Genomic DNA, 72,089 nt, shown 5'->3' on the forward strand with positions numbered 1-72,089 from the left:
ATCAGCGACAAAACTTCTGAAATGGAAATGAGGAAAAACACTCCATTCACAATATCCTCAAAAAAAAATAAAATACTTGGGAATCAACCTAACAAAAGAGGTGAAAGATTTATACAATGAAAACTACAGAACCCTAAAGAGAGAAGTAAAAGAAGATCTTAGAAGATGGAAAAATATACCCTGTTCATGGATAGGCAGAACTAACATTATCAAAATGGCAATATTACCAAAAGTTCTCTATAGGTTTAATGCAATGCCAATCAAAATGCCAACAGCATTTCTTGTAGAAATAGATAAAACAATCATGAAATTCATATGGAAAAATAAAAGACCCAGAATAGCAAAAGCAATTCTAAGCAGGAAGTGTGAATCAGGCGGTATAGCGATACCAGATTTCAAACTATATTACAGAGCAATAGTGACAAAAACAGCATGGTACTGGTACCAAAACAGGCGGGTGGACCAATGGTATAGAATAGAGGACACAGAGACTAATCCACAAAGTTACAACTATCTTATATTTGATAAAGGGGCTAAAAGCATGCAATGGAGGAAGGATAGCATCTTCAACAAATGGTGTTGGGAAAACTGGAAATCCATATGCAACAAAATGGAACTGAATCCCTTTCTCTCACCATGCACAAAAGTTAACTCAAAATGGATCAAGGAGCTTGATATCAAATCAGAGACTCTGCGTCTGATAGAAGAAAAAGTTGGCTCCGATCTACATATTGTGGGGTCGGGCTCCAAATCCCTTAATAGGACACCCATAGCACAAGAGTTAATAACAAGAATCAACAAATGGGACTTAATTAAACTTAAAAGTTTTTTTCTCAGCAAGAGAAACAATAAGAGAGGTAAATAGGGAGCCTACATCCTGGGAACAAATTTTTACTCCTCACACTTCAGATAGAGCCCTAATATCCAGAGTATACAAAGAACTCAAAAAATTAGACAATAAGATAACAAATAACCCAATCAACAAATGGGCCAAGGACCTGAACAGACACTTCTCAGAGGAGGATATACCATCAATCAACAAGTACATGAAAAAATGCTCACCATCTCTAGCAGTCAGAGAAATGCAAATCAAAACCACCCTAAGATACCATCTCACTCCAGTAAGATTGGCAGCCACTATGAAGTCAAACAACAACAAGTGCTGGTGAGGACGTGCAGAAAAGGGTACACTTGTACATTGCTGGTGGGACTGCAAATTGGTGCGGCCAATTTGGAAAGCAGTTTGGAGATTCCTGGGAAAGCTGGGAATGGAACCACCATTTGACCCTGCTATTGCCCTTCTTGGACTATTCCCTGAAGACCTTAAAAGAGCATGCTACAGGGATACTGCCACATCGATGTTCATAGCAGCACAATTCACAATTGCTAGACTGTGGAACCAACCTAGATGCCCTTCAATAGATGAATGGATAAAAAAAAATGTGGCATTTATACACCATGGAATATTACGCAGCACTAAAAAATGACAAAATCATGGAATTTGCAGGGAAATGGATGGCACTAGAGCAGATTATGCTTAGTGAAGCCAGCCAATCCCTAAAAAACAAATACCAAATGTCTTCTTTGATATAATGAGAACAACTATGAACAGAGTAGGGAGGAAGAGCAGGAAGAAAAGATTAACTTTAAACAGAGACATGAGATGAGAGGGAAAGGGAGAGAAAAGGGAAATTGAATGGAAATGAAGGGAGACCCTCATTGCTATACAAAATTACATATAAGAGGTTGTGAGAGGAATGGGAAAATAAACAAGGAGAGAAATGAATTACAGTAGATGGGGTAGAGAGAGAAGAAGGGAGGGGAGGGGAGGGGGGATAGTAGGGGATAGGAAAGGTAGCAGAATACAACAATTACTAATAGGGCATTATGTAAAATTGTGGATGTGTAACCGACGTGATTCTGCAATCTGCATTTGGGGTAAAATTGGGGGTTCATCACCCACTTCAATCTAATGTATGAAATATGATATGTCAAGAGCTTTGTAACGTTGTGAACAACCAATAAAAAAATTTTAAAAAAATGAATGAAACATTCAATTACATGAGAGGACTAACAGATTTGCCCAGCACAGCCTCACTACTTTACTTTGAAATCAACAGGTACAGGAAATATTATGAAGCTAGAACAGACTATGACCATATTCCATCTTCCCAAATAATCCTAATTTAGTTTGGCGTGCCAAAGAACTCAAATGAAACAGGTTTTAGGCAAACTTTAAGCTAGGAAGGGCCAAAAAACAACTCTGAACATTAAAGCCTAAGCAGAAAATGCCAAAAATTTCTAGGAAACTTTTGCTTTCCTAACATAAATGCAGGCTTTTTTTTTCTTGTCTTTTTTTTCTCCCTCAAGGAAAACAGATATAATGGCTGGGCCTGGGGCAGCTATATTATACATATGAAAGGACAAGAAAATTTCAAACATCAGTACTGAAATTTTTGAGCGGCAGAATCAATGCCAGTAACTTTCTACCTCTAGGATTATTGTTGCATGAGGAAAAAAAATAAAAGCTTTAATTGTTTAAGTAGATAATTGTTTAAGTACATATTATTGGGTTTTCCCTCCCTTGTAGTCAAATAGCCTCACAGAGGAGTTAGAAGTACTCCTTGGCCAACTGTACCACAGCTAAACTGAGGTTTTGACACCTTCCCAACTTCATTCCCACAGATCCATTCCTTACTTTGACATTCTCTTCTCATCAGTCCAGTTCTCAGACCATCAACTCCCGGAAATTTTAGTGCAGTCCTGAAAAGTCCTACTTTCTTGGATCCCATTACCTATCCTGGGATTTATATTCTCTCACTCCTAAAACAAATCTATAAGGCAGTGATTCTCAAGGTGTGGTCTGTGGGCTAGCAACATCAGCCTCATCTGTGGAAATACACTTCTTAGGGCCCACCCAAAACCACTGGATCAGAAACTCTGAGGGTGAAGGCAGCAATCTGTGTTTTAACAAGCCCTCCTGGTGATTCAGATGGGTACTGAAGTTTGAGAGATACTGCTGGATAGTATGCATATTTTTCAGATAAAGAGATTAAATTACTTTTGGATTACACTGACTTACCAAAGCTCTCATAGTTGTGTGTTGCATATGGGTGCTGGCTCCAAGCTCAGAGCTCTTTGTTCCACCCATGGCAGTCACACTGTTAATTGCCTATTTCTAAGAGACCTGTCATTGCAAGAAAAAAGAAAATTTCACAAACTGATTTACTCTATAGTACCAATTAATGATAACGTGTCTGTTTTCCTTCTCAGGGAATTTGGATTTACAATAAATACAACTTACTGGGCTGGGGGTGTTTCTAAGTGGTAGAGCACTTACCTAGAATGCAGAAGGCCTTGAGTTTGATCCCAGCACCACAAACCAGAAGAAAAGAAATACAATTCAACTCACAAGATGCCACCTCATACCTATTAGGGTGACCGTGATCAAAAAAAGAAAGAACACATAAAACAATAAGTGTTGGTTAAATGTGGAGAAATTATAGGGAAATAGCTGATGATAAAAATATAAAATGTTTGCAATCACTATAGAAAACAATGTAGCACCTCCCCTCCCCAAATGAAAAAAAAATAGAATCACTATATCATCCAGAAATTCCATTTCTGGGCTTATGACTAAGAAAAATGAAAACAAGAGACATCTGTACACCAATGTTCATAGCAGCATTATTCACAATAGCCAAAAGGTAGATGTACCCAAAAGTCCATCTAGAAATGAAAAAACAACCTGTGGTATATACATACAATGGGATGCTATTTAGCCTTTAAAAAAAGAAGGAAATTCTGACACATGCTACAAGGGTATGAGCCTTGGGGACATCCTGTTAAGTGAAATAAATCAGTAATCAAAGAATAAATATATGATTCCAATTACAGGAGGTACCTAGACTAGTCAAACCCATGGGGGAAGGGAAATCAAGAGTTATTGTGCATCAAGTAGATTTTCAGTTCTGCAAGATGGAGAATTCTGTAGCTGGACAGTGGTGATGGAAGCCTAACAATGTTTGTTTTAATGCCACCAAACTGCACAGATAAAAATGGTTGAAGTGGGACACTCTGTGTTATGTGTATTCTATCACAATTTTAAAATGTTTTTTAAACAAAGAAAAAATACAATTCAACTTCTGAAATTCTTATTCACTTATTGCAGGCAAAATATGACAAGTCATACAGGTAGAGTGACTACACAAACCATATCCCAAAATGACCTCTGAACTTCATATAAAATTTCAGAGCACACCCGGTTATGGAACAAAGATCAAAGGGTTTTTGTCTTTGTAGGTACAAGTATTTCTTAAAGAATAGTATTATGAATACATGATGTTGGAAAGCAGAGATATGAGAGTCTTGGCAAAATTGAAATTGTTGGATTTGGCATAACCCAGTTTGGGTAAAGAGAAAGACACAACCTTTTATTCGCCAGCAAATGCCTCCTTTGCTCCTAATAGTGTTACTAAGCTTATAAGTAAGAGAAGCAGTTAAACCAACAAGAAGAAAGTCTCTGCTCCTATTTAGTCAGTCTTGGGAATAACTGTGCTTGTGAGCTGTGCTATTAACCTATTCTCCCAGAGAACAGGGATGGCATGGATAAAATGTTGATTGCCGAAATCCATCAGTATCTTTGACAAATGGTCACACTAATTTTTTCTCAGGTTTTTTTTTCAATTCTGAAATAATTTCAATCTTATTGAAAGATGCAAAAATCATACAGAGAACAAACATATTCCCTTTATTCAATGTCACTAATTCTTCCCACATTGCTACATTTGCTTCCTTGTTTTTCTACCTACATCCTTCTTTTCATAACACTTAAGAATGCCACTTTTCTCTTAAATGCTTCAGTATATATTTCTTAAGAATAAGAGTATACATTGAGGGGCTGGGATTGTAGCTCAGTGGTAAAGTGCTCACCTACCACACGGAAGGCTCTGGGTTTGTTCCTCAGCACCACATAAAAATAAAAAAATAAAGATGTTGTATCCACCAAAAAATAAAAAATAAATATTTAAAAATTCTCTCTCTCTCTCTCTAAAAAATAATAAATGAATGAATTAATAAATAAATAAATAAAGGTCACTGTGTACACCTACAACTAAAACAAATATTTATTTTTAAAAAAGAGTACACATTGACAATACTAAAGTAGTTCTCCATTTCAGAAAATGTAACAAAATAGTTTAATCTATACTCCATAATTCAGGGTTGTCAATTGTACTGATTATTGTCTTTTAAAACATTTACCTCTCTGCTGCATGATCCTGTCAAGGATCTGGAACAATTCATTAGTCTTTCAGTAGAGGTCAGCTATCCTATGGAATGCCCCTCCGTTTGGGCTTGACTGGTGTTTGCTATGATTGATTGGCTTTGGGCTATCCATGCTCACTGGAATGCTACATAAAGTGAGGCTGTGTCCTCAAAGCATCACATCTGCAGGCTCAGGAGACCATCATCAGTGATATTAATTGTCCAGTTTCTCCATTGTATATTTACTGCTTTCCTCCCTTGTACCTAATAAATAATCTTTGGAGAAACATTTGAAACCATGAAAATATCATGATCTGTATCTAAATGTACACCCTTTGTGGAGCAGCCTTTGTGGAGCTGAAGACCATTTTTGCTATGATGATTTTAAAATAGTGATTTTTCCAACTACACCATTCCCTTCACCTTTGTCAGCTGATATTCAACCTCAGGGAAAAAGCCTTCTTTTCTCTGCTATTTTTTGTTTGTTTATTATCAGTAGGACTCAAATTCTATTTTATTTGATGGATTGCAATTAATTACTTTTCTTATTTCCTTTGATGCTCAATTTTTTCTAGATTTGGCCAGCTGGAGTCCCTTCAAGTTGGTTCCCACATCCTTTTGACCCATATCCATAACTTTTTAGGAGGACTTCATATTTACTTCCATATTCCAAACTCATCCTGTACCTTCCCTGTTCTAGTCCTGGAATGACTCATTTCTCAAAGAAGCTCCGGTTCATTTTCTTTTTCCTAGATTTGTCATATATTGAGATGAAACTATTTCATTTTTGGTGACTGACTAGCTTTCATTCCTGTATCATTTTTGGTGAATGACTAGCTTTCATTCCTGTATCTGAGACATCTAAGACTTTGTTATCATTGGACACATCATAAAGAACACAATGTGATGTGAGGGAAAGACAAGCTTTGGAGAGAAACTTGAGTTTGCACACTAGCTGTATCTGTCACTTGCTAGCTACAAGAACTAGAGTAAGTGAAATTAACTTCTTTAAGCTTTTGTTTCCTCATCTTAAAACAGGGGACATAATGTCCACCTCACAGGATTATTATGAGGCTTAAAACTGGCCAACTCAGAGTCTGGCATATAATTTCTCAAAAAAATTACATTACTATTTTCCTCCTTCAATTACAGCAGTATACAATTTTAATGTGATCTTTCCCTGAATAGCTCCTTCAATTTTTTCCTATGAAACCCTAAAAAAAAAAACAGATTATCTGACAGTGATACTGTTTTTTTTTTAAATATGCCCATAATCTCCAATTCTCATTTTAGCCAGGATTCCTTGGCATATTATCTAATGATCCCACCTTATCTTCCTTTTCTCTTTTCCTTAAAGTAAGAGGCGATATGATATGGAGGATAAAAATCACTTGATTATCTAAAAGTATTCAGCTCTTGACAAAGCTCAATGCCCCCTGAGAACTATGAATATAAGTTAGTCTCTTTGGCTTTCAATAGGCTGCCCACACAAAACTTACAGTGAGTCCACATAAGAAGGAGAACTTTATTCCCAATAGCATTAGACATAAGAAAAGGATTCCTGTTATCATTTCTCCATCTAGTTAGCCCCAGAGGAACTCAAAAAGGCTATAAATGAGAAAAAGACAGATAAAGTATAAGGATTAGATGGGAAACATAAAATTTATCATTTTCTGATAGTATTATCCACATAGAAAATTCAGTAGAATCAACAATCTTTTAGAATATAGAATTTAATAAGGTTTATGTATTATAAGATAGGCTTACAAAAAAACAAAAATATACCTCTATACTAGTAATGATGACCTTGAGAATAAAATATCACCTACAATAACAAAAATGATAATGTTTATGGGAATTAACAAAAATGCACATGATCTATATAGAACAAACAGTAATAATATTCTATTGAAGAATATAAAGGAAAGTCTGGTTAAATTAAGAAATATCAAGACCCAAATCTCCATCGTGTCAGCTTAGGAACTGAATTCCTCAAAAACTCCTAAAATGCAAGAAGTAAAATCAAGAATCAATAAATGGGATAATATCAAACTAAAAATCTCCTTAAATGCAAAGGAAACAATCAGGAACATGAAAAGAAAGCCTACAGAATGGAAAAAAAATATTTGTGACCTACACCTAAGATAGAGTATTAATCTCTAGAATATATAAAGAACTCAGAAAACTTAACAGAAAAAAAAAAAACAAATAATCCAAACAGCAAATGGGCAAAGGAAACGAAAAGACACTTCACAGAAGAAAAAATACAAATGGTCAAAAAATATATGAAAAAATGTTCAACATCACTAGCAATTATAGAAATGCAAATTAAAACTACACTGAGGGGCTGGGGTTGTGGCTTAGTGGTAGAGCACTTGCCAACCGAGCATGAGGCACTGGGTTTGATTCTGGCACCACATAAAATAAATAAATAAACAAAATAAAGGTATTGTGTCCATCTACAACTAAAACTAAAGATGAAAGTTTAAAAAAAAATCTAGACTGAGATTTCATCTCATTCCAGTCAGAATGGCAATTATCAAGAATACGAGTAATAATTAATGTTTGTGAGGATGTAGGGGGAAAGATACACTCATACATTGTTGGTGGGACTACAAATTGGTACAATCACTCTGGAAAGCAGAATGGAGATTCCTTAGAAAACTTGGAATGAAACCACCATTTGACCCAGTTATCCCATTCCTGGGCATATACCCAAAGGACTTAAAACCAGCATACTATAGTGACTCAGCCACATTGTTGTTCATAGCATGGGGTAGGGAGGGGGAGCATAGGAGGAACAGATTAATTCTAGATAGGGAAGAGGGATGGGAAGGAAAGGGAAGGGGCAGGAGATTAGCAAGGATGGTGGAATGTGATAGACATCATTATCCAAAGTACAGGTATGAAGACCCAAATTGGGTGTCAACATACTTTATATACAAACAGAGATATAAAAATTGTGGCATATATGTGTAATAAGAATTGTAATGTATTCCGCTGTCATTTTTTTAAATCAATCAATAAATAAATAAATAAAATGTTCATAGCAGCTCAATTCACAATAGCTAAGCTATGGAATCAACCTAGGTGCCTTCGGCAGATAAATGAATAAAGAAAATGTGGTACATACAATAAATGGAATATTACTCAGCCTTAAAAGAAAATGAAATTATGCCATTTGCCAGAAAATGGATAGAACTGGAGACTATCATGTTGAGTGAAATAAGCCAATCCCCCAAAAACAAAGGCCAAATATTCTCTCTGATATGCAGATGCTGACTCACAATAGTTGTGTGTGAGCAGGGGGTGGAGGTTCACCAGATTGGAGTAGGGATGGGAAAGACAGTAGAATGAATCAGACATAACTTGCCTATGTTCATAGATGAAAACACACAACCATGGTAACTCAACATCATGTACAACTACAAGAATTGGAAGTTACACTCCATGTATATATGATGTCAAAATACCTTCGACTGTCATGTATAACTAAAAAGAACAAATAGAAAATTAAACCAAAGGGGGAGAAAAAAAGATCAATTGTTCTTGTTCTATGACACATAGAAGTAAAGGTGTTTGTGCTCCCCAAATTAATCTATACAGTCAAAGCAGTCTCATCAGATTTACATGAGATTCTTTAAGAAATGCTACAAACTCATTTTAAAATGTATATGGAAAACATGCTACAAATAGCTAAGGCCATTTTGAAATAGGTAAGCAAAGAGGAGATATTTACCCACCAGAGATAGAGACACATGATGAAGTCATAAAAACAGCATGGGACTGAATCCAGAACAGGGAAATAGGCCACTGAAAAAGAACATTTCTAGGAAGAATTCTACATAACACGGGACTTCATAGAAGATAATGTTGACACCATGAAACAACGGGGGAAGATGGATGGCAATTTTGATAGGAAAGTGGATCACGATGTTGAGGCAAAAATAAAATGGGACCTTTAAATTTATATAAAAAAGATGCTTTTCAGGTGGATTAAAGACATAAATGTGAGAGGTAAAATTACAAAAATGTAGAAGAAATATAAAGAAACTCAAACAAATGTAATGAACTTTTTTAAAGAAAATTATATAAGCATTAGGAAGAGACCTCTTAGAATAAGACCCTAAAAACATGAACACTCCGATTTAAAAAAATAAATAAATAAGAAAATCTGATTGTAAGCAAAGGATACCATAGACAAAGAAACAAAGAGATGAAATATTTGAAGAAACAAATATTTTTTGGAAGAAAATATTTATAACATTCAAAATCAGCAAGAATTAAATATCTATAATACACAACTCCCGAAAATCAACATGAAACAAAATGTGGACCTCAACTTTAAAATGAGCAAAGTATGAAATAGGCAATTCTCAGAAAAGGGAAGCTCAAGTAATTAATAATATCAAGAAATGCTCAAACTCTGTAGTAAACAGAAAATCCCAAAGAAAATAAATTATAGTAAGGAAGGGGGACATTAGACAATAATAATTCCAGGGATAGCAGGTTATAACAAGCTAGGAAAGCTGATATACTGCTGAGGACACTGTAAATTGGTACAGTTGTTCTAGAAAGCAATGTACCCTCTGTTTCCAAGATCTCCGTCTGAGTCTATATGTCAGAGAAATTCTTGCACAATCTCATAAGGAGGTCATTGGTTATGGTGTAGTTTGTTGTAGTGGATCTTGAAGACAATCTAGGTGTCCATCAATAGGGGAATAGTAAATACAGCGGATGCAATTGTGATTGCCAAGGGCTGAGGATAAGGAGGAATGAGGTGTTAGCATTTAATAGCTAGAGGGAGATTTGATTTGGAAGGATGGGGAACAGTTGAAGAACAATGAGAATGTACATAATGCCAAGAATTTACATATAAAAATGGTTATAATGGTCAATTTTTAATTGTGTATATTTTACCACAATTTTTAAAAGATTTCAAGAACAGTGAATATACACTATAAAAAACTTTTATATAAGAGTTAAAAAAAATAATGACCAAACTTGTAGTTATAGCAACACCAATCTTAAAAACAGGATTGAATGATAAATTAAAAACAGAAACATGTTCTAATCAACACTCAATATTTTAGGACACATGCATTTCTAAAGATTCATTATAAACATATTGCTTAGAAACTTATTGGGGAGAGGGGATTAGGAATATAGGTTGGGAGATAAGGGAAAAATTAATGGAATAAGAAGGGTGTTACTTACATGGACCGATGATGAATGACAATAAGGTATTATGAAGTGAGAAGTTTGCACAGTTGATTAAAAATAAATGACTTCATACGTGTGAAAATGCTTTGAAAGGATAAAGTTTTGTGGTTTATAGTTTGTTATTTCCTTTATTTGAAATATAGTAAAATGAGCCAAAATTGATCTTGTTCCTAATATTTTGATTCTTCAGTGTGTTCTGACAAAATGATGATTTACACATTGACTAAGCATCACACATTTTAAATTCATCTGTATTTTGTGAGCTTTTAAATATTGCCAATGATTGCTCATTACCATAAATTTCTTCTTTCCTCTTTTTTTGTCTCCAATTCTATACAGAGCCAGCTTAAGGGTGGGTTAGACAGGATTTGCCTGGGGTGCTAGTATTTAAGAGGTGCTAAAAATATCACTAGAATTATAGCAAGGTGGAAAAAATTATTTTTCCTAGCACTCCTGTTTCAGAAAGCACTTTGTGAGGTTAAAAAGAATCCGGTAATAAATTGTGTGGGGTGGGGCTGTGTGTGGCCCCTCTCCCAGGGAAATAAATGCATAATAAAAAGAGCTTTTTAAACCCAGGGCCACAAGGCGACAAAGCAGAGTTGTGCACAACTCCAGCAGATGTCCATGGTGGCCCTGTATAACCTGCCTCCTTAGGAGACAGTAACTTAACCATTTGAATGAGCAAATATCTCACTCAATCAGAATCCAGGGCTTTTGTTTCCCACATTGGATTTTTTTTTTTTAATCACATTTGAGACTGGAGTTTAATTGTTTGGGGAAGAAAGAGGAAAATCTGAATACCACTGCTAGGGGTTCATCCTTCCTTCATGCAGTCTAAATACATATGGGATGCATATTCAAAGACTACCCAAGGTGCCAAGTTATTAGGCTCTCTGGGGAGCCACCTGTTTCTGTCCAGCTCTGCTTCCAAACAAGGGAGGACAGAATTACAAAAGTTTCTTCATTTTAGAATGTTGAAGTCCACCCATGCCTTTGCGGGGCAGGCCTTCAGTGTGCCCTTCATCTGGCCATCCTATCGTAAGTGGCAAGAAGATGTAGGAATTACAGTTGGCCAGTGAAGGGGTCCCTGTGGTTTCCATCTGCTAAGGCAAGGAAGCAAGCTGGTCTTGCCTAAAACCAGGTCAGAAATCTTGCCTAATCCTAATAGAGTATTTTTGAGAAGAGGGTTAAGTATCCTTTTATTATCCTAATTCTTTTTTTTATTTTTTTATTTTTTTGGTAGTTGTAGATGGACAGAATGCCTTTATTTTATTTTTATGTGGTGCTAAGGATCGAACCCAGTGCCTCACACATGCTAGGCAAGCGCTCTGCCACTGAGCTACAACCTCAGCCCCCAATCCTAATTCTTAAGAGAAAGAAATGGACCACTCATTCCTAATGGCATTTTGGGAATAACAAGAGAACTGTCTGTTTGTTTGAGTACCTCAGTTTAGGATGTTTGTCAATCCATAATTCATTAACCTCTGCTCTATAGATTTAACACAACTTAATCTGAAATGTAAAGTACACATTTTAAAAAGTCCTTTCTGACTGAAGGAAGAATTGGGGTTCCAACTTATTTTCATACATCAATTAGCAGCTTTCCTTAACATCCCCACTCTTTTGACTCACTTCACATGTTAAGCTGATTAACAACCTGTGTCATGCATCAAGCAGTTCACAATATCGTTGCTCATTGCTTCCTTAGAAAGATTTAGCAACACAACACAAACCAAAAAGTGCTCACTTCTGGTGACATATCTAGCATACCTCAGTTTTATTTGCCAATTGAACAAATCTTCACTGGGTGTCAAGCACAGTAGCAAGTGCTGAAATACACCTTTGGGAACCCTGCCCTGGTGGCACTGGAATCTGGTAATGTGGTTTCCAAGAAGGAGCACAGGGCTATGGTTGGGACATCCAGACATGATTGGCTACTCTGCTCATGATTTCCTGGAGAAAGCCACTGCCCATCTGAAAATAAGAGTGTCAGACCAGATGGTCTCAAAAGACATTTCCAGCTTTTGAATTTGAAATATTGAACATCACTTTACTAATTACCACTTTCTTAAATATAATGAATTCTATTTTTTAAAAAAAGCCAAAAAAAATCTATATTTATTCCATACCAAGTTAGTTAGAGTACAAAAACCACTTTTAGAGGTGGAGTAAAATCTATACTGATAAAAGATTCAGTTTATTGGGGCGATATAGCAATTGTAAATGTCTGCTACCTCACAACTCAGCTTATAATGTATTAAAGTGAAAACTAGTCAACATAAAGAAGTAGATAGATCCATGATAATGGTGGGAAACACAGTCACCTTTCCCCCTAGTTCAGAAAAAGGACTGAGGTACAGAATATAGAAATAATAAAGATATGAAGCCAGATCAAAGTAATAAATATACATGAAATCTTCAGTTAGCAGCTGAGCAGCACAAAGCAGACTGCACCAGATACTGACTTTCCTTATCAAATGCTGCAAAGAGAGTATGGAGAGAAGCATCAGGAGCAAAGTTGGGTAAGAGAAATAATTTCTAATGTTCCAGAGCACAGTAAGGCAACTATGTTGGCAATAATTATTATTGTATATTTTGAAATACATAGTTGATAGGGTTTTTAATATTCTCACCACAAATAATAAATGTTTGAGGGGATGGATGCATCAATTACCCGATCTGATCACTATACATGTGTAAATGTACATCTCATTGGACTACATAACTATGTATAATAATTGTGTCAATTAAAAATAAAACACATATATTGAAAAGCTAAAAAGTAGTTAACAATTTAAAAATAGACATGTAACCGCCCGCGATTGCCCATGCCTGTAATCCCAGCGGCTTGGGAGGCTGAAGCAATAGGATGGCGAGTTCGAAGCCAGCCTCAGCAAGAGCGAGGCGCTAAGCAACTCAGTGAGACCCTGTCTCTAAATAAAATACAAAACAGGGCGGGGGATGTGGCTCAGTGGTGAAATGTTCCTGAGATCAATCCCCGGTACCCCTCCCCCCAAAAAAAGAAATAATAATAGACATGTACTTTGGAGCACCAAGTTAAGCCTTTTACACATAGCTTTTTCTCATTCATCCTTCCAACTGTCCTCTAAAGGGATTGCTTATGTCCTGTATTCAGAGCAGAAAACTGAAGTATCTTCCCTATGGTCACATAATCAGCAAAGGGTGGAGTGGAACACAAACCGAGCTCCTCTGGGATAGATCTCAAGAACTTACACTGTCTTCACCTTTTCTAAGGTCTCTGAGGTTTGCCCCTAGTTATCAGCAGTATCATTTTCCAGGCCCTTCCTCTGACCTACCAGCAGCCAAGTTTTGGTGGTACCCTTCTGCGCAATTAAACCACTCATTTCCTCCCTGCACAGCTTCGTTTGCACTGTGCTCCAAGCCCACGGAGCCTGTCTGGAGGAGGAGCTATTCCCAGAGTGGGTGGAATGCAGGTGACTGACAGCAGCTCCACGCATGCTCTCAGGACTCTCCCCATTGAGTGCTGAGAAGCGGTCTCCTAATTTACGTGCTCCATTTGAAATATTGATGCTGAAGCACCAGAATTATACATGTGTTCCCTTGACTTTTTAACCAAAGAGTGCTAGTTTATTGCTGAGCTTAAGGATAAAAGAAGCAAGAAATGAAAGTTGGGTTGGGTTTTTTTAAGTTTCCTCCCCACTACTAAGTACTATCAGATGTTGGATTCTTAGTCCGATGCTGGGTGGATGCTCACTCTGCTTTGCCTCTTGGTTTATCAGCTCGTTTTTCGAGGTAACACTTTTCATCACACACACACAAAAAAAAAAAAAAAACAAAAAAAAAACAAAAACTAAGGGCCCTATACAAATATTTTCACTTGAATGCATCAAACAGCCCCAATGTTGTGGTGCCAGAAAAAATAAAATAAAACAGGAATGATATCTAAACTGATTTATGAGGCTTTGTAGGGAAACAACTGTCCTTTCATCTCTGCATACACAGTTTATCTTTGACCCTGAGTGAAGGGCACCTATTCAGAAATAATCTATCCAAGACCTGAGGAGCTCCATCATGAACCAGAGATCAAACGCCTTTTATGTTCCTTCTGGTCCAGGATTAAAACTGCAGACCTATTATATTTTAATGCACGAATAAAGACTCAATCAAGGGAATCTGCTGCTTCAGCAAACACTTTCATCCAAAAGAACAGATTATTTGTGATATAAAACCCAGTGAGTGTCTCTATTGAATATCTCAAAGATGGGATAGTTTGAATGAGTGGGTAGTTTGATATGTCTTTCATGAACAAAAGAAAATGTCAGAGTCCCATGTTCACCCTTGGCTCTAAGAAATGTGTATTCTTTGGGGATACATGACATAAGAAACTTCTCTATACCTTCCCCTTGCTTTCTCCTTTGGCCAAGACGATCTTTTCCTCTGGACCAGTGATCACCTGTAGGCTGCAGGTATATCACCCAGAATTCCCCCAGGTTTCTGCTCTAAAAAATCATCCCAGAAGCCTATCAGATCAGGTGCACACAGTTTTTTTCAGGAAATGTGAAGACATACTGGAGAATCTAGAAATAACAAGGACCGGCACCCTGTGGTGGGTACCAAATGGGATTCTGTCTGGAATGAGAATCTCTTTTCTGATCTCCAGTACCCTTGCCTCTGTCTTATGTCTTCATCTTCCTGGTCAAGGTTTATTGATCCAAGGATGTTACTTTTCCCAAAGATACCAAGTCCAGAGTTCTTTCCCAGAACTTTCAATTGGAATAAGAGCAGGAATTCAGTATTCTTAGAAGTGAGCGATATTAAATATGGTGTTTGGGAGGGACCTGTCTGCTATGAGAAGTAATGACAGAAAAATGCAACAAAAGATGACAGATGACACAAGAGATAAACATCCTGGTTTCAGTTGTTCCTGAGGCTCAGATGTTTCCTCTGCTTTTCTGAGACCCTATTTCCAAATATTTCAATTATATAAGAACACCTTATATTCCAAAAATTCACTTTTTTTTTTGCTTAAGCTAATACTGAAGTTTTGAGTTTCTATCACTTAGAACCCAGAGTATTATAATAGGACCAAATACAAGATCCTACATGCAGAAGATGAATCATAGACATTCTTATTCCCTAGCTTATATATGCTTATGAAGGGTGGTATTATGTTTCTTCAAACATGAACTTCCAGTCTACACTGTGGTAGTAAGTAGTTTCTTTAAATCTACAGGATACATAGTCAAAATTATTCAAGTCAGATGGCTTTGAGGAAAGCATGAATGGATTTATGACCATATCTTCCTCACAGCCCTACCCCAGCTCTCAATTCAGATTTCTTTTTAAACTATATTTTTATATTTATATATAAATAAAAATAATGTACTCTGGGGAAAATATATCTTGTTTTAAAATCAGTAGTAGGTCTGAAAATGAGCTGGAAGCCTAAGAGTTATAGTTGTCCATGTTATAAAAGTCTTTCTTCATCAAAAAGCTAAAAAACCTTTTTACTTTTAGAAAAGGCAGTTTAGAAGATAGATTATAGCTGCCAAGGAAATCCCTTCTTGGAAAATTACAGGCTTGGAAAGCAGTAACAAGTCAGAGTTAGCTAATATTTATTAATATTTATTAATATTTATTAATTTAATCTGTGCAGCATCCCTTTGGTATATATATATATAAGTATTTCCACTTTGTGGACCAAAAAAAAATCATGAAACACTAGTAGCTTGCACAAAATCCTACAGGAACTATGTGCATCCCAAGGAAAGGGAACAGCATATGCAAAAGCACCATAAGACCAGGGATAAGACGAAAGCTTACTGGATGACTTGGAAATCTTTCCAAAGGCCTAAAGCCCAAAGTCACACTTTTCAAAATGACTTTCAAACTTCATCAGGAGTTTAAGATAGGTGAGTGCTACTTAAGCTCAAAGAAAATTGGTATGGTCAGAACAATGATTGAAGAAAAAGGTCTATGAACCTTCTTCCTGGATGATTGTGTTTCTTGTAATCTCACTCAGTTTTGAAATTGCATTAACAAATTATTTTAACTTTAAAAATAAAATAATTTAAAAAGGGAAGTTTTCATAAAGAACTTGATATAAATAGAAGCAGCTTAGTTGGATGGCTTCCAGCTCATTTCCAAACCTACTACTGATTTTAAAACAAGATATATTTTCCCCAGAGTACATTATTTTTATTTATATATAAATATAAAAATATCGTTTAAAAAGAAACCTGAACATGTTAATCCATGTTCTCAGTAGCTATCTGGCCCAGAGACCATTGTAGTCACCTTTACCAGATAGCAGATAAACCAAAGAACAAAAGGAGTTAAACTTGCAAACTTAAACTCATAAGGTGGTGGGGGGAAAGTCAACAAAAGTTGTGAGTTTTGAGAACCTCAATTCATAGAAGAAAGATGGCATGATTAAACCTTAAAATATCCACTATATCTGATTGGGAGTGTCTGGATCCAATTCTACCTTTTGGAATATCGCCTGAATCAGCTTTTCTCTCTAAGTCCAGTGGTGTTCTGGCTATTCATTGCCTCTTTGCTAGGCTAGAACTACCTCAGAGCAGAATTAGGCAGTTCTTACTTTTGGTGGCCTTTAAGGAGAAAAAGAAGAAAAAAGAAAAAGTGACCTTTTACTCCTGAAAAATCTTTCTTTAATTTGGCCCAAGGGGAAAATATTAAGCTACTTTATTTAAAATCCGTTTTTTCATGATATTGTTTACAAACAATGAAATTCATTAATTTTAAGTGTATAATAATTCAATTTATAGTGTTTCAATGTGATCCTTTTTATAGCTTTTTTGGAGGAAGAGGGTCTTGAAGATTGAATGCCTGGCCTCTTGCATGCTAGGCAAGTGCTCTACCACTGAACTACATCCCTAGTCCTGAATGTGATCCTTTTAAAACCATTTTATTAAGATTGACATACAAAAAGCCATACATATTTAACATATGTACCTCCATGCATCAGAGGATAAGTATATACCACCTGTGAAACCATCTCTGCCATAAATCTATCCATCACCTCTCACTTTACTTATCATTATTATGTGATAAGAACACTTAGGAAAAAAATCTACCCTCGTAACAAAATTTTGAGTATACAAAACCGTATTGTTTTTTACAGGCATTGCTGTGCAGCAGCAATTTGTACCTCCTTGAAGGGCCACAGTGCTCTCATCTTTGTAAGGAAAGATTGTACTAGTTCATCTCTAAGAACCTGTCGAAGATATCTAGTGCAACAGCCTGAGTCCACACGAAAGTAGCTCACAGAAACTCGTATGAAACCTCCTCCCAGATCCACCACTAGGAAAAAAAGTAAGACACAGGACGGTGCACATAGCACACCCTCCTTTGTGTAGAAAGGAAAGGTTAAATATGCTTACATGATCATACATGTCTTTGGAGGGGCATGTGAGGCACTGACAATTGTGGTCACTTCTGGAGAGAGGATTTGGAGCACAAGAGGAGAGACATTTACTTTGTGCTATATACAATTTGTAGTCATATATCATGTGAGATCTTCACATATTTTTAAATGATTTAAAATCTCAAAAAGAGGCCTATATTCCAAGTGAGCAAAAAATGAGCAATTCTCACTATAGTGAACTTCTGCCTGCCTGGAGTTTATTTTCATAATAATTTTATATTTATTATACTATTTTAAAAGTATATGTTACAGACTCCAGTCCTATGGGAACTTGAGGCTGAATTTTTCTATCCTAAAATTTATTCCTTAAAACCACTTGATTCTCCTTGGTGCTGGCTCCCAGTGAGAAGAAAATACCTTCTAAGGAAGGGCATAGGTCAAAATCCAGGAGAGAAACTTAATTATGGGTCAGAAATTTTAGATACATTATTTCATTTAGTCCTTAAGTCTCTGCACTCTAAGGCTTGGCCAAAAGGGGATAGCAGGAATTAACTGAGAAAAGAGTGAAGGGAAACTCCAAGGGGAAGGAAAATAGAGAGGAGTTAGTGGAGACCATGGGAAAGCAGGTAAAATCACTAGAATCTCCTTCTTCATTCAGCTGCTTCTAACCAAGACCTAATGATAATGTGCATAAAGGTGATAATTTTTTTTAATTTTTAAAGACATTGATAGACCTTTATTTTGTTCATTTATTTATATGTGGTGCTGAGGATCAAACCCAGTGCCTCACACATGCTAGGCAAGTGCCTTACCACTGAGCCACAACCCCAGCCCAAGTGATAATTTATGCACAAAGAATTATCTCCTACAAACAGGAATGACTAGAGGAAAGCAGTCCAGGATGAGTATTGCGCATCCTCAAAGGCTACAAGTATTAGCCTCCTTTGAGTTCTCTCCTCCAACCTGCTTTGAACATGGCTGCCAACCTAAAGGTCATAAGATGCCATGAGAAGTCCAAATTCCAGGAAAAAAACAAAAAGAGAGAGAGAGAGAGAGAAATCCAAAGATGCTCCTCCTTGCTCTTTAGGTCCCTTTATAGAGATTTCCTGAAATCCCACCCTTGGCTGTCCACCTGCATCTCAATGGCCACACCTAGATGCAAACGAGGCTGGGAAATGCTGCCTTTTAAATGGGCATATTGCCAGTCCAAATAAAAGCAGGGCTCTGTCACTAACAAAGAGGAAGGTGGATTCTGAAGAAGCAAGTAACAATTTCTGGTACTCACCCTAGGACAAGCATTTAGTTGTCAAGGGAACAAAGAGGCATGATTGTTAAACCTGTGCTGAGCCACCTTTTAGTATCCAGACCAAGTTCTGTGGTTGAGAGACCTGCTAAATGCTGAGATCCTCATCTTCTTTATTCCCTTCTCTCTTCTTAAAGTAAATCCTTACGTTTAAAATAAAAAAAAAATACGTTACTCTGATTTCTTTTCTACCTAAAAGAAACTACATAACACAGAGCCCCAGTTTTGAACATGTATGTAGCACATAGCACAATAAATACCTAGTAAACTGAAATGAATTCCATGAAGAGTCAAGTCACATGGCTCTATTGCTCACCTACCCACTCTCTGTCTGCCCTGACTTTTTAGACACATAACCTCAGAATACAGGGCTGAGGTTATTGTGGTTGTTTTTCACCAGGATTTTGCAAATGCTTTTTTTTCCCCTAGTTCTAGGGATCAAACAAAGTCATCATTGATAGCAAGCACTTAGATGCTTTCTGACTTGTGGGTCACACTGGATCCCCAATTACTTTAGTGTGTAGGTTAAAGAACGATTATCCTTTGTTGATTTAATGGCCATGTCACCAATGAGTTTTACAGAAAATTGGGGCAACAGAGACTAAAGCCACCAATTCCCTGCATGGCACTCCTGAATCTACAAGCTCCGTTTAAAAAGCTCTGATCATAAACATGGAGCACGAGAGAGTGAAAGAGAGCTGGCCATAGCTAACCAATTTATTCTTAGGACAATAGGAGATCACTATGGACTGTCTTCATGCAGGAAATGGAGCTGGGGAGCAAAAGGGCTGCCTGTCTGCAAAAAGTGTATATAGAGAAAAATAATGAAAGTAATCTACATTAACGTTCTAGATTATACATTTTCAAAGGCCAAATCTTAGTTGTCCCTACCTACTTAATAAATGTTTATCAAGTTAAATGACAACAATACTTCAAATCTAAAGAATCAGATTTATAGATTTATTTAAACAACTCCAAGTAGACTGGTTTAACTTCACTATGTGTGAATAAACCCAGACTTTCCCTAAAGTAATAATCTCAATTCAATCAATTTTATTTGTTTAACCATGTTAAATATAATTTTCAATCAAAATTGACTAGTTATTAAGGTGGCTAAAATAGAGGTGAAGCCGTTTTCAGAGTTTAGTATTTATTATCATATAGGCAATGATTTTAATTTAATTAATCCCAAGAATTTATATATAAAATTAATTTTATTCAAAAGCAAATTAATGGTTTATATATAAATAGGACCTTCCATGCCTCTAAACTTCAAAGAATATCAAAATGGGAAAAATCAACAAAGTTAGGGCATTTGTCCACCTAGATATTTGGAGGAAACTTAGAACTCAAATTAAGGTTATATGCAAAAAAGTTGCAAGGTTCTTATACACAGTGATATCTGATTTTAAATCCTAAGTGGGTTTCTTCTTTATACCATCTTTTAAATTAAAAGAATAAATTTTGTGGTAAAAGCACTAAAAAGTTACTCTCTTAGACAATTTCTGGAATGCAATACAAGATTATTAACTATAGTTGTCACATGGAACTTTATACCATTTTTCTTACATCTCCCTACTCTCCACCCATGGCAGCACCTTTCCACTCTCTATTTTTATATATTTGACATATTTTTGAGTCCACATATAAGTGAGATCTATGTAAGAGGGTAGGTGTGTTAATTTGCTTGACAATAGTAACCTTTGCATCACATGTAAATATTTCAAAACCTCATGCTGTATACCTCAAATATATGCGATTATTTTAAGAAGTAGAAAATAAAAAGAACAAATTGGTGGCGTGATTTTTGTAAAATAAATACTTCATCTAATCCTTCCTATAAATAATTTGTCATGAAATCTGGGTTTATCAGAGTTGAAGATTCTTGACATTCAGCAAGTGCGTCTCCACACCAGTTGTGTGCTAGGATGTATGATATGGCGATTAACCGAGCAGTCTCTGCTTGCTAATTCAATCTCATGCTCAATGCAAGGTTTTCTTCTTTGTTCCATATGAATACCTCCAAATGCAGTCTTCCACAAAGCAGACCAGTCCATGTATGGACAAGCCAAGCTGAAAGGTGGCCTTCCTTTTGTTGTGTTTCTCTGAACCCCTGTACACCCTCTTCTTAACACTGATTGTTTCTTCTAGAAACTCTCAAGGAACCAAATTTCCTCTTTAAAATATATCAAACGGATGAAAACACAAATCAAACTCTTTCCCTTATATGTCCCCTCCAGGCCACATCCCCAATGCCCTTAACTGTATAATTAAACAGACTTGCAGTCTTTTCACCAGTCACATTATCAAATCCATCAAAGACCCTGTTAAAAATGCAATCCTCAGAAGTGGTCACAAATTCCCATATCTGGGAAGGAGTGGCACCTGATGGAAGAAAATGCATTGTTGCTAGCATGTCCTTTCATCTGGAATCTCTATTAATGGAATCCATGTTTATATTAGCAATTTCTTATAACCATGACTCATTATTGGTTCATTTTGAATTCTGTAGTCCTTATAACTCCCAGATTATTTTCACATACAATGAACATCAAGTTAATTCTCTTACAACAAATGGTTTTCTAATTGGGTGACAGGCATTTGTAAAATCCAAATATAAGATTTGCCCTTTGATCACGAGTTTTAGTCTAGCCCAATTCTACCATCAACAATAGTGGCCAGATCTCCCAACTTAATTTCATCCACAATTTGATAAGCACACTGTATGTGTCTTCCCTTGCCATCCAGGATATGATCTAAAACAAGAGGACCTAGAGACCATGAGATGAAAAACCTTTCTCAAAATTGACGTTGATATATTTCTCAGTGTTTCTGAAGCTAGGTGTCAATAGTTACAAATCCCCTTGACTTCACTGTTGTGGATCTTAAAATTCCCCATAATGAAACACCTACTAAATGTCTTGCTAAATTGGGACATAACTTGTCTATGACATCCTCCTGATACCTCTATAGTAACTCCATAAAAAGGGAAAATGTTACTAGTTCGTCTTCACAGCTTTACAACATCACAATCACTTTCCTGTGATAAACTTTTATGATAACATTCCATGAAAGTGACTTGATGAAGACTCAGTGAATGTCATTCTCCCTGGAAATGGACATTAGGAAAACATTCACTCATTTTCAACATTAAATGTAGGAACTTCACCTCATGTAGGAAACCTTTAGTAAGGAATCTTAACTTTTTAAAAGTTGTTTGAAGAGCGATACTATTATTAAATGTGAAGTGTGGAAGAGGGAAAAATTTGAGCAGGAATCAGAAGCAATGAGATTCCCGGGTCCTGGATTTATTATTTATTTTGAATTCTTAATAATCCATAATCAAACATTTTGATTACAAAAAAAAACTCTATACCCTTGAATCATACTATATAATAATATCGAATGATAAACTCATCAGTAAAATAATACTTCAGAGCTTACCAGTATGCTATATTGAATATCCCAGTTCCATCTAGGTTAAACAAAGTCATTTCTCCAGTTTTGTTTCTTATTCTAAAAAAAAAATAAAATAAAACTAGACAATCTTTAGTCTAGGTAGCACATATAAAGTAAAGGGTAAAAGGAGAGTGACTTTACCTGATTGGTGAGTTTGGGAAAGGTACAGGGCAAGGTAGCTCTTCCCATTCTTTTCCCCTTCCTTTCAAGAGCCAACCTGAATACAGAGAATACAGAATCTCAATCACTCCCCAGATGTAGGGAGGTGTGTGGGCCAGGTGTAAGTTTTATGTCATGTGTATTTATTGCTTCACAAGTAAAAATAGTATCTTTTTTAACCAAATTAAAATAACTTTTCTGGGGGAAAAAAGACAGAGAAAAGGGGAGCAAAGCAGGTGTGCTGAATGTCTTTGCCTAGGTCTTGTCCTACCTGACACCACAGGATTAGGAGAAAGGGAAAAGGTTTTTTGTTTTTTGGGTTTTTTTTTTTTTTTTTTTTTTTTTTTTTTTTTTAGTATTCATAGTGTTTCTAGGAGGGTAGTCTGTATAATTTGGGAGTCTAGTGTTAGGAAGTCTCCAAATCCTGGAGCTACATCCCGTTTTCCCATATAATGGTAATCAGTAGAGAAAGAAATAGATAAGAACATCTAATCTCCAAATGCCAACCCCTTTGTCTTATGTCTTGATTTGTTCAGAAGCCCAGGCATAGAACAGAGGTGTTCGTTTTCAGGACCATCAAACATTTATAACAATTGATTTGGAAAGGGAGTTCCCCGACTAAGGATGCCTGTTAGAGAAGTCCCAGGACAAGGCAAAAATGATTCCTTTCTAGCAACCCTGCTCTATTCAGCCATGGACTAGAAGCAGCCCAAGGAAAGTGTGGCCCTGGTATGAATGCCACAGTGGGTCCACACGTGTGACAGCTGGAGCTGTCAGTGGTTCTTCCCCACGAGTCTTCTTTCTTATTCTTTATCCCAATTGGTCTTAAATTTCATGAGACTGATGTGTGTACACATGTTTGTGTGTGTGAGTGTATAACTTAATGGAGGTAGAATGAACATGCACAGGTTTCTACATAGAAATATATTTTGTAGTTCAAATAAAATTATACAGATATAATGTATCTTATGTTTTTCATGTAAGCATTACATGTACTTAGTATTTACACATTAAAATATAGAGATAGATTAAGCCGTATCAAGTTATGTTGCAACTGGAAAAACCCTCATACACGTTCACACAAACACAGAGATGTAGATTCAACTTTTTAATGTTTTTATTGGTGCATTATAATTGTACATTAGATTCAATTCTTTTTTATTTTTTTAGTTGTGGATGGAACAATACCTTTATTTTCTTTACTTATTCTTTCGTGGTGCTGAGGATCTAACCCAGTGCCTCATATGTGCTAGGCAAACACTCTACCACTGAGCCACAACCCCAGCCTGATTCAATTCTTAATATGGCCATTTATCAAATTTTTATAGAATTTATGAGGGGAATATAAGAGAGAATATGTGAAAGTGCCTTGTAAATTGGAAGGCTGTAACATGTTAATTATTATTATGCATTTACCATTCCACCAGATGCTGACCTACTTCCACGAGTCTCTGTCCAACATGCCCTAAATGGATTTACACCTAACAGGTTAGAAACCAAAAGAACTAAGGGCACAGAGCATGATAAAAGCATAGTATAATCATTAAAATAAGTGGATGCCACAGGCCCAAGTTTATATTTCTCAAGAACTAGCAGACCCACAAGTTGTATACTAGTTATGGAAATGAGTGTACCCCTAAAGACCTAGAATAGAAACAAAGAAAATTTAACTAAAATTAATAAAATCAGGTGGGCTTGTAATAGCTCTAGTCCCTGCTGAAACCCCAGCTTTGATATGAAGTGATATCTTTGTTATTCTACAGGGAATTGTGAATTCTCCTTATTCTTTATCTTGACCTTCAGTCATTGTCTTGCTCTTTATCGCTTCTGAGACTGCTTAAGAAATTCTGGGATATGTCTTAATACAAGTCACAGCCTTTCAATACACAATCAGAGTTAAACTGTTAAGTGCAGACTCCCTTAAACTCATATTAAAAGGTACAAAACTGATATTGGAACCTCTCTGGACAATGGTAGTGTTTAGCGGACATGTCCCACCTGCTAGGGATGAGGGACAGATTGGGAGAGAGAGAGAGAGTATACTTGAGAAAACTCAGTTCCTAAACACAAGAAGCCGGTGAAGTAGTCAGTGAGGACTGGGTGAAAGAGATCTTTGCATGCTACTGCAGTTTAAACATAGTGTGAGTGTGTCCCCCAAAGTTTATATGCTGGGAAATTGGTCCCCGGTGTGGTGATCTTGAGGTGTTAGAAACCTTAAGAGGTGGGGCCTAGCAGAAGTTGGTTGGGTCATTGGAGGCACCACCTTTAGAAAGAATCAATATCATTCTAAGTTGTTATGAAAAGAGTAAGCTTGGACCCTGAATCCCTCTTGGTGTGTGACTCTGCTCTCCCTATCACGGGATCTCATCAGGATGTCATCCCCCATGTTGTGAAATAGACAAAAGGCTCTCACCAGAGGCTGAAGCATTAAGGCTGCCCAATCTTAGACTTTCAACCTCCCAAAGTGTGAGCTAACTAAACTTCTTTACTTTATACATTACCCAGCCTTAGGTGTTTCTTATAGCAACAGAAAATGGCCCAATACAACCATTTTCACAGCAGCATTATTCACAATAGTCAAAAATTAGAAGCAACCCAAGTGTCTTTTAACAGAAAAATGGACAAACAAAATGTAGTGGATGTGTGTGCACACCAATAATGGAATATTATTTAGCCTTAAAAAGGAAATTCAAACCTATGCTACAAGATAAAATAAAACTTGAAAACACTGTGATAAATAAAATAAGCTAGAATCAAAGAAACAATTACATGAAACCACTTAGATGAGGTATTTAGAGTAGTCAAATTCATCGAGAAAGTAGAACAGTGGTTGCCAGATGGGAGGGAGGTACTGCTGATGGGTAGAGTTTCCATTTATAAGATAAAAAAGCTCTGCAGATGGATGGATGTGATAGCTGCACAACAATGTGAATATATTTAATAATGCTAAACTTAAACATGGTTAAGATGGTAAGTTTTATGTGTATTTATCACTTCACAAGTAAAAATAGTATATTTTTTAACCAAATTAAAACAACTTCTCTGGGGGAGAAGAGGGGAGCAAAGCAGGTGTGCTGAATGTCTTTGCCTAGGTCTTGTCCTACTTAACACCAAAGGGTTAGGAGAAAGGGAAATGAGGTGTTGTTGGGTTTTTTTTTTTTCAGTATTTATATACATTAAATTATTCAAGCTAATACTATTACATGAGAACCTGAAATCTAAGCAGATTTGTTAAATGTGCATTAAAATAACAGAAATATAAACATTTGCTACTCAGAATATGGTCTGAAGACAAGCAGCAGCAGCATCTGGGAGTCTGTTAGAAATGCAGAACCTGAGGCCCACCCAGGCCCATGGAATCTGAATCTGCATCTTATCCAGATTCCCAGGGGATTCCGTTGTCCTCTAAAGTTTGAGAAGCACTGTTGTAAACTTATGATAACTGCAAACAGAGCAAAAAGAAAATAACTCTTGAGGGTTGAAATGAAAGGAAAGTAAGTCATTAAAGCTGTATTAACTGTGAGTTAAGATGAAGAAAATGTGCATGTTTTACTATTTTTTATGTTCTCAAAAATGATTAAAGCTGAAGCCACTTTTTGTCTTTAACACAGAAAATGCTTAAACTGAACCACAGGTTTGATTTAATATGTCAATGACAGTGTTCTTTGAAGACTAGAGTCACTCTCATGGAAGAGAAATGATTTTAAAAAAGCAGAGCCAAGTACAAAGCTCTTACTAAGCAGCTGATGGTAAATTTGGTAGGTTTGAAATTCTAAGAACTCATCATTACAGCAGAACTAATGCATGTGTGCCAATAAATGTGCCAGGAAAAGTACTGACCCTCAGAAACATTCAACAACAATACAATTCTGGTCACTAGTAATGTGAGAGACACCACTAATACCCACAGCCAACTGGATTCACTTAATGGGATTAAAATTATATGGAGACAGAGCAGAAAAGAAGCCCCAATATGTTCATTGAATATAAAAGGAAAAAATGTCAAATATGAATATTCAAAAATATAAATATGGAGTAAGAAAGAGAGAAAATCCATTTTGGGGTTAAGAAGGACTTCTTGTTGAGATTTTTTTTTAATGTGGTCTTATTCTTTTTTCTTTTTTTAATACTTTTTAGTGTTGACAGACCTTCATTTTATTCATTTATTTATATGTGGTGCTGAGAATTGAACCCAGTGCTTCACACATGTGAGGCAAGCACTCTACCACTGAGCCACAACCCCAGCCCCTAATGTGGTCTTATTCTAATGTGTTTCTCCTCATTCCCTCTGAATTAGTGTGATTCAATACTGCTTACATTTAACATTTGACACAAAAAATAAATGTCCAGTTTTTGTCAAAAAATGAGGGACTATATAGATAGAGCAGAGATGACCAGGAGGGGAAATTGGAGTTAGATTCTCTAACACCAGAGCATATTTGGCTGGAAAACACTTTTCCACTTAATGATAATCTTCAACAGTTATTGGAATCTCAGTCTGCTTTCATTTTCTTTCCTCTGGCAACAGTCCCTTCATTCTGGCATTTGCAATAGTAAAAATAAATAAATTTGACTCAACAAAACTGCATATTATTTTACAAGTACAGACTGAAAATCAACTTCACGGTTGGTTTGTTGTTTTTGAAATTGATGCTAATTTTAAGCAACAAGTCAGAGAACCCCTGGAGGTTTACGTGAGCTCATCAGTAGCAAAATCATATTTAAATAATTTTATGTGTTTTCAAGAGCAAGAAATAAAATCTTTAAACTGCTGAGCACTTGGCACACTCCACAGCCCACCCCTCCTCAACTTCAGTGTTCTTGTTACCCAGGCCTGCCTCGTAGCAACAATAAAGGTGAGATATTTGGCTCTGAGATGACTAAGATATCTTAGAACTTGATTTAGGATCCACAGGTGAGATCTTAAAGGATGAATTTAATACTCTTATAAATGTCTTTTCTTCTTTCATCACTCATGATAAAACGAGTAACATTAGTTAACATTTTGTTGAGAAAAACAAGAGGGTAACAAGGAACATAAAACAAGGAAGAAAAAGTGTAAGACTCTTGAGAAGCCACCCTCATGCTGTGATAAACATCTGCAGGCTTCAGCAACTGTCAGCTGAAGCAACTGAAATAGACAATGTTTGTATGTCAGAAGAAAACTACACCGAAATCCTGTGACACTGGTGTCAATGCAAAGGCATAAAGCTGGTACCCAGGGAGCAGCTGAGTTGTGCCTGAGCCTGACTCTATATGCCCATTATCACCAACATTTCTCAAACAGTAGACTAACACAAGAGCCGAGAAGAGGTTTGGCACCACCATGGGCTGAACTGATGGCACCCAACAAGAGAATCTGCCTTGTGGCCCCCTAGTGACCTGCAATCATAGACTGTTCAAAGGAACCAGAAATGTTCAAATAGATGTTTCTTTCCTGAAAAGGAGGATTGAGGGCTCTCACACACCAGCCATAGCAGAGAAACCAAGGCCCAGTTAAAAGAAATCCATTCCAAGAACCCACATCATCACAAACATGAGATGTTATACTTGATTTTCCTTCAAATTAATTTCATTCAAATTTTCCTTCAAATTAATCAACTATATGAAATTACTATTCTATGAACATGAAAAAATGCAAACAGCCCTAACATTCTCCTTAAAGTTATTTTGTCCTGTCTTGTACAGCTAAACTTATATGCCCTTCAAAACATAAAGCTAGGTTTGGAGATGAAGTTCAGTGAGCTGAACTTTAGCCTGGCATGTTCAAGGATCCTTCCCCACCAGCACACACACACACACACACACACACACACACACACAAACGTGCAAAGCTAATGCATTGTAAGAGTTTTCCTGGGGGCCTAGTGATCAGTAAGAGCACTGGAAAATACATAGAAACATAGAAAAATAAAGAACACATTTCATAAACAGTTGCTTTTTCATTAGGCAGAAACAGCTATTTGCTTCAGCAAACATTGGGTCTTTTAAAAGATAGTGTCAATTTTATTGCTTTATGAAATGCTGTGTAAAGCACAGAACTTTACAATTTGCACATTAAGCAATGTCTATCTTTAAGTTTAAATATATTTATGTGTTAAGAAAAGGTACATGCATAGGAATATATAGAATTTTTAGAAATCATCATCACTTACATTAGAAATTTCTTTACACAAACATTTTAACTTTAAAAAAAAAAGCACATGGCAAGGACTGAAATTGCAGAAAATCCAGCTTTCCACTTAAGCAGCCTTTCACTGAGACACATGAGTGATGGCAGACGAAGGCCTCTTGAGAATAGACTCAACAGAAAATGACAGCGGTTCATTCACTGAGAGTTTTGTTCCAACCTGTTTAGCTACAAAAAGGTCCTTTGCGCACCTATCTATTGTCAATGTGTACTTCTGGCTCTCCTTGACCAAACATTCTCTGTGTTTCTTTGGGGTCTCTTCAAAGGCCTCTTTGACAAATGGTGTTTTCAACTCAGGACCTGATTTGTCATTAAGCGTTTGCTGGAATAATGAATGGAATGGATTATGTTTAAGTGGCAGAGGGTGCCTGCTGTTTTCTTTGCTGATCTTGGTTAAGACGTGCCCTTGAGCTGCCAGGGAGTCCACATCAACAATGGGAGAGAAATTCCGTTGGGGTGGGGAGAAGGCAGACCTCTCTGGGACAACCTGGTGACCCTGAAGGTTACTTCTAGAGGTCTGGACCTCGGGCGTGTGTGGCAGCACAAGGGAACCCTCCAGTTTGGGTGGCATCATGTCGTGTTCTGCACTGAGTCCATCCTGAACCCGTGCTCCCTTCAGGTCCCAGCTGGCCCCAGGTTTCAGGGCTTGAACTGAGGTGGTAGCATTTAGCAGGCATTGCTGGTAGAGGAGAGTGTCACTAATGGGGCCACACTTGGGCCAAACTAAAAATCGGGAGGACAGGGGGTACTGTCTATATGTCGTGGCCACACTGACATTAGAAGAAATTAGTTCCATATTCCCAGACCCTGAATACTGCATGGTGAGATCAAGGCAGGTGGGCAAAAAATTGCAGAAGTCCTTGTTGGGCGGTTCCCCTGGGGTGGGGCTGTAGGCACTTTTGTAGGAGTTGTATTCAGGTCCAGGCACCATGCGGTTGGGCAGGAACAAGGCAGCAGCTTGGGAAGTTTCCAGCATCTCCCTCTCTTTATATTCTCTCTCCAGCATAATGTTCTCCAACTCTTTGTCAGCAAAGGCCCTTCTTTTCCTCATCCTGTCACTAACTGGGGGAGGTAGCGGTAGGGTGCCTCCTAGGTAGGTCTCCGCTGTTATGGGGCGATAGCCTAAAATAAGCAAACAGTGCACAGGGTAGAGATTAACAACTAGGAAAGAAAATTCTGAAAATCCAGAAGGCAAAAGAAACACCACAAACCAGCAGAACAACTATCTCTATGTCACTTATATTCTTATACAGAAAGCAAAACTATAGGTTCGATTTTAAATGGGTCTCTTTGGGAAAAGGATATTCATATTACAATTTTTCATTACTGTTGTTTTGTTGGTATAGGTTTGTTTTCTTTGACAAGTGTACATTATTAACTGAGATTTTAATATTCTTCCCAGATCCCTGCATAGTAAGAGACAAAGCTGACCATCTGGCTTCAGTATTTTATTTTCCATGTCATCTTTTTTCACTATTAAAAAAGATAGCTATACCTAGAGCTGATGTCACTTTTATTTTCTAAAGATGACTCATATGTACACATTGATACAGTTGTAGAATAATCCAAGGAGAACTAGGAAAAAAAGAGAAAGAAAGAAAGTTAAAGGACATTAGTGAGGAGAGAAAGAAAAAAAAAAGACTTAAGGAAACAGAGAAGCATAGAAAATTGAAAAGAGCTGTTAACTAGCCCAACACGCTTTGCAGTGAACAATTTAATCATGCCTTTCCCTGACTACGAGTATAAATAAAGCAAAACAAAACAAAATGAGGGGGGAGGGAGCAATATCCCCTGCTATACTGAAAATAATAGGTTTAAAGCATTTTTCCCAAGCTCCAATAAGGTTGGCCAGATACCAAAACAGGTGAACAAGTTATCATTAGAACACAGATTAAGCTATTGCATATTACGTGAAGAGAGACAAAGTCAAAAACAAAGATTAGTATAATATAAATAGAATTCCTGATAGCATAAAACATTTGAGCATTTCATCATCCTCAGACACCACTATCAAGTTTGTTTGAAGAATCCATTGTGATATTAGTGTTTACATAGTGACAAACCCATCACACTCATTTGCAAATAAAATAAAATTTGAAAATTAATGTTTCCATTTCTATGCCAAGTGTTTGCCAGGAAGTTATTTACTTAAATTTACTATTCCATGTAAGTCATCAAACTTCTCAAGTTGCTTTGGCAAAATTTCAATTTACCAACGTGCTCCTCCCTATGGTTGGTATACATCTGTTTACCAAATTCATACTTAATTCATGAGAACCCGCTCTAAGGTCAGAAGTGCACAACACAGGGTGAGACAGGAACAAACTTTAAAACTTATCCAGAACCAACCAAATTCAGAAGTTACACAAAAAATGCAGAACTCAAATGTCTACCTCAAGAAAAACAAATCAACTTTTCAAGGAGAATTTTATGAAGAAGCAAAATATAAGGTAATATATAGTTAAATTTAAAGAAAATATATAGAAAATGGCAAAAAATAGTAAAAATAGTAAAAATGGTATTGCTTAGCATGTCAAAAGATAAATTTCATATCCAAATAAAGAATTTTTTTAAAACAAGTAATATTTTTTTAAATTAACATATCGTTAGGCTTTAGACAGAATGAAAACCTGACAAGAGTTACAGATTTCACTCTACTTAGTTTAAACCTCTACTCTAATTGTTTGATTCAAAATCTTTTTCAGATTCTACAATCTTGACCATCAAAGACAAGAAAATGAAGTGTGGAATATTACCAATATATCTAGAAAGGAAAACTGTACATTGAAAAGTGGTGGAATCTGATGTTGAGACCCAGACTAGAGGTCCTTATTGTCCATGGGTAGCTGTTAAACTCACCCTGTACATTTAGCTCCTGCTACAACTAAAGAAAGTGTGTGTGTGTGTGTGTGTGTGTGTGTGTGTACGTGCACACACAGAAAAAGAGAATTTCTTTCTTTGCAAAACATCTGCCCCCAGGATCACTTGGTGGTATGTCTTTGTTCATCCCTCTCACACTGTTACAATTCCATGTCTTCTATCTTAACCATTAACTATTAAGCAGATGACAAAATTATTAGGATTATTAAACTGATGGTGACTAAAAACCTCGGCAGGTACACTAGATTTATTTTTCTATATCCTGGTTTCCTTCCTAGAGGAAAACTTACTAATAAAAAGTGTCTTCTCAGATAGCTCCTGCAGAGATTAATAAATATGTCATATGCCTGAGCAATGAGAGTCACTCAACTTGGTTTAAAAAGCTGAAGGATAATTTGGCATTACTTTACCTTCTAAAATGCTTTTGGCCAGCAAACTAGGTGCCCTAACTTGCCTCTGGTACACTGCTTTGCGTTCAAAATTATTCTGTTTCCCGGAAAGCCCCTTCTTGTCCTGTAAACACAAGAAACAAAATAATATCCTGAAAGATTTTGTGAGAAAGAGAAGGGAGAGGGAAGGGGTATCAGAGAGGCATTTAGAAACCCTTACCAGCCTAAATATATTTATTTTGTCATCCCATGGTTTAAAAAAAAAAAAAGATTCCAAACAAATTAATATCAGCACCCCTAGGCAAGGAGGTGGAGGCTATCTCTGAAACCGACAACAGGTGAGCAGGACTCCAGGCTTTCTCTATCAGAATCACTCACAGACTCACCCCAAAGAATACCTGTGACCAGAAGTGAGGGGAGGTGAAATCCATAGTGAAGAGACAGTAGGAGCCCTGCTTGAAGAGTATTCTGCGCAACCAGTAGGCCCAGGGACAGGATTGGGCAATAATGTGGGATGAGTTTCTCTGAGAAATAGGATAGGAGGGGTGGAGTGCTGGGTAGTGCTGAGGAAAGTCAGAATTTCCAGAGTCTGGTTGTAAATGCCATTTTGTTCACTGGGCAACTGGGGTGCGCTTGAAAGCTCCCAAAACTTTTGGAGGCCGCTGAGGAGATAAGATAAGGGTACCCTCTCACTCAGCCCTCAGGTCACCATCAAGTCAGTGAGATTCTGAGCCCTTCGATGCCCGCATCCAATCCAGTGGGCGGCAGGGAAGTACAGGAATGGAGGGCCCCCGTGGTGAACCATGCCCAACACAGGAATGATCGAACCCCATGGTGGCCCTGAGTGCTCTCTCAGAGGCTTTCCTTGGGGATGACTGGCTTTGGTATGTATGATGTCCCACTTGCCAGTCCCTCTCCACCAAAAAAGTAAAATAAATTTCTCCTATGGGCTGAGGATGTAGCACAGCGGTAGAACGCTTGCTTAGCATGCGGATAGTAGGTTGAATTTCCTGCACAGGCTGGGGGGTGAGGAGGTGTCAGAAAGCTGGGGAAGGCCTCGCTCAGGCTGAGCATTCCAAGTGCAGAGACCCTGAAGATAACACTGGCTGTCCTCAAAACCGGAGCCGCAGTGGTGGGAAGCCGCTCTGGTTCTTTGGCAGTTTGCATAAACAGTAGCTGCGGGCACCTAACTTCCCAAGCACTTTTCGTCTCTTCTGTAACCCGGGTAGCAAGCTCTTTCCAAAAGCCAATTAACAGTGGAAGCACTACCTGCACGCACAGCTTGCTATGTGTATTATTCCTCTAGGCTATGCGCACTAGGAGTACACGAAGAATTGTTCCGCATGACAACCACTCTCTTCCCCCTCCCTCGCCAGAACATCACCAAAATTAACTTTAAAATGTAAAAAACAAAAATGAAACGATTTCCTCATAATCATTCAAATGGGCCTAATTATTTTCAAGGTATCTATATTTATCTCTATGTCTTCTTCCTTCTTAATACAAAAATTTTCTTTTACCCCAAGTTTCTCAGTGATGACCGTCGCTATCCCTACCTCCTTCCCAATCCTACAGACCAATGTGCAGAGAGTTGTCCCCATAACCCTTCCGCAGAAGAGCCCGGCGCCCCGACGCCCTGGGCCAACACCGAGGAAGTGTTGCGTCCCTTTCGAACAAGATTTTTATCGTGGCCCGAGACGCACAGGGGAAGCGCGCCCCGGGTCTGGTGGGTACGCACCTCAGTGGCCTGCTGCCTCCGGAGCGCCACCTGGGCGGCCATGACGCGCTGGCGCTCCACCACCAGCAGGCAGTTGGCGCACTGGCAATCTCGCCAGCGGCAGAATCGCTTGTGGCCCTTGAGACAGGACACCACGCCATGGTTTCGGCAGCGCGCGCACTTGGGCGTGCGGCTCAGCTTACGCGGTTCCACACTGCCGCCCGCGTTCGCGCCGCGTTCTACTGCCCTGGCAGGGACTGGAAGGGCCTGAGGCGCCGGGGGCGGCCGGGGCAGCAGTCCCCGGTGCAGTTCCGACTGGCCCGGCACCCCCGGGGACGCCCCTGCCTCCTCGCCGTCGCCCTCTTCTTCCGCGTCGTCGTCCTCCTCATCATCTTCCTCATCGTCCTCTCCATCCCCGTCCGCGGGTGACGGGCTGGGCCCGGGCGGCATTGTTGGCGGTGCCCCGCAGCAGTCCTCCTCCATCTCCAGGCTCTCCACGTCAATCTCCCAGTCCCCGGCCCCTGGGCCTGCCTGCCGGTCGGCCATTGCGCGCGGTGCCTCGCTTGGCTCAGCTGCGCACACTCTGGGGAGACACAAATAAGCCCAAAAACCCACCTGCGGCCATCAGGGACCATCCCTGAGATTTTCTTGAGTTTCAGGTTTACAGTTTTTTGTCTGCCAACCTATCGCCTTAATGTACCCTGTCCTCTACATGTCTCTCACATGTCTGTCTTGTTATCTCTAGGGGTCCCAGGGATCTGCAACCAGCAAGGATTATATTTTATTAATTCCAAGTACTCTGTGAGCACCCGACCTTTCACAGTGACCCTCTTTGGCTTAATATGACTTTCTGGATAAGTAAGTCCCTGAATAATTCACTGACTCCAACCACGTATGTGTCCAACTAGGCCAATTTAGGCCACTTGTCAAGCTTTCCCATACCCTACAAGCATGGCCATGGTGAATATAAGAACATTGATGGAATAATTAGTTTTCTTTTGATTACAAAGGACCCTTCAGATCTACCACTCCATGCTTCCCAAATGTCTTTCATCAACCTACAACACCACAAGTACTCCTCGGTGGACTTGAAGAGATCCTTTCATCACTCCCCTACCCCGCAAATACTCAGTTGAAAATCAATATTATGCTGTCATTAGAGCTCCAGAGAGACAACGGAAATAAAGATGCAGATGCCTTCTAGCATCAATAGTACTTGGACCGCACAGGGTTCTGTGTGCATAGGGCTTGGTCTATATCTTTAGAACAAGGCATCCAAGTAAAATAGCAAAGATAAGGAAAGATGACTCAGCCCTCCCTGACACCCCAAGCGGCATCACAGCACTCACCAAGACTTTGAGGCCCCGGGCTATCAGCCGAGTCAAAAGATATCCAGCTTGGAGATCTGGTTCTCAAGCTGCAGGATGTGCATACAAGGAGAAATCAGGGTTGCACCCCTTGCCAAGAAATCGGGGGTGGGAGTGTGCTGATTGCTGGAGGCTCAGAGCCCACTGGATAGTGGGGAAGGATGAGAGATGAGAAGGGGATGAGGGGAGTCAAGTCCTCAGCAACCTCGCCCGGCACATCCCGAACTCAGCGAACTTGTGTTCGGTCCTCTGCACCCTCGGGCGTTTCACTTCGCTGAGACCACTTTCGGCTTCCTCTGACCCAAGCTGGGTGGGGAAAGGTCGGACAGCCCCGGCTCGGCTCAGATCTCCAGATCTGGGAGCGGACGCCAGCAGCTGCGTTCTGCGCGGAGTCACTCGTTTCAGTCTCCAGCCTCGGCTCCCCTTCTTTGTATTATCCACTCTGGTCCCGGAGCTTCGAGCCCTCTGATTGGCCGGATGTCAGGCGGTGTGCAAGCTGATTGGTCAAAGCTCGCCGACCCGGCGCCCTCCTCCTCCGTGCGGTAGAGGCGCTCCTCCCTGCCGAACTCTCAGCCAGAGTCCGCCAGCCGGGCCTTCGATGCAGCCGGGTCTCTGGTCCGGCAGCTAAATCTGAAGTGTGCGGACACCTGCGGGGAAGAAATCGCCATTTATCTCACCGACTAGGAAATGGGCAGAGACACCCTGTTACGAATCGCGTTGTCCACAACAGAAGGTAAAAAATAAGAGATAGAAAAAGCTAGCGTTGGTCTCGCATTATCAGCATCTCCAGTATTTCTGCGACTCAATCACTGACCAAAGTTGGGCGCGGAGATAAGGCCACTGAAATCAGGAGCACAGCGTCATCCTTTTTTTCTCCTGCACTAGTAAATTAACGGTTATCTTGCATCCTGGAGCCTAGTTAACGTACAAATACTTGTGGGTGTTTTGTGGGTAGCGCTGCTCCTCCTCAGGAATGCAAAATAGTTCATTAACTTTCATAGAGTTTGTTAGGCAGGTGGCCAACTCAACTACAAGTTTTTTTTTCTGCTTTCAATAGCTATTACAATTAATTTTGGAGAGAATGGAAATGCACGCCTCTAAGAAATACAGTTCAGTAGAGTCGCTCTAAGAATGCATTTAAACAAAGTTCTAAAAAAAAGAATTCCTTTTTATGCAGGAATGTATTTTAAAAAAAAAAACTTTCTTCCATCTCCCTCAAAAAATCCTCCATAAAAATGTCTAAAAGAAAATTAAATTTCCAACAAATCGAAAGAATTAATAAACTATTTCAATGCTGCATTCCATTTTTGAGCTAAATATTTAAAATTACATAGAAGCTTTTCTCCTTTCATCTTTAGTCAAGCCCTCTCAAGTAGGATCCGTGTAGGAAACAGATTAAGAAATTCGATGTCCTTGTACTGAGCACATACATAGTAGACTGACAATAAAAATTTGTTGGGAGAAGTAAATTGCTGAACTGCTTCTAACATTACTTTTCTATGATTCTGTCAGAATGTTAGAAGTTAATCAGGCTCAGAGAAGTGGGAACAAAGGCTGTTTAGGAAAGACTGAAACTAATGCGGACAGTTGGAAAGGCAGGTATCCCCGCGCCTTTGGTGATGTTAAGTTCTTCCCTGGCCACCAGGCACTAGATTTCCATTTGTGCTGGTGCTTCCCCAGCGCTGCTGGCGATCCTCAAGGAGACTTATTCCTTGAGATATTTTAATCTCTCTAGGAGTCTCTCTGAGACTAATTTGGGAGCGGTGCAAGCCTGTTAGGACAGGAGACAAAAGATCACAGGAACCTTCCAGCCCTTTCCTTGGAACCACCTAATAAACACCAATGAGTTTTACCTTTTGTGTATCTCTTTAAAGGGCTTTTTTTTTTTTTTTACACCTCTGCTGGAGCGTGTGAATTCTTGACCACAGCAAAAAATGTGTTATTACCCCTGTTCTTCCAGTGATGAACCTAAGTTCAGAAATGAGTCCCGGGTCACCCAGAGATCCAGGGGAGAGTCAAGGATTGGCTTAAGCACTTTGGTCCTACTTTGGCCTCTGCTCTGAAGTCTCAGAAACTTCTGCTGAGGAGTCCCCAGTGGGTTTGCCAGTGCATCCTTGTTTGTTCGGTTTTTGTTTTGTTTACTTCCCTGCACCACTTCTGATTTTACCACTTGGAGTTAGGAGTGGCACCCTTGTAATATAACATGAAACTTTTTTGTTTGTTTGCTTATCAAATCATTCTCGTTTTTTTCCATATCTCCTTGTGCTATCCACATTTCTATCTTTAATTTTTTTTTTAATTTTTATTGGTTGTTCACAACATTACAAAGCTCTTGACATACCATACTTCATACATTAGATTGAAGTGGGTTAACAGGCGTTTCAGTGTTTCTGCCCCACAGACCTGTTGCAAGCAAACTATATACTTCCACCACCGGAGCAGATTGTATGTGCAGGGGTTGGCCAACTGAGCTTTTATTTTATTTATTGCTTTTAAGCCCAAGAATGCAGGTCAAGATGAAATCATTAACCCGCATTTAAAATTAATGTTAACAAAGTCCAGAAAAAAGACTTGCTACCTTTGGGTAACTACACTGAGGGGAAGTGGGACAGTGCGAGAAGGGAGAGAACAGAAGAAGGAAAGACTGTTTCCTAAACTGAAAGTAAACTACTAGCTGAGCAGCCCTTGAACTAGTTCAAGCTCTAAAAACTATACAGTGAGAAAACAATAAACCCCGACAATTGAACTCAAGAGGGGAGATGGGATTGGGGTTGGGGAAGCCTAGAACAGTGGAGTTGACACCTGGGACTTGGAAAGAAAAAGAGGACAAGTCCCTGGGAATGTTCTGGCTGAGATGGGGCTAGCCTTTCCCCCTGTGTCTACTTCATGGGGCCCAGAAGTAGGGAAAGCAGATTACTAGAGCTTCCTGGAGGAACTAGACTGGTGGCTTCCAGGTGGATGGACCCAAGAACATTTCCTCGCCAGCACTCCCTCAACTCCTCAGCAAGAATCTGCAAAAGAGCTCGGGCTGCCCTTTCTAGATATCCTGCCTATCTCCACCTATCCCCCTCCCAGCCTGTCCTTCCTTCCCTACACCCCCATCTGTTTCACTTGGGGGCAAGCAGCTGTAATCATGATCCTGTTGGATTACACTCCATCCTCCTTCCCTGAATGCCTCCAGAGAACCCCTCTCCCACTAATCTCTGGGAAGTGAAATGCTGTGGGGGAGGTGGGAGAGGGTTTTTCCTGGGAAGAACTTCAGGATGTTGAGAAGCTACCATACTGAATTGGAAATTATGTGTCTTTTCCTTGGGGGAAAATTATAATACTTTTGATTGGACTATGAAAGGAATCCACAGTTATGCAAACTGTCTAGTAAACTAAATTCTCAGAAGAAATAGGCAGAGAGCTTGTTGTTCCATTGTCTGTGTGACCCTAGTCAGTTATTCTTTCACTCCTCAGTTGCCTCATCTGCAAAATGGGAAGGGTGCCCTTTCTTGGCCTGGCTCCTTGTGAAGACAGGGTAATAATGAGGCTAGAATGTCTTTGAGTTCTAGCTCCATTATAGACATTCCTTTCTTCATGAGGTGACAGCACTTGCAGCCTACGGAGAGCCAGGTTGCTGAATGCTTCCTGGAGCTTGACTGAAAGGAGGAGACAAAAGGACTCCGGCTCTGCTCTAGAGGTCTCTTTCTTAAAAGGGGCCAAGGGGAGACCAATGATGTGTACAGTGAAGTACTTTTGGCTTGTAAACCGACACTATATTACAACATATAGTTCAGAGTCCCTCTTGCAAATTACCAAGCACAGGCACCTCAGTTGATTCAGTGAGTGGATCTCTGTGAGACGGTGAGAGGGGTGGGGTTCCCCCATGCTCCCCTCTTCCTCCCCCCAACTCTCTTGATCTGCACCCCTTCCCATCTGGTGAGAACCCCTTTAGCAAGACAAGCAAGGAAACCCAAATTTAAAAAAAAAAAAAAAATCAGGAGGGAGCAGAGTTCTTTTTCTTTTCTTGGTGTGACTTTTTTTTTCCTTTTCTCCAAACACCTCTCCAAAAATAAAAACTAATAGTACATTAAATAAAAGGAGGAAGTGCGTTTCAAATTGTCTCCCACTCACTCATCCAACATCTCCGGACTGGCCATGGAGCCGGGGGCCCCTCTGCCCCACTCCAACATGCTTATGCCTTTCATGGGGCCCCGGCTGCCAGGAGTTGGGCTTGCGCTCTGCGGATTCCCAGCCAGGGCTCTGCGCCTCCGCGCGGGAAACTCAGAGCCCAGATGTCGGAGCCACTCCTTGGCCCAGGGGATGCTAAGAAGGATCCTTAACCTTTCTCTGTGCCTCCCCTTCCTCAACTGCAAAATAGAATTAGCCTTAGAGTACTTGGCAACCTGACAGGGTGACTCGCCCATGCTGAGCATTCAGTACTTGAGAGTTAGTTATATTATTGTTATCATTTCATCTCAACCAACTGGCCCATACAGAGCTCCAGACTGGGGGAAATTCAAGTCCTGATTTCCTCCGGACTCCGCCCAACTGCCCAGACTCTCTGGCCTCGAGATGCAGAAAGCGGCTGGTGGGAATCCTCCCCCCCTTTCTACCACCAGCTCGGATGCCGTGCTAAATCAACCTGCCGCAGAGCCAGGGGTGGTGACTGATGTTTAGAAACTTCTGGGCATCTTGTAGAAGGACCTTTCTGTGGCTAGTTATGGCTCTAATTTCTCCAAAGATGACCTCGAATCCACCTCCTCTCGTGGAAAGCTTCTCTTAGCACTGTACAGTCTCACGACTTTGACCGGCTGTGGATGCAGCGAAATAAATAATCCCAGATGGGACTGCAGAGATATGATTTCCCAATTTATTTTGTGTAATCAAATATACGACCTGTCACAATCAGTGGGGGTGGAGGTGAGGGAAAGGAACTTGGGGGAGATAACTGTTCTCCACTAGGCTGCTAGAATTCTCTCTTTCTCTGCATGTCCAAAAGTAAAGACAACGCGCAGAACTGGGCTCTCATCTCCTCCGTGGGGAGCAGTATTTAAACCAGAGATACTGAAGACAAAAGGGACACTCTTAGTCCATGCCCTTGAATTTTCAAATGGAAGGACTCAGAGGAGTTCATGGAGGATTTAATAAAGGGATACACAGCTCCACAGTGGTTATGGGAGACCAAGGAGGCCAGTTATTTTCCCTGGAGCTCAATGCCTTCATACAGTTGTTCTTTTTTTTTTTTTTTTTTTTTTTTTTTTTAAGGGGCTCTTTGCAGTGGGATGTGGAGTCAGATGCATGGACTGTGAAGCAATCATTTCTGCATATCTGAAGGGTCTATCTGCCAGCCTGCCTGCCCCAACCCCCAGGCAGCTTCCAACCTCCTGCTGGGGAATGTGGCTCAATTCACTTGGGGATCTTACAGCAGCCAGGAGATGAGGCAATTGTAGACTTCCTTGACTTCTCAGTACCCATTCCAAATGGTCCTCAGGGGAGGTAGAGATTCAGCATTGTATTGGGACTTGGGTTTCACCCCAGTTTTTGCCCTTCCTATGGAAGGTTGCCCTGAGAGGGTATGTGGCTTGGTGCCACATCAGGAGACAGACAGTGTCAGAGCTTCCTTGCATTCCCTAGGGGGCCTCAAACCCTTACCCTTAAAAACTTTCCACCTTCTACTCCTATCCCATATTGGAGCTTAACATTTCAAGGGGCAGATTTTAGCCAGTCTCAAATCCACACTTCATATTTCCCAACAGTCTAACCAGCAGGTAGAGAGCAGTCAAGAGAGGGAGAAAGAAGCAGAATATTGGTGGAGCAGGTCCTAGGGTGAAAATTTAACTTGTGTCTTGTGTATAGACCACTGGGCAAATATTTGCACCTTCTTGGGCCTCAGATTGCTTGACTATAAGGTTAAAAAACAAAATTCAATGATTTCTAATTTCTCTCACAAACATCAGAAGCTATAACAAATCTTAAAATTCTTGTCCCATGGACTGCTTGCTCAGGTCACAATATCCAGGGTATGAAGAAAATCCAAGGACAAAAATATGAAAGGGAAAAGACTAAGAAACAAACTTTCACATTGATTTTGACATTTTGGTGACATTTCTGCTCCTTCATATTTCTCTTATTGATTCTATCTATAGAGTAATTTCACACACACAAAAAAAAATGCAATTCCCTAGAATTTAGGGAGAATTCATTCAAGTGACAAAAAGAGTTCTCACAGCCACAATGGGCCTGTGGCTTCTAGATGAGCTCTGTCCTGAATGGATTTTAAGCAAAAAAAAAAAAAAAAAAAAAAAAAGACCAAGCCAATTAAACAGACCTCCCTAGCCCCATCCTGAGTGATGCTCACTCTGTGGTGTCTATATTTGGGCTCTTGGGAGACCCAAAGTATTTCCTTTGCCCTTAACCTCAGGAAGTCTCTCTGAAAAGTGTTCTTGCTGGGAGGAGGTGTTCCTCCCAGTTTCTGCCAGAAATATCCTTATGCTCAACTTTCTCCTTAGTCTGAGGGAAGACTTGAACAGAGCAGATGCTCCATGGCATTTACCATGGTGGAGCTGGGCTGGTAAGGAGTATATAAGAAGAAGGGATCAATCGCATTTGGTTCTGCCTTTGTGTAACAAGTGAGTATCCACGACATCTGAATATCTGCAGAATGACCCAGTGTCTTGTAGCCAATTGGGGGGAGGGGAGGGAAGAACCTCTTTAAAGAGTACTTGACCTGCCTAAAGATTATTTTCATTCACAAAATAAGCAAGGGGGAGGGGCGGGGGAAAGAAAAGTAGCAAAAAAAAAAAAAAAACTCTCTAGGGGCTATCCTGTTCAACCCCTGGTTTTGCCAACTAAAGTAACCCTTGACCTTGGACCACTTTTCTCACCATCACTCCCTTTAAGCTTCTGCAAAATGAAGAGATTAAAGTGGAACCGAATTATCTCTAAAGTCCTTTCCTGTATTTTTTAAAACGCTTCTAGGTGGGGTGCAGAAAATACAAAAGATTTGCGTGAGTGTTTTCCCCTGGGGATCGTAGGGATCGGGGTGTGCAGGGACAGACCTACGCCAGCCAGCTGAGCTCCAGCCCCTTACAAGGAGGCGCTACATAAACTTTAAGTGCTGGAGGAAATCTCTTTGAAAACGCTGACCCCAGAAAGCAGGCGGGTGTTCTGAAGGAGATGAGCCGTTGGAAGGGAGTGGGGGAAAGGGGGAGATGTCACTTGCTTCACACTGATTTAACGCTGCGGGGGCGCAGGTGCAAGAAACTCCTGGCTCCTTCTCCAGGCCACCAAGAGCCCCTGAGCCCTCCAACTCCTGCCCCTTCTTCTGCAGAAAATTTATTGACGAGGTGAAGCCAGGCTAACAAAACTGCAACCTCAGGCGCTTCGGGCTCCACAAGAATGCTTTGATCCCCCTCCAGTTTCTAGTGGTCCCCAGCGGATAGCGTTGCCCAACGCCTGGGACCCCCGCGGTGGGTCGCGACTCCAAGTCTAAGCTTCCCCGAAATCAGGGGCCGCCGCCCAGAAGGAGGAGGCCGCGCGGGGGCGCTGTGGAGCGGGAGCGTAGACCCGCGCTCAATAAGCCAACAGAAGACCCAGCAGCCCGGGATCCAACTGTCTTAGGAACAGAACCGAACCGCACTCGCCCCCGCGCTCCCTCTTTTCCAGAGACGGCTAATAGTGAGGAACAGTGATCGACAGATTTTGAAGTTTGGAGGATCGTCGGTGAAGGAAGAGAAAAGTGTGTGAAGCCTTCTACTTTGGGGGCTCAGATCACTGCTCTTCCAGCCTGGATTCATCCTCTTTGAAGAATGCAGAGGGCCTCTTCTTGTATTGATTTTTGCGATGGCTTTGCCAAGGAAGAAAAGAGGAAGAAGGAATCACAATTATTTTGGAATCCTCAGATTCTGTGCCAGACCCTTCCAGCTTGATGTTATTGATTCAACACAACTCTTTATTTCACAGTTAAGAAAACTGTTTCCGGAGGCTATCTGTTTAGCGCACAGGGCTGGGAATAACCAAACCCACATCTAAATTCAAAGCCATACCATTTTAAGGTGCTTCCCAGTAGGAATTAGCTAGAGCACCCTTAGGAAAAGGAACTTTGGCCCCAGCTGCTTCGCATGAAACCTATCCCCAACCTACCCAGCTCCAGGTTTTTTGTTTGTTTGTTTGTTTGTTTGTTTTTTTCCAGAAGAAGTTAACTCCACCTCCCTGGACACACAAATTCAGCAGGCTGTCTTCTCAGAATGGCCTGTACCCCATATTACCTCACTGGCTTGCTCCTCGGTCCTTCCCCACCTGCATCCTCCATTCCTGCTGCAACTCTGTAAATCCACACAGAAACTGTCCTGAGAAGCAGAGAGTGGGAAACAGACTTTCAGAATTTCACTTTATAACCAGTGAAGAAGCCTGGTGGTGGGAAATGACCCAAAGACAAATCTGTATAAGACACAACTCACAGAGAGCTGTGCAGATCAGCCTAAGCTCTGAAGACATAGGAGACTAAAAACCAGTTCTGCACAATTCATTTAACCTCTGTAAGCCACAGTTTCCTCATTTTTTTTTATTGGTTGTTCAAAACATTACAAAGCTCTTGACATATCATGTTTCATACATTAGATTCAAGTTGGTTATGAACTCCCAATTTTACCCCATATACAGACTGCAGAATCACATCGGTTACACATCCACATTTTTACATACTGCCATATTAGTAACTGTTGTATTCTGCTACCTTTCCTATCCTCTACTATCCCCCCTCCCCTCCTCCCCTCCCCTCCCATCTTCTCTCTCTACCCCATCTACTGTAATTCATTTCTCTCCTTGTTTATTTTCCCCTTCCCCTCACAACCTCTTATGTGAAAGTTTGTATAACAATGAGGGTCTCCCTCCATTACCATGCAATTTCCCTTTTCTCTCCCTTTCCTTCCCACCTCATGTATCTGTTTAATGTTGATCTTTTCTTCCTGCTCTTCCTCCCTACTCTGTTCTTAGTTGTTCTCATTATATCAAAGAAGACATTTGGTATTTGTTTTTTAGGGATTGGCTAGCTTCACTAAGCATAATCTGCTCTAGTGCCATCCATTTCCCTGCAAATTCCATGATTTTTGTCATTTTTTAGTGCTGCGTAATATTCCATGGTGTATAAATGCCACATTTTTTTTTATCCATTCATCTATTGAAGGGCATCTAGGTTGGTTCCACAGTCTAGCAATTGTGAATTGTGCTGCTATGAACATCGATGTGGCAGTATCCCTGTAGTATGCTCTTTTAAGGTCTTCAGGGAATAGTCCGAGAAGGGCAATAGCTGGGTCAAATGGTGGTTCCATTCCCAGCTTTCCCAGGAATCTCCATACTGCTTTCCAAATTGGCCGCACCCGTTTGCAGCCCCACCAGCAATGTGCAAGAGTACCCTTTTCCCCACATCCTCACCAGCACTTGTTGTTGTTTGACTTCATAATGGCTGCCAATCTTACTGGAGTGAGATGGTATCTTAGGGTGGTTTTGATTTGCATTGCTCTGACTGCTAGAGATGGTGAGCATTTTTTCATGTACTTGTTGATTGATTGTATGTCCTCCTCTGTGAAGTGTTTGTTCATGTCCTTGGCCCATTTGTTGATTGGGTTGTTTGTTATCTTATTATCTAATTTTTTGAGTTCTTTGTATACTCTGGATATTAGGGCTCTATCTGAAGAGTGAGGAGTAAAAATTTGTTCCCACGATGTAGGCTCCCTATTTACCTCTCTTATTGTTTCTCTTGCTGAGAAAAAACTTTTCAGTTTAAGTAAGTCCCATTTGTTGATTCTTGTTATTAACTCTTGTGCTATGGGTGTCCTATTAAGGAATTTGGAGCCCGACCCCACAATATGTAGATTGGAGCCAACTTTTTCTTCTATCAGACGCAGAGTCTCTGATTTGATATCAAGCTCCTTGATCCATTTTGAGTTAACTTTTGTGCATGGCGAGAGGAGGGGATTCAGTTTCATTTTGTTGCATATGGATTTCCAGTTTTCCCAGCACCATTTGTTGAAGATGCTATCCTTCCTCCATTGCATGCTTTTAGCCCCTTTATCAAATATAAGATAGTTGTAGCTTTGTGGATTAGTATCTGTGTCCTCTATTCTGTACCATTGGTCCACCTGCCTGTTTTGGTACCAGTACCATGCTGTCTTTGTTACTATTGCTCTGTAATATAGTTTGAAATCTGGTATCGCTATACCACCTGATTCACGCTTCCTGCTTAGAATTGCTTTTGCTATTCTGGGTCTTTTATTTTTCCATATGAATTTCATGATTGCTTTATCTATTTCTACAAGAAATGCCATTGGGATTTTGATTGGCATTGCATTAAACCTATAGAGAACTTTTGGTAATATCGCCATTTTGATGATGTTAGTTCTGCCTATCCATGAACAGTTTATATTTTTCCATCTTCTAAGATCTTCTTCTACTTCTCTTTTTAGGGTTTTGTAGTTTTTGTTGTATAAATCTTTCACCTCTTTTGTTAGGTTGATTCCCAAGTATTTTATTTTTTTTGAGGATATTGTGAATGGAGTGTTTTTCCTCATTTCCATTTCAGAAGTTTTGTCACTGATATACAGAAATGCCTTTGATTTATGCGTGTTGATTTTATATCCTGCCACTTTGCTGAATTCATTTATTAGTTCTAGTAGTTTTTTTGTAGATCCTTTTGGGTCTTCTAGGTATAGAATCATGTCATCCACAAATAGTGATAATTTAAGTTCTTCTTTTCCTATTTTTATGCCTTTAATTTCTTTCGTCTGTCTAATTGCTCTGGCCAGTGTTTCGAGAACTATATTGAATAGAAGTGGTGATAGAGGGCATCCCTGTCTTGTTCCAGATTTTAGAGGGAATGCCTTCAATTTTTCTCCATTGAGAATGATGCTAGCCTGAGGCTTGGCATAGATTGCTTTTACAATGTCGAGGTAAGTTCCTGTTATCCCTAGTTTTTCTAGTGTTTTGAACATAAAGAGATGCTGTACACTAAAAAGTTTTTTCTCAGCAAGAGAAACAATAAAAGAGGTAAATAGAGAGCCTACATCCTGGGAACAAATCTTTACCCCCCACACCTCCGATAGAGCCCTAATATCCAGAATGTACAAAGAACTCAAAAAATTAAACAATAAGATAACAAATAACCCAATTAACAAATGGGCCAAGGACCTCAACAGACACTTCTCAGAGGAGGACATACAATCAATCAACAAGTACATGAAAAAATGCTCACCATCTCTAGCAATCAGAGAAATGCAAATCAAAACCACCCTAAGATACCATCTCACTCCAGTAAGATTGGCAGCCATTATGAAGTCAAACAACAACAAGTGTTGGCGGGGATGTGGGGAAAAGGGTACACTTGTACACTGCTGGTGGGAATGCAAAATGGTGAGGCCAATTTGGAAAGCAGTATGGAGATTCCTGGGAAAGCTGGGAATGGAACCACCATTTGACCCAGCTATCGCACTTCTCGGACTATTCCCTGAGGACCTTAAAAGAGCGCACTATAGGGATACGGCCACATCAATGATTATAGCGGCACAATTCACAATAGCTAGACTGTGGAACCAACCTAGATGCCCTTCAATTGATGAATGGATAAAAAAAAATGTGGCATCTATACACAATGGAGTATTATGCAGCACTAAGAAATGACAAAATCATAGAATTTGCGGGGAAATGGATGGCATTAGAGCAGATTATGCTAAGCGAAGCTAGCCAAGCCCTAAAAAACAAATGCCAAATGTCTGCTTTGATATAAAGAGAAAAACTAAGAACAGAACAGGAAGAAAGAGCATGAGGAAAAGATTACAGTAAACAAAGACGAATGGGGGGAGAGAAACGGAGAGAGAAGGGAAAGCATATGGAAATGGTAGGAGACCTTCAAGGATACATAAAATTATAAGAGGCTATGAGGGGCAAGGGGGAGGGGAAAAAAAGGGAGAGAATTGAACAACAGCAGGGGAGATAGAGAGGGAAGATGGGAGGGGAGGGGAGGGGAGGGGGGATAGTAGGGGATAGGAAAGGTAGCAGAATACAACAGTCACTAATATGGCATTATGTAAAAATGCGAATATGTAACAGATGTGATTCTGCAATCTGTATTTGGGGTGAAAATGGGAGTTCAAAGCACAATTTGAGTCTAATGTATGAAAGATGATATATCATGAACTATGTAATGCGATAAATAATCAATAAAAAAAAATTAAAAAAAAAAAAGAATTCAGATAAAAAGGAAAAAAAAAAAAAGAGATGCTGTACTTAGTCGAATGCTTTTTCTGCGTCTATTGAGATGATCATATGGTTCTTATCTTTAAGTCTATTGATGTGGTAAATAACATTTATTGATTTCCATATATTGAACCATCCTTGCATCCCAGGGATGAATCCTACTTGATCATGGTGTACAATTTTTTTGATGTGCCTTTGTATCTGATTCGCCAGAATTTTATTGAGGATTTTTGCATCTAGGTTCATCAGAGATATTGGTCTGTAGTTTTCTTTCTTTGAGGTGTCTTTGTCTGGTTTCAGAATCAGGGTGATGTTGGCCTCATAGAATGAATTTGGCAGAGCTCCCTCTTTTTCTATTTCCTGAAATAATTTGAAAAGTATTGGTATTAATTCTTCTTTAAAGGTTTTGTAAAACTCCGCTGTATACCCTTCCGGTCCTGGGCTTTTCTTGGTTGGAAGTCTTTTGATTGCTTCTTGTATAATGAAAATATTATTTTTCCTTGCTCCCACACAGGGAAATACAGGTGCTGTTTGACTAATGATTGTTCAAACCATGCGTGTCTCTCACATGAAGTTGCCATTATGTTCCTTCATCAGCCAAACAAAAATCCTCTGCTTTGTCTCCCTGTGGCCAATAGAGAACAGGATTTCAAATGTCCACGTACACTTCTTTATCCTGTGGAAGCATTGCAAAGGCAATGTTGTTACTTTGAAGAGAAGGAGGGCTGCAGCAAGGTAACAAAACTTTTACAAATAAACAGGTTGGTCCAAGTGCTTTTCATTTCTCTTCCAAAGAAACTCTGTTATTGTGTAGAAAGGGATGGGCTTCCACTCCTGTGTCTCAGTTAGCTAAGGCTGGTGTTCATCTGGAACTATAAACTGGACTGTTTTCTTTTCCTATCTTTTATTTATCTTTTTATTATGGACATTTTTAACACTGTTCAATAATAGGCCCAAGTATATGATGTGTTAATAGAATCTAATAAAATAATATTGGTGCTATCTATATACCCATATAAATGTATGGATAGTCAAAATCTATAAATCCAATAGTCAAGAGTCAACACCCAATGCTCTTCCACCCTCTCTGTGTAGAAGTGTACTTCTGAAGGCTCACTGCATTTCTTTCTATTAAAACCTGCAGCCCCATTGATTGAGTTGGTAAGATTTAACTAGACCGGTAAGATTTAACTAGCCCAGTAAGATGTAATTACTAGGACCTCAGATATAATACTTTTTAGAATTTACAACCTTGCTATAAACCAACTGGGCTAGATACTCATTGCTATAGTTTGGGTGTGGAATGTGCCCCAAAGGTTCATATGTTGAAGGCCTGGGCCCAAATTCGGCAATGTTCAGAGGTGGGACTTTTTGGAAGTGATTGGATCATAAGGATTCTGACTCAGATTGATCATAAGGATTCAGTGGATTTATCCACTGAAGGATCCATAGTTGAATGGACTATTAATGGGATGTGGGGGAAACGGCAGGAAGTAGGACCTAGTTGAAGGGAGTGGGTCCTTGGGGACATACCTTTGGAGACTATTTTGTCTATGGTAGCTCACTCGTGCACACTTGCTCTTTCTTTCTTTTTCCCACTGCTTGGCTTTCATGAACTGAAACCGTAAGTCAAAATAAATCATTCCTCATTTAAGTTGATTTTTTCAGGTATTTTATCACCGCAGCAAAAAATCTAACTAACACAGAAACACATTAACTGAGCACCAAACTTGATGCCAATGGACTAGCGACAGAGACACTAGTAACAGAGTGAATCTGGCTCTGGATTCTAGAGACTAGAAACTGAATTCTGTGCAACCTGATTTTCTAACCAACTGGGAAGATTTCCGCTAAAATACTCAGTAATGGTTCCTTTAAATGGTTTAGGATTGTTACACTAAGAGCCTAGATTAGTTTCTTTAGAAGAGAGTGGATCCACAGCCCCAGGCTTATAACAAGGGACGTGTTAGACTCCTGCCCACTCACAGACTTTGACTCTTTGTCCAGGAGTAAACACATCTTAAGATCCCAGCCAGAGACCTCTTCAACTCCATCACATTCGTGTCAACAGACAGCCTCACAGCATGTCAAAACACAGGGTTCTTATTGTTTTTGTTGCTTTTTGGTTTTTATAGTTTTTCTTCATCCCAGTTTGCACAATGCCTACAGACATCTGTGCACTTACCTTTCATCTACTTAAGCATTACAGAGTCGATAGACTTGGCTTATCTTTTCCAAAAGAACTAGATCTGGCCTCTGTGTGCAATCCAATACATGAAAGCACATAATCAAGTCCCCAGTTACAGTATTCTCTATGGTACTCCCAGATGCTCTGTGTTGTCTGGCAAACCTATAATGTAAGAAATATTGATTCCCTCACATGTGGTGTTAAGATTTACTCAGCCAAAAAATAAATTTTTCTACACTTTCTCTTAAAAATATGTCTCTAGAGTTGTTGTCCTGAAATTAGTTTGTACACTGGCAGCTTTATTTAAATGTCAACCAGATGCAGAGTTTCATTATAATGTTTTCCAACTCTTTAAATTTTTATAGGTCCCTGTGGATTACTTAAAAACATTTTTCTTCAAAAGTCTTCCTATCTGTTTCTTACTGAGGATAAAATATTTTAAAGTCAATGAACTTCCTCCCTTTACACATTTTAATTTTCCTTACTAAGCTGCAGGATCCTAGTTCCTGAATTTCAAACCCTTTTTGTTAAGACACAAGTAAAGGAACAGCCTAATTGAGTGTAACTTCATGTTACTCTAATGGTATCTTTTGCACCACAGAAGGGACCTGTCAATTACAACCTTTTTGCCCTCCATTTACAGACACACACACACACACACACACACACACACACACACATGCTTCCATTCAAAGCTCCTGTTTGCACTCCTTTCCAAAAATATTATCCTTCTGGGGTGAAATTTTTCACGCATAAACTCAGTTCAACTGGTGACCTTGTTTTAAAGAAAGTTTGAGAAAACTAATTCCCAGTTATTTGAGAGCGTGAACACATACACTGGTTTTTAAACTTAGGTTTGTGTACATTGATCATTAAACATTGAAAGAGGAGAAGGAACCATGGATTTAGCCTGAAGTTAGAAAGACTCCTAAGTCCTTTGGAAGTTACTAAGTAAAAGCAAAAGTGGCTTAAAAATCATTTTAGAGCACAGACTCAACATTTATTAAATGTTTAGGTGACAGACTTATTTCCATTTCTCTGAAGTGCCAGAATCATAACAAGTACTCATTGCTATGGGAATCTATATATTTGATAGTTCAGATAAACACTATAATTTCATTATCACAGCTCTGGGAAAAGTTTTTGTTGGTTTTGTTGATGTTTTTCAGGCAATTCTATTTGAAAAAAAAAGGCAGAAATATAAAATAAGAATCCAGAAATTTGAGAATATTCACTAAAAAATTCACATTATACAGGCATGGCATTTTCTGGAAAGTTGTTAATTCTTAAATGTGGAAATTCATCTAGAAATTTGATAAATTTACATCATAATGGGACTAACCTCACCTTTTTGTCTGTATATTTGTAAAGCATAAAAGCTTTTTCTCCTACTTGTTACAAATCAGAAATAGAATGTAAAGGTTCTTTAAAAGTACCATTTGCTTTAACTTATAAAATTAGTCTTCCCTAAATGTATAAAACTAATTAAATCTATATGGAAAATACTAAGTCTAGAGTATATGGTCTTAGGAGAGATATCTCAGTACAGCCAATCTTCGTATTTTTTTAATATTTATTTTTTAGTTGTAGTTGGACCCAATACCTTTATTTGTTTATTTTTATGTGGTGCCGAGGATCGAACCCAGGGCCTCGTACATGCTAGGTGAGTGCTCTACTGCTGAGCCACAACCCAGCCCCAATCTTTATATTTCTATGCCTTATTAATTGTTTGCAAAATCTAAAATAAAGATGGCCAAAGTAGATTATTTTAAGAATGTTCAAAATGACAATATTCTAACAAGGAATGTGAAGAGTCATTTATCATGCGTGCTGGAGTTATGCAGGAGTGATAGGGAAGGGATATTTCATGATGCTGCTGGCTTTATGCTACTGTGTTATTTGATATCCAGCCTCAGAGACTCTGGTCCCAGCACCCCCTTCATTTGGAGGACCATCCACCCAAGAAGTAATTAATCTCAATCCAAGTCAGTCCTATTAAACTTCAGCAGAGTCATGTTGAAATACTGGGCAGTTGCTTACAGAAAATCAGGATGGAAAGAAAAGCTACACATAATACTCAACCTCATTTCCTCTGTGAAAATAGATCCTAACAGGGTTTTGCAGGCATTTCTATGAATGCATTTCTTTTCACTCTTATTTTGTTCTTATCACCTCAATAGTGAAAAACAGTGAAGAAGCTTCCTTTCTTTGTATGCAATGAGGTGGTTTTTAAAATCCATTCATCAATGAATTTATAAGGAGAATTTTAAGACCAATGTGATGGCATCCCAAGATTCCAAGTGGTAACTAAAATCATTCTAAATTGTTTGTGAAACTAAATTCATATTCATCACAGAGGCTGTTAACAGGAGAACACACAGAAGGCTGTTAGGGTAACAAGCTAAGTAATTCAGAGACTCAGGCTGCTCTGCCTCTATCACTTGGGTTTGGGAATAGGCCATGTCTCCAAACAGACACGAAGAATCCTTACAGGCATAAACAGTAGCCCATTGACCTGACAGGGCCTCAGAGAGCAGCGAAACATCTGTTTAACACCATTGTTATGCCTTGCCAGTGGGGAAGTTTCTAAGCAAAACATAGTTCTGAGCACTATAGCAAAACTACTTCAGGGGACAGAGCCCTTGTCTATCTCTGTGGGTTTGGGACTGGGATAGGTAGGTGATTTGAACCAGATTTGCAAAACAAGAAGGCTGTTTTAACTAAATCTATAAACCATTATAAAATAAATGTTTATGATGTTTTTTTAAGTGTTTATAAAATCCCTAGACACAAGTCTCTGCTTCTCTGCAAACCAATTTTAATATAGAGGTTGAAATAGGTTTTAAAAGATTAGATTTCATTCTTCCTACCTGGTTAAAAGTACTAATGACCAAGAGACTAAATGTTAATAGAAGAAAGATATAAAGAAACAACAGGACTGAAGAGGTTCCAGCCTCTGTGTGGTCAAGTTAATTTTCAAGGCTAGTTTTCTCTGTGGTATATGGTTAGGTCTCTGGGCCCTCAGCCTGGTCTGTCTCCATAGGATGCCCTGTTAGGGAGTCTCTCCATATCCTGCTTTTCTGTGCATATCAGCCAGGTTGCAGTAACCAACAATGTCACTGTAGCCCACCCTCCAACACTGTCATCCTCCCAAAGCCACCAAATCAAGGTCACCATCCCCAAGTCCTGTCTGGCTTGCAAAGACATCTAGGACCTCATTGACCACTTCTGCCTATGAAAGCCCACCCACAGTGGGCTGGATATCCTTTAAAGTCCCTGAAGGTCTTTACTGTCCTCCATCTCCTATATCCTTCCATCCTGCAGTTCTCTGCCAATCACAATCTGTATCTCTTGCTCAGATGCCAAGTTGTACACCTTTTCTGCCCACCAAACTTTTTCTGCCCTCTGGTTTGTTTTAATGTTTGTACTCTTTATACTCTATTACTTTCTTATGTTGAGTTATTTTTATTGCTATTTTGTTTTTACCACTTTGGTAAATCATTTTTCCAAAATTAGGTTTTAAGTTTAATAAGAACTAGGGACTCTTTTAAGACCCTTCATGTTCCCAATAATGCCTGAAGAAAATACATGGTCAATGAATATTTTCTGATTAAGTGAACTTCAGTAGTTTGCAAACAAAAAGCGCTTTCATTCATTAACCCAAGAGACATTTCTTGAGCATTTACTATGTATTAAACCCAGTTCTAAGCTCTGGGCACAAAACAAGGGCCTTGCGGAGAGAAGACAAACAATAAACAAATAAATACAAAATATGTCAAACAGTAATAACTGCCCTGAAGAAATACTTGAATCTGAGAGACAAGAAGAGACTAGACAGGGGCTTTTTTGCATACAGTGGGATTATTAGTTTAGATCTGGAATGTCACCCAAAGTTCCAGGTGCTCAGAGATGGGGTTTTGGGGGGCTGTGAACTCATCACTGAATTAATCCATCACTGGCTGAATAGACCCCTGGGAGGTGGGACCTGGTTGAAGAAAGATCACCGGAGTTGTGCCTTCCACAGATTTATCTTCCCTCTGGTCCTTTCTCCTCCTTCATCTCTTCTTCTTTCTCTCCTCTTCCTCATCCTTCTTCTTTCTCTCTCTCTCCCTTACCTCCTCTTTTCTGCCCACCCTACTTCTTTCTCTCTCCCTCCCTTTCCCCCTTTTTTCTTCCCTCCTTCCTGGCTGCCATGAACAGTATTGCCCCACTACCCTCCCACCATGATGTTCTGACTCGCCTCAGACCCAGAGAAATGGAGCCAACCGACCATGGACTGAAACTGAGAACCAAATAAATCTTTTCTCCCCTACATGGTTCTTATTAGGTATTTTTGTTGCAGTGAAAATAAGCTAACATAAGTGGCTTCACTAGTAAGTGGGATATTTGAACAGAAAACTAAAGGAGGAGTTGATAACAAATAGAAGAACATTGCAGCCAGAGAAAAGGGCAAGTGAAAAGGCCCTGAGGCAGAAATGTGCCTGGAAATAACAGAGAACAAGATGTGGCAAATGCAGACGGAGTAAGGGAGATACAGAGGTAAATGAGTATTTGGGGAGTGGGTAGGGACAGACCATACAGAGCCTAGAGCTTTTGCTCTGAAAGAGATGAGGAACCACTGGGGGTTGACCCAGAGCAATATGATGTCACTTACTTTCCACATAAACAGAAATGTAAAGCATTCAAGCAGTATGTATTACTTAGCATGAGGGCCGGTGTCTAAGATCAAACTAGGACTCAGGTTATTTGTGTAAAATGAAAACACAACTATATGGATAGAGCACTCACCTGGATCAGCTGCATGAATAAATTATCTAATTCATTTCTGAAAACAATGCTCTGTGCAGGTTCTATCCCCAGCATGGGGAGTTGGGGGCAGGGCGAGTCCAGAAATAATGCTGAGCCAAGCATCGTGTCCATTTTGCTGATGAAAGAATAAGTAGACTTATAAAGGTTAAGAAATTTGTTCAAGGTCACACAACTAATCAATTAATGATGAAGCTAGAATTCAAACCCAGGATGATCATACTCCAGAGCTCGTTCACTTCAGCTCTATCCATGGAATGATAAAGATCTCCAACATACATTCCATCAGAGCACACAGACTTGAGCACAGTATATACAATAGTCAATAGCATCAGTACGAGCCTTCCCTTTAGCCCCGCTAACATTTGCAGATCTGAATACAGATTGTCAGGAAGTGGCACTACATGGACTAGTGGTAAGTTAACTGCCATCAACTTATTTCTAGCAATTCTCTAGATAAGTTGAATGGAAGTCCTGAGAGCAAGAGTCCTACACTTGAGGGGTGGGGTTGTGGCTCAGTGGTAGAGAGCTTGCTTAGCTCTTATGAGGCCCTGATGTTTGATCCTCATCACCACATAAAAATAAACAAATAAAATAAAGGTATTGTGCCCATCTATAATTAAAAATATTTTTTTAAAAAAAGAAAGAAAGAAAAATGAGTCCTGTACTTAGAACACCTCAGCATCCAAGCTTCCACATCCTGTTACTACAGACTCCCCTGGCCTCAACAATACCCCAAGGGGCAAATACAGGGAGATGTTCCCGACTTCTAGTACACATGGAAACCACCTATGAAATTTTGATTCTTCTTCTATTCCTCAAAATATGCTCAGGCAAAAAGCTCCATAGGTGCTGAATCAGCAGATCTGACATGGGAACCAGACCTTTAAAGCCCATTAAAGATCAAAAATCACAAATCTGTTAGTGCCATAGTATCCAGGGCATTTGTTAACTGACTTAATAACTGAAAGGCTCACTAGATAAATATCTATTTAATAAAGTCTTTGGTTTTTTTTTTTTTTTTCATTTTAGAATGAGAAAACATTGCGTCATTCAGATGAACATCTAGACTCAGAACCTAGGTCTGGATATGTCAAAGGAGCAGGCATTGACAAGTACTCTACTAAACAAAAACTGAGTAGGAAGCACTGTCATTGCAAAGAGAAGGACCCAAAGGCCAACTCGATACTTGAATCAGAAGGCAGCTGTGGTCCAAAGCAAGGCGGCAAGTGGGTTCAGTGCCAGTACCAACTGAGATCAACAGCGCATGGCTGCCAGGAGCACAGTCCTGTGAAAAGGATGCTGAGGGGGCTGGGGATGTGGCTCAAGCGGTAGCGCGCTCGCCTGGCATGCGTGTGGCCCGGGTTCGATCCTCAGCACCACATACCAACAAAGATGTTGTGTCCGCCGAGAACTAAAAAATAAATATTAAGAATTCTCTCTCTCTCTCTCTCTCTCTCTCTCTCTCTCTCTCTCTCTCTCTCTCTCTCTCTCTCTCTCTTTAAAAAAAAAAAAAAGGATTCTGAGGCTGGAGCAGGAAGACAGTGATTGATTGGCAGTGTGGACCTGGATGCACAAATGGAATGACACAGGAGAATTATATGGGAGGATATTATATTAAAGACTTCCTATCTGGTTTTAAAAAGAAATTAAATTGTAAGAAACTATGGTTAGCAGGTAAGTATCTATTCCCCATGGAATCATAGGAGCATTCAGAGTAAGATCTCAATAGAAAGCCCAGGCTTTGTGATATTATTTGCTGACTTGTCTACATAATGTTAATACTTATGAGGAAGGATAAATTTAATTATCATCTGGTTTATAAAGCATATCATGGTTAATAAATCTACTTTAGTGCAATCTTGTATCTGGATCAAGGTCATCATCAATTAGCTAATTACCAGCTTGTCAATATACTGACACTTAATCTAATGGGTTATTTATTTAACTGCTGTCTACTGTCTCTGTTATAGGCTTTTAGCTCTGACTTTTTTTCCCCAGGGGCACTTAACCACTGAACCACATCCCCAGCCCTTTTTATTTTTTATTTTTAAACAGGGTCTCACTAAGTTGCTGAGGCTGGCTTAGAACTAGCAATCCTCCTGCCTCAGCCTCCCAAGTTGTTGGGATTACAGGTGTGCACCATCTCAGGCACCATGTGTGCACCATCACAGGCACCATGTGTGCACCATCTCAGGCACCACGTGTGCACCATCTCAGGCACCATGTGTGCACCATCTCAGGCACCACGTGTGCACCATCTCATGCACCATGTGTGCACCATCTCAGGCACCATGTGTGCACCATCACAAGCAGCACTGATCACTCTGATCACTCCCCCATGGGAGATGTCTAAAACAGGAGTTTTTAATATTTTATATAATAGCCACTGATAGAAACTGAAAGTGTGATAGTGTTTGCTTTTCTGTCTTTGTTCCCAAGGCTTGTTGTGGATTGGTTTTAATATTCTTTTAAAGTGCCTAGTTTTGAGAAATTAAATAAGCAAATTCTTAGGCTGAGAATATGTGAAAAAGAAGCACCATCTACCAATATCCTGATCTTTCAAAATATTTAGACAGGGGAGGACACAAACCAGCCATTCTCAGGTCATCTTTCTCTTGCAAGGCAATAAACTATACAAAACTGTGTTTGACTTTTCTTCTATTTTTATGGAACTATTTGTCATATATAAGTTTTAAATTTTATAATATTTTAAATGATGCATAGTTATTATATCCTCTTTTTTTTTCTGTGCAGTGCTAAGAGTCAAACCCAGGGCCTAGACCATGCTAAGCCAGCACACTGCCATTGAACTACATCCCCAGCCCTATTATTTCCTATTTCATGTCACTATTAAGTATGTGGTTTTAAAAACCACTGTAATACATTATGCATAACTATGATTTTTTTCCCACATTAAAAGTCAGACATACTTCAACATGTAAAGGTTTGTTATTCTGGAGATATAACAATGAACATATCCCATGATAACATGTACTCATGCAAACATGTAATAATGCTACAGAATGATAGGCATAAAATTGAGAACCAGGCGGGGGACATGAGAGACCACTTACTCAAGCGATTCTAACATACTTAGCTCCAGAACCCCTTTCTACAAAAGAACGCATCACAGAAGACACTGGTAAATTCTGAGATGCCCTGATCAAAACACAAGTGAGGATCTGGAGTTGCTCAGCTTCCCTCCCTCCCTGAGCCCAGCCCAACCCAGTGCAGTGGTCCCTAAATCACGGGCATTGATTTGGGAAAGTGAGGCTTAGTCAGACACTATATTACACAGCATTTGTTTGCTGAACATTTCAACACCAGACTGAGAACACTTCATCATATGTTCTTCAGATCACTCCCATGGGAGACGTCTAAAGCAGGACTTTGTAATATTTTATATAAAAGCCACTGATAGAACATGACTCTTCACCCCAAAGGGACTTTGCACATGCACTTCCTCATTTTAAAAATAATTCCAAGTTTACCTTCATAATCATTTACCTTAATGAAAATAATGTCATTAGAGAAAAATGACCACACAATTTGACATACAGAATTATGGGTGTCATATCAGTCTCAGCATCTGTTGCTCTATCTTGCTTTGATAATGAGCATTAAGAAACTCCTGGTTCATTTAGACAGGTAGCTACAAAAGCTCGTTTTACAAATGTATTTATTAAGTGAGAATTTATATACCATGAAAAGTACACGTATTAAGTTTACCATTCAATGATTTTGGACAAGTGCATTTAACCACATAATGGACATCTGAATCACAATGCAGATTGCACTCATTGTTTGGCTGAATTTGTGATGGGGGATAAATGCTTGTTGTGATATGCTGGTTCTCATAGGTGCAGAACGCCTTCCCAGAGGCTCCTGTAAGAGCTGGGAACCAGGCAGACTCTGAAATCCCAATGGGAACCGCAGCTCAGGGGGTCAGAGAATTGCTCCACACTCCCACTCAGGCACAGCTGGAGAGTCAAGCTCCCAGGCTGCCCCAGCTGCCGCCCTGTGGACTCAGGCACTAGCCCAAAGCACAGATGCCCAGCAGACAGCGGGCACCCCATTGATGATGCACTGCAGCAGTTTTTATTTGGTGGGGCAGGTCAAGCCAGGAAGAAGGGGCTGGAGCTCCTTTTCCCAATGTGTGCTCTCATTGGGTCAATAGTGAGATTGTTATGAGAGTGAAACCCGAGCCAGGTAATGTGTGTAGGATCTGTGGCTTTATTGTGTCCCTGCTATGTTAATTAGTATTAGGAGCATGATGGATTGGCAACACGTGTGCACTCTGAGTCTTAAACCAGCCCTGAGAGTTTAGCACTCCATTAGTTACACATCACAGAAACCCAGGGGATGTTTACTCAAAAAGAGGATCACTTACAGGAGGGAAACATGCTAATTCATTCCTGATACTGTCTGGGGAGAGGGACACCCCATCCACTGCTCCTGAGTAGCGTAACCCGTCATCCAAGACAGAGATGGAATTAGAGGCTGGCGGGAAACTACAGAAAACCCTGGCCCCCTTGGCCTGGGAACCCTGAAATCTCAAATCCTCAGTTGTTCCTATGTGAATCCCTCGGAGACTAAAGTTCAGAGAAGGCTCTGTGTTGACATTTCAATTCATTGCCCTGTTCCAGAGCAGGGCGCCCTAGAGCCCCTCTCTCCCACACCCTTGCCAGGCCACAAAGAAGGCAACTATACTCTGCCATCCTTCTCACCCATCTTTCCTGCAGCTGCTGCCTCTCAGGCCTGGACCAGCTGGATCTACCCCAACGGTAGGGCAAGGGTATCAAGAGCATCCACAAGAGGAAGTCCAAAATCCTAAGACTTCTCAAATCAGGGGGTTATTACTGACCTGTTTTTTATTAAAAATTAAAATCATCCTTATTTTTTATTGATTCAGATGGACTTTGAGAAGATAAACCCCAAGCTCCTGTCTGACCCTAAGGTTTTGGAGTCTTAACATTGTCAAAGCAATTTTGTAGATATGAAAAATACAAGAGTGATGAAAACATTAATGAATTTGTGAATGGTACTGGCTATAAATTAGCAGATAATCTGTGTTATATTTACTAAGAATATATAACAGTGGTGATAGAGTGCTTGCCTAGCATGCATGAAGCACTGGGTTCAATCCTCGGCACCACATAAAAATAAATAAATAAAATAAAGGTATTATGTTAATCTACAACTAAAACAAAATTTTTAAAAAAAGAATATATAACATATGTATATATTCACACACACTCATGTATATAGTGAAAGACACACACTTAGGCAGTGGTATTCCAGTCAATACAAGCTGGGTAAACTGGAGTAAACTTCATTCCTGTTCCTCATCTGTATAGTGTGTCATCTGCCACTCCTTTCTGATTTGGGGCCCTAAGTCAGCATATCTGAGGTCACATCCTTACCCTACTTGTGTGCAATCTTTGGGGGCATTGCCTTGTCTCTTTCCTCACCTGCAAATTGATACTTTAAAAAACAAGTTCTACTCATAGAGTATAAGGGCTGTTACCAGGAGCTGTGTGATGAGGGGAATAGAGTCATGTTGGACAAAGGGTATTAATTTTTAATTATAAGCCAGGTAAGGTGGCATTCACCTGTAATTCCAGCGACTTGGGAGACTGAGGAAGAAGGAGTGCAAGTTTGAGACCAGCCTCAGCAACTTACTGTCTCTAAATAAAAAAATTTAAGAGGGATGGGGATATACCTTAATGGCAGAGTGCCCCTGGGTTCAAAGGAAAAAAAAATAATTTTCAATTATGAGATGAAAACATTCTGGGAACCTAACACACATCATGGAGAGAATAGTTAACAGCACTATTTAGCAAACTTGGAATTTGCTAGGTGAGTAGATCTTAAGCATTCTCACACCAACACCCCCTCCCCCCAAAAAAGGTAAATGCACAAGCTGATGGTTATATTGATTAACTGAATTAATGATGTATTACATATAGAAAATTATCACATTGTATATTTTATATGTAATTCTTATGTGTCTGTCATACCTAAATAAAGCTAAAATTCTTAGATAGGGATGCTGGAAGGATTAAATACTTATGTAGCATACGCTATACACAGTGATACTCAAACTTCAATGTGCCTGAGGATCACCTAAGCCTGCTAAAACAGCTTGCTGAACCCCACCTCCAAAGTTTCTGATGCAGCAGGTTTGGGTGGGGGCCTGAGAAACTGCATTGCTATCACATTTCCAGGTAGGACCTGAATTCACATTTCTTACAAAGTCCCAGATGATGATGAAATGGCTAGTCTAAAGCCCACACTTGGAAAACCACTACCCTGAAGGTCTCCGTATGAATTCACTAAATACTGGCTTTTTAATTATCAATTCTAAAAAAAAAAAAAAATCAGTCATTGCTTCTATTTTTTTTTAAGTTGTCAATGAACCTTTATTTTATTTATTGAACCCAGAGCCTCACACATGCTAGGCAAGCATTCTACCACTGAGTCACAACCCGAGCCTGCCATTGCTTCCTAATAAACACCATCCACAAAGACCCCAGGCCCTCCCTACATAAAGGTATCATCTTAGAAGGACTTCTCCTGACCATTTAGAGAAAACTCCATTGCACTTGCATAAGGAAGAGCAGAGAAGCTACCCTGCTTTGCTTCCTTCCCTGCATCAGTCAGTCAACAAACCAACAGTCAAGTGTCCACCGTGTGTGTCAGCTTTAGGAGATGAAGATCAGGTGGGGGAAAAGGCACATATATTGGAGCAGAAAACAAAAGGGATCTGTTCCTGAAGCTGCCAGGCAGCAGGAGAAATCCCCAAAGAGCAGCAGTCATTACCTGAGGTATTCCCATTTGCCTGGCTATTTTCATGAGTTGATCATACATATGCCTAGATGGTACTACTATTTACTGGTGACAGCAGGGACTGATAGAGTTTACTCTTAGCATCTGATCTGACTCAATCTTGAGAGAAGTACCAGGACTTAATTCATATTCTTTGTCACTAATCCTCCATAAATCCCCCATTTTGTATTTTGCATGCACTGCCTTACAACAGCTCAGGAACACCGCACTTCACATAGTCACTTCTCATTACCAATCACCCCAAGCCCACTGCATTCACTAGGTAACCAAGAAGGGAGGGTAGGAATGGTTAAATCTTTTTTTTCTTGTTTTTCACTTGAAATATAATATTTATACAGATTTATGGGGCATAGTATGGATAATTCACTACATATAGGTAGCATGTAGTAATCAAATCAGAGTAATTAGCATTTTCATCTTCTCAAACACTTATCATGTCTCTGGGTTGGGTATTTTCAGACTCCTCCAGTTGTTTAGAAATATATAATAAATTGTTGTGGGTTATAGTTACCCTACTGTGCTACAGACCACTAGAAGTAATTCCTTCTATCCAGCTGTATTTTGTACCCTTTATCCAACTTCTCTCCATCCCTCCTCCCAGGAGTGATTAAATCCTCACAGCTTTTTAGGTCAATTATGCTACTCTATCAAGTAATTATTTTTTGTTCAAACGCATCACTTCAAGCCACATCCTGAGGTCAAGCCAGAGGGTAACAGTAGCTTAATGCTTAAAATAACACCAGGCAAAGTAGGGCTCACTAACTAAGGAACAGAAATTTTCTATGCTCCTGCCCCCATTCCCACATGAACTGCCTGGACAGTAGTTCCCGGCACTTGGGAAGCTGAGACACATGCTCTGTGTGATTATGTAACAACCAGCACCATCCCTACCCTGCATACACCGACCACAGGAAACAGTGGAGTATTGAAAACCCAGATGGGAAACCCCAGGGAGGCAGGCGCTTCAAATTTTCCATGGACTTTAGCCTTTTAAATGCTCTATGTTCTGAGTTTCAGATATACCCAGAAAACGACTGGCCTAACATTTCCATCTTACTTTAATGGCCTTCTTCCCTTTCATGTAATACAGTTCCACACCGGTGCCAGCACAAACATCCCCACTGTGCACAGACCCCAACCTCAACCCTTTTAGGCTCGCTAGGCCAGAGCCAAGAAACACTGGCTCCATCCTTCCACTTTTCCACATTTTTCATTCAGAAAGTAGCTGGTTGCTCCAAAAGCATTTCACTATGATAATCCCCCTCCTTCCTGCAATACCAGAACCAGCTGCCCCTCTCTCTCCCTCCTGCCTTCTTCATATCTCCACAAAGGAAGCATGAGGGAGGCAGAACAGCCAACCTCCTGCCTGCCTGTCAATTCATAGAACCAGACACAATGCCAGAAGCAATGGCACTCTATCATGACAAACTAATTAAACTATTAGAAAATCCCTACAGTAAACATGGAGGTGAGGTATAAATCAGCCAGCAATATAAAACTAGAGAAAATCTCATGACTTATAAACAGAGGTTAAAAGAGAAGATAAACAGTGAACTACATGAACATTAAATAATAGCAGGGGAAAAGGATGGGAGGAAGAGTAAAGAAAAAGGAAAGGAAAAAAACAGAACAGACTACAGAAAACATTTGCAGCAAATATAGTAGAGTCGATACCTTAATCAGATAAATATTATTCAACTAATAATAGAAAATAGGAATTAACAGAATTCACAAATAAACATCACTAGTAATCAAATAGTCCCGTTGGAAATCAAAGAAATGCAAGATTAAAATATCCAAAGATCATTATTCATCTAGCAAAGTACCAAAAGAGAATATTTTGTGAACAGCCAAGGAAGGAAGTATAGCATGAAACCAGCCCTCAACACTGCTAGGAATGTTAGCAACTGGCACAACCCCTGGACAAAGCAGTTCGAAAGATCAAATGCCATAAATTTGCTCATCCCTTTTGACCCAGAAATCCTACTTCTAGAAGAAGAAATAACCCAAAAGAAAGAAGAATCACACAAAAACATTCAAGGTGACATAATTTATCATTTTTTAAAAATGGAAGTGAGATAAAGACTAAGTGAACTGTGACCCACTCATCCATTCACTTATTCCACCAACCTTTTCTTATCACCCTCCATGTGCCAGTCACTCTTTCTAATGGTAATCAGTAACAGGTGAGACAAATATACATTTAAATTTTTCCTTCAAATCAAGAAATGTCAACCTGCAGTGCATCATTGATTGATATGTGGGTCACTCCCAAATATCAGAGAACAAAATGCCCAGTGTAAATATCAAGGAAATTGGTGGCAATTGTCTTTGAGGCCCACATAACAATTAAAGGAATCAGGATATGACCTTAAGAAAATCATGGCAGGCAGCTATGCCAACGACTCCCAGTAGCCCAGAATTCGTAGTCCTCTGCTTTAAGAGACTGGAACTTAGTATATTGGACTCCTGGAGCCTGAGCGATCAATTGCCTTCAAAGAATCCTGTAAGTGTTTGTATGATACCTGTCACTGGGGCAGTGGGGGTGACTGTCAGAAGCAGGAGATGAAGCAATCTGGCTCCCCAGTGGGGATCCTTCCTTCAAACATTTTCTCTTGGCCTTTACTCTGTGCCTGCTCCTGTTCCTCCAGCTCCTGATAGCCCACTGACTGTCTAGGAAAAGAGTCCAGGAGAACTGAGCCTAGCAGGAATCGCAACAGACATGCACCAGCCGGGCTGGTGGCCCCTTGGGTGATCTTGCCAAAGACACCCCTTCCAGCTGCAACCTTGCCACCCGCCTCTCAGAGGGCACATTCTCCCGAGAAGAGCAGGCTGCCCCTGAAAGTGACACTGGACCCCAACATCTACTCCAGGAAATCAACTGGGCTATCAGATAAGATGCCTCACTCAGAAGAAACTACTTTCCACTTCTCCCAAAAACCTAAGATATCTTTTCAACAGAAGATCATCCTTCATTTCATACTTAGAAACAAAGTTTAAAACCAATTCTCCCCTGGCAGAGATAAGAATCCTTTATCCATCATAACAAATTAAGTATAATACTTGCTATCTGTCAAATAGTATTCTAAGAGCTTTACATAGGGTAATCAATTTATATAAACTTATGCAGAAAGTACTATTACTTTCAATCCCATTTTACAGGATAAGGAAACTAAAGTATACTGAGTGACTTGCCAAGGTCCCAATTCTCAGGAGACCTTTTGGCCCAGTAATCCCATTTCTGGAAATAAGTTAACTAAAAGAGTGAAAAATCTCTATATGCAAATGTACTTAGAAAGGCATTACTTAACCCAACAAAAAGTTGGAAGCAACCTAAAAAGAGCAACAAGTAAGAATAGCTAAGTAAATGTATTCCGATATTTGTGGGACTTGTAGTAGGCAGGCTGGCTCTAACACCCTTAATCACCACCACACCCTTTTAGAAAGAGAATAGTTTTTACCAAAAGTTGCCCATTACTATCAGTAAATGACAAAGACACCATCCTTCCTGCAAGCATTTTTGGCATGTGGGAGAAACTAATGTCTGAAAGATGGGGGAAAGGGAGGTAGTGATCAGGATCAGGGCTCTGGCAACACATTTTGCTGACCTCACAGCATTGACTATAGTCCGTCTGGACACCCTGTTCCTTCCTCAAATCAAACTCCTTACATCTTCCTCTTCATAGTCTCCAAAATCAGAAACTGACTGGTACTAACCTAGTTACTGACCTTTTTTTTTAATTAAAAGGAAATAATTGTGCTTTTATTCTCCCCCAAAGCCTTAGAACCATTAGGCTAATCTAAACCAAACCAAACCTTCTATCTACTGCTTAATTTTGGTAAAGGAAAATGTTAACAGCTTTTGGTGTGGAAAACCTCAAGCTGGACTACCCAAGAGTCTAGTGGATTCCATGGTTCCCCCGATGTGGGTTTTCTTGTGTTTAACCTGTCAGTCATGCCAGAGGCAGGCCAGAAGGGACAGATACAGAGAAGAGATTGGGTTGCAATTCTTAAGCAAAGGAATTAGGAATGCAATGGGCCCCATCACATCAGCAAAGCAAAGGCAACCAGAAAGAAAGAAAATAGTGTCAGCTAACAATGAATGACAAGCTTTTGACTCAAGGATAGAAATGGCACCACATGTGTCTGTGGGGAAGTTTTCTGAGTACCTCAAAGCGCAGGTGCAGAAACAGATATGCATCCGTGTCGCAGCCCCACCATCATCGGTTACTGCATCTCTTTAAGCCCCCGTTTCCTTATCTGAAAATGGGCATTAATCAAAGCACCTCGCTCTCTGAGGGTTATTGTGAGGTTCCAATGCAAAGATGTGTGACAACTGTTTAGCACAATTCCTGGGAACTAGTCAGTGCTCAATTAACATTAAATCACACTTCATGATTTTACTGCTAAAGTATAATAGAAATTAGAAATTTTCTGGCTGCCGAAATTACCACCTTCTCTTTCCACTGCTTTTGGTTAAGAAGTCTGTTTTCCCTGGTCTGATAAATACCTGTGAGGCTCTATTGATGGGGAGCCAAAGTGACTCCATCCTCTAGTCTAGCAACAGGCTGGACCTACCTTGTGGGCCTGGCATAACTTTTGCCTTTGCTGAAAGGGAATCTAAGGGCCATAAAGGGCCCATATTGACAAACTGCTCTCTAATAAAATCCAGGATGCAGCAGAAGAAAGAGATGGCTCTTCAGAAACATGGTGGGCCCCCTCCTGTGAGGGACATCTGTTTGTTTCATCTTGCAGATTTGAGAAGGCTTGATATGGGAGCTGCTTTTTGTGACGGCATTACATGGGATGCTATTTCTATGCTCACAAAGGATGTCTTTTCATCCAAACATAAACCTTTAGCTCTCAAAATGAAAGAAATACTAGGATACAGGAGCAAATAATTCCATGGTATTTCTTTAAGAGATCCCCTAGTTTGAAGCCTCTTGATGGCAAGTTACTCCTTCATCACTTCCCCATATAGTTTGGAAGGAGCAAAAGATTTAAAAGCCAGACTGGTTTGTCTAAACAAAAATAATCATACTACATATATTTGGAAAATAGTTTTTAAGCATAATATATAAATAATTCTTACAACTCAATAAGAAAAAGGCAAGCAATCCAATTTAAAGAAAAATGGGTAAAAACTACTATAGATACTTTATCAGAGAAGATGCACAAAATGCTAATTAGCCCATGAAAAGATGATTAGTAATCTGTGAAATGCTATTTAAAACCATCATGAAGTAGTATTATGTACATAGTAGAATGGCTAAGATTAAAAGAAAACAAAAACAGACAATACCAAGTGTTAGTGATGATATGGAGCAACTAGAAAATTAGCATACATATTTGGTAGAATGAAAAAGGCCAAGTCTACTTTGGAAAACATTTTAGAATTTGCTTATAAAGTAAAAGATACACTAACTATATGACCAACAATCCCACTTGTGTGAGTTTACTAAAGAGAAATAAAAGTTATGTCTACAAAAGGAATTCATCATGTATGTTCATAGCAACTTTATTCATAATAGCCCCAAACTGGAAATAAAACAAATTGTCATTGACAGATGAATGATGTATTAGTCTGTTTTGCATTGCTATAGCAAAATACCCAAAGCTGGTAAATTCTAAAATAATGAAGTTTATTTGATTCACAATTCTGGTGGTTAGATAGTCCAAACAACATGGTGCTAATATCTTGGAGAGGTCCCCTAATTGCATCACAACATGATGAAAAAGCAGAAAGGGAACTTGAAATGTGCAAAAGGGGCCAAGTATATGGAGTACCTTTCTTTAAAACAACATGATCTCGGGCTGGGGATGTGGCTCAAGCTGTAGCGCGTTCGCCTGGCATGCGTGCGGCCTGGGTTTGATCCTCAGCACCACATACAAACAAAGATGTCGTGTCTGCCAAAAACTAAAAAATAAATATTAAAATTCTCTCTCTCTCTCTCTCTCTCTCTCTCTCTTAAAAAAAAAACATGATCTCTAGAGAACCCATCCAACCCTGCAAAAACTATATTAATCCCCTTTAAAAGTGGCACTTCCCATGCCTAACCACCTTTCATTAAGCCTAACCTCTTGACAATCCACCACCTCTCATTATCTTTATATTAAGGACCAAGTTTCTAGCACTTTAATCTTTGAAGGCCAAATCATATCCAAACCATAGCAGTGAATAAACTAATCGTGATATGGATAGGTCCCTGCTATTGAATATTAATCAGCAAAAATTAAATAAGCTAGTACATAAAACACAGTTGCATCTGAAAAACATTGTGCTGAGCAAAATATGCCAGATATTTTTAGTAAAACTACATACCACATGCTTCCATATTTATGACTCCCTAGAAAATATACCTAATGCACAGGGACAGTGATTGCAGGGGGGCTAACATCCAGGGGAGACTGGAGAAGGAACACAAGAAATTTAATAATTCTCAGTACATATATTTCTTTAGTCTAGAACATATGTATCAACATTCCTTATAAAAATAGTTTCTACCAAGTTATAAATAGAAAAAGTTGCTAATGAGAATTTGATCTAAGAATAGATGTTTCCTATTATCCAAAGTGAAATGATAGAGAAAGCTTACATGATACTTAGTGTGTGGTAGGACCCTTTCTAGATGACTCAGGCATTGTGTTCTCTCTGAAGCCTATGAGGAAACCAAGGTACAGCAAGGATGACTTGGATAACAAGTGCCTTGGTTGATAAGTGGCAGATGGAGGGAGGACCCAGGTAGCATGTCAGCTTCCTTAACTACTCTGCTATGCTGCCTCTCTCAGAGACTTTAAGTTCCCAGAACTAAAGAGGTCTCCTAGGAGCAGAAGCAACACTAAGAACAACTGCTATGGTTTGGGTATGAGATGCTCCCCCCAAAGCTTCTGTGTTAATGCAAGAACATTCACAGGTGAAATTACTGGATTACGAGAGCTATACCCTCGTCAGTCCATTCTGAACAAACTTTTTAGAAGGTAACTGTGGACCAGTGGTGTATGGCTGGAGGAGGTGGGTCACTGAGGTTGTACCCTGGTGCATCTTCCCTGCAGGGCTGCCCCCAACTCCTGCTTCCTGCCTGCCATGGAGAGAGCAATGCTCCTCCACCACGCCCTTCGGTGATGTTCTGCCTCACCTCCTGCCCAGAGTGATGAAGTCAGCCACTATGAAATGAACCTCTAGAACTGTGGGCCAAAGTAAACTTTTCCTCCTCTAAGCTGCCCTTGTCAGGTTTTTTGTGTTGCAGCAATGAAAAGCTAACACAACTGCTCTAAATGGCAGAAGAGGCACTTCCCAATGAGAAGGAGTACATTTTTCTGATGAGAAGACTTTTGAATGTATGAGCAATTCTTAATTCTTTGCACAGGTTTTGCATGTTTTCTTTTTTTGGGGTGGGAGGGTTGCTTGTTTCATTGTTTGTTGTGTTTTGTGGTGTTTTGTTTGTTTGTTTGTTCGTTTTAATCCTGGAGATAGGAGAAAATGGATTGAAATAACTACTGAAAGTTCTTACCCATCCCTTGTCTCTTCTGAAGTTTGTAAGAACTTTTATTGTGTCCCTGGTAAAGAAGACACATCCCTGGGCCAATATCTTGAGTCCTCACCTAGTTAATCTGAGAAAGGGCACAAAAAGAAGAAATTTTAGGAAAAATACAGTGGGGAAGGAAGACTTTGTCAGGTACCTTGGATAAGGAAAAGGATCCATTCTCAATGGGGACATCTGGTGACTCTCATGCAGAAAGAGAATCCCTGGGGAGATGAGAAATAAAATCTCAATGCCCACTTTTTCAAGAGCACGCAAAGCTTCTCCTTGACTGATGCCTAGAAGTGGGGATCAAAGGAGGTTAATGTTGGTGCCCAGCTTCATTCCAGATAGCCAACGAAATCACCAGACCATGGACAAGCCACGCACAAGGACAAACCAGTCCTTTCCCAAAGCAAACAAACCAGCAGGAGGACCTCTTGGGAACTGTCACCCAGATACCTTGCATCGCAATTGCATTAACAGCTCCTTCCTCCCAAACTGAGGTGGTGCCCTGTGCTCTAAACTGTTTAATAATCTGATTCTGTCTTGCACACATTTTATATTTTTTTATTTCTCAAGAGAATGGAAACTGCATGAAGATAGGGACCCCACCTCAGCATTTACCATATTAGCTAATGAAAATGTTTGGCATGTGGAAGAAAGGAAGGGGAGGGGAGGGAAGGAGGGAAGGAAGGAGAGAGAAGGAAGACAGGAAGGCAGGCAGGCAGGGAGGAATGAATGCATCCATATTTTCTTCAGATACTAATAGCAGCAACCAGTGACACTCAGGAAGAAGCTTCCCCAGCCTGCCAGGGCCCCAGACTTCTTGATGTTGAGGCACCCCTTGATGGCTTCATGTCTTCTAGAGGCCCCATTGCTTCAGAACCCAATGATGACTTCTGTTCCTGGGTTGTTCATCTGCCATCCCAACCCTGGCTAACAGATAACTCTTTGGATTGTCATCAGTGAGTAATATTTTCCAGGTGCCGATGTTGGATAAATACATCTGTCTTACTGGAAAGCTCAGGACTTTTTCTTTAATGGGAAACTATAAAACTCTAAATGGATTTGCTTCTACTGGGTCTCTCCTCCTTGACCATTCTTATCCTGGTTTGAGTAACAAGATCCAGATGAACTGTAACATTAGTTAATTTCTCTCTGGACCCTGATTTCCTATGAGAAAGGAAGGTGAGTGACATTTCAAAAGAGCTTCCTGTGATTTATGTTTTTGTATCCATGGAGGTCTTTCAAGAGCCCAGTATTTCTCATAACCTGTGGAAGCTCCTTTTGTCTGCCTTTGAACCTATTTATTAGCCGAACAATCCTTATAGGCAAATTGAAAAAAGAAATCAACTTCAAGTACAAACGCAGAGGGGTTAGGAAAAGGAATAAATTATTTATGGGAGTCTCACTGTAAGAAATATCTACATACATACATTATATATATATATGTATAATAAACATATGCACATGCAATTTTGTGTGATGAAGAGACCATACTGTGTTACAGGGAACACAGATATGCTATTTTTATCTTATGCCACCAAACCGGAGTTGAATAAAAAATTAATTGCTAAATGAGTCACCATCAGAACACACCCTGCCAGGCCCCTAGGACACACAGCACATTGCTGGCTCTGTGAAGCATATAAAGAAACATACAGGCCTGGCCCTGCTTTAAAGAGTTCATTGCCTTCATAGAGACACTTGGGACATGCAAATAAAACCATTATTTTATTCCCCCACTGAAAACCCTAAAATGGTTTTCCACAGGATAGAAATGCCAAGCATTTAGCTCAGCCTGATTCTTTTACTCTCAATCACTGCTTTCTGCACATCACCGCCAGCCTCTTCAATTCCTCAAGGGCACCCATCTCTCCCTGATCCCAGACCCTGAATATCGGCTGATCTCTCTCCCTGGGGCCTTCGTCCCCCCAATCCTTTCCCCTTTGAATCTGTGCTCATGTGTCACACTCAGGAAATCTTTCTCCCAATAAATCAGACCTTTTGCTATCATTATCTTCTTGCACCTCTTATTTTTATCTTCAGAGTAGTTATCAGTTTGTACCTTACTCATATTTATTTACAGCTTTATATCTACGTTGATGTATATCCCACTGAACTGTAAGTTCTACCACCCATCAACTCTTGTTCCTTGCTACCTCAAGTTCCAAGCACCATATCTGGCACACAGTAGGTGCATAATAAATATCTGACAATTCAAGGTTCCAGAGGCAGAGGAATTCACTGAAAGATACAGTGCAGCCATGTGTTCTCAACTTGCTACACATGCTTTTGCTAACTTTTTTTTATTTTTCTTTTTTTGTGCTCTTCAGCAACACGAGGACGTGGGATACAGAGCCCACTGTTCAGCTCACATGTCAGATGCAGCTCAGAGCCTCCTCGGGATATCAGGCCTGGGCCCAGAAAGGCTTCCCTCTGGTGGCTAAACACTCCCTCCTAGCGCCAGTTCCTGATTTTTTAATGCAAGGAGGGTGTAATAGGAGCGTGGACAAGGTCCTTCCTAATCCGCAAGCATTTCTGTGAATTTCCCAGAGAAAAAGCCATTACAGATGTGACTGTGGAAACATGGGTCCAGGACAGACACGTGGGGAACATCGTTCTTCATATCCATCAATATAGTGGTATTTCGTCCTGATGCTTAAATATAGAGATGACAAATTTCCACTTTATAGAAAGAGAAATAAAGAGGACATGCTCAAAGTGACGTGAAAAGTTCTAGAGTATGAAAAAAGACGTCTCCCTGGGGAGTGGGAGTCAGACCCAGGACATCTTCAGGTTGCATTCATGGTGTCCCCTCTTGAGATGGAAAAAGTCACTTTTCTCTAATGACCACAGGAGCCAATCAGACCCCATGGGAGCCCAATGGGGAAGTGGGGAGGGATGCGGGACTTCAGCACCCAGAACTAGTACTAGAGAAGAGCTGGCTGCTGGCTGCCAGGCCATGTGCTTCCTCCTGCCACTGAGGGCCTGTGGAGTGAATCTTTTTGCAGTAGTTTCCAGACCACTCTCCACCTCCCAGCCTTCCCTGAGCTAACATATATTCCACACCAAGCTTTGACATTCCTTACTCTGTTGTAAGTCACAAAGACACTGACACATACCCTGACATAGTCCTAAAGATGGCTGGGTAAAAACCAC

At 39.8% G+C, this 72,089-nt stretch overlaps 1 protein-coding gene and 1 long non-coding RNA gene across 6 annotated transcripts; one reads left to right on the forward strand and one right to left on the reverse strand.

The window, feature by feature from the left end:
• Window positions 1–28,773: 28,773 nt before the first annotated feature.
• Window positions 28,774–35,733, reverse strand: DMRT2 (doublesex and mab-3 related transcription factor 2). Of its 5 annotated transcripts, XM_081282167.1 has the most exons (5): window positions 35,304–35,720; window positions 33,976–34,537; window positions 32,259–32,361; window positions 30,464–30,543; window positions 29,954–30,090 (listed from the first exon to the last, which is right to left on the reverse strand). In XM_081282167.1, the coding sequence occupies exons 2-4, from the start codon at window positions 34,498–34,500 to the stop codon at window positions 30,500–30,502; spliced, it is 672 nt and encodes a 223-aa protein (XP_081138293.1). In that variant the 5' UTR covers window positions 34,501–34,537; window positions 35,304–35,720; the 3' UTR covers window positions 29,954–30,090; window positions 30,464–30,499. The 5 variants fall into 5 exon arrangements, with proteins under 5 accessions (XP_081138290.1, XP_081138289.1, XP_081138292.1 ...); XM_081282164.1 differs by lacking the exon at window positions 30,464–30,543 and having other exon boundaries at window positions 28,774–30,090; window positions 33,976–34,569; window positions 35,304–35,729; XM_081282163.1 differs by lacking the exon at window positions 30,464–30,543 and having other exon boundaries at window positions 28,774–30,090; window positions 35,304–35,728.
• A 186-nt stretch (window positions 35,734–35,919) lies between these two features.
• LOC308642804 lies at window positions 35,920–56,037 on the forward strand. The gene is made up of 2 exons (XR_014020644.1): window positions 35,920–36,054; window positions 55,585–56,037. It is a non-coding gene; the product is annotated as an uncharacterized lncRNA (long non-coding RNA).
• Window positions 56,038–72,089: the final 16,052 nt, after the last annotated feature.

Source organism: Spermophilus citellus (assembly GCF_964194105.1).
Source record: "Spermophilus citellus genome assembly, chromosome: 2".
Classification (NCBI taxonomy): Eukaryota; Metazoa; Chordata; class Mammalia; order Rodentia; family Sciuridae; genus Spermophilus; species Spermophilus citellus.

Coding starts and splice junctions, on each gene's coding strand:
- DMRT2 (XM_081282164.1), bottom strand. CDS start 34,500: ATGGCCGACCGGCAGGCAGGCCCAGGGGCCGGGGACTGGGAGATTGAC. Junction 32,362..33,975: donor GGAGGCAGCAGGCCACTGAG/GTGCGTACCCAC, acceptor TTGTGTTTACAG/GACAAGAAGGGGCTTTCCGG. Junction 30,091..32,258: donor GGCCAAAAGCATTTTAGAAG/GTAAAGTAATGC, acceptor TGCTTATTTTAG/GCTATCGCCCCATAACAGCG.